Consider the following 71236-nt stretch of genomic DNA (forward strand, 5'->3'; position numbering starts at 1 on the left):
TTTATTGTTAGTTTGAAGTCGATGTGTTAAGAGTAGTGGAAATGATCTTGAGACTTGATGTTGTGTGTTTAGGAGGGTTAGAGTGACTCGAGAGAGGTTTTTGAAGTTACTGATAGTTTAGAAGTTGATGTGTTAAGAGTAGTGGAATAGTTTAGGCTCGATAGTATTTCAAAATTCAAATACTTTCGGTTAACATGATATTTAAAGACTCTCATGCGTCGTATAAACAAAAAAACACGTAAAATAAATATAGTAATGGAGAAAGGGAGCATTATGGTGTTTGATCTATTAAATTATATTACTATGTTCTTAAATCTATTCACGTATACGGCAAGTGGAGAAGACTAACCCTTACTGCTTATCCATTGATCGCAACATAAAACAAAAAAGCTAAAACAATAAAAATAGACCAAAAAGCAAAGGAAAAGATATTTATTGATCCTTATGTACTGGACACATTTCCTACCGTGAGTTTTGGGTATCATTAGACGATTTTATTGACATTAGGAAGGGTCTATGGAGGTGAGAAGATTAATGGCCGAGTCTGTTTCAATCTCCACTTAAATTTTAGAAGCTGTACAATATCACTTTACTGCCGCCGTGGTACAGTGGAACCATGCGTGCTTTGGGGTCCGAGGGGTCTCCAAGCGCACGGGTTCGAATCCTGTCCACGGTCCGAGTGTAGGTTGGGCTTCCTCACTCGGGGCAACGGTTTCCTAGCGGGTGGGCTTTCAGATAGGAGGTACCCCATAAAGTGCCCTCTCTAGCCCATAAATTTCCGTGAAAATAAATAAATAAAACAGTAACCAGAAGGAATATGAAAACGCGTTGTGGTATTGAAGGGGTTAATGTTTCTTTCTGAGACTGGATCGTGTCAAAATAAAAACCTTGTGTAAATTCAATTCTGTTACTTTAAATTGAGAAGTGTTGAGCCGAATTCGTGTAAAGACCGAACTGGGAATCATCTAGAATAGGAAAGTTGTATTGCAGCAAAGAACAGAAAGTTGCAGAGTTTGCCAGCAACAATCGATAATCCTCATGAGGTATGTGTTGCCTAAAACATGAAATAATGCCATAAATATAATGATAACAGCCATAATATATCTTAGGTCTCTTCCTCTTCCTCTTCCTCGTCCTCTCATTTATCAAGTGTTATATATTCTCTTCTTCTTCCTCTTCCTCTTCCTCTTTGCCATTCCGCTGACCAGGTGAGAAGGAATTGGGAAGAAAGAGGAAGTGAAGAGAATGAAAAGAAAAGAAGGAATAAGGAAAACTTTTGATAAAACAGAGGAAGAGGGAAAAAGAAAGAACAGAACAAAACGAAGAGAAAACAAAGGGAAAGGAAAGATTATGATGAATGTGTAGGATGAGGGAAGGAAGAGAAGAAAGAGAAAGAAGAAAAATGAAGAGGAAATAATGAAATACGAAAAAAAGGACAAGAAATGGGAACGAATGAAAGGGAAGAATTGAAAAGGAAGAACGTTATAAGAAAAGAAGAAATAATGAAATAGAAGGAGGGCCAAAGAGAGAAAATCACCACCACCACCACCACCACAACCTTAAAGAAAAGAAAAGTAATAAGGAGAACTATTGAAAAGGAAAGAGAGGAAAGAAAGAATAAATCAAGGAGGATAGAAAAGAAAAATTATAATGAACGAAATGAATAAGGGAAGAAAAAAATAAAGAGAAGGAAAGAAAATGAAGAAGAAATGAAATACGAAAAAAAGGAAAAAGAAATCGGATAAAAAGGCAACGAATGAGATGAAGGAAGAGAAGGAAAAGGAACGAATGAAAGAGGAGGGAGAAGGAAGAACATTATAAGAAAAAGAAGACGTAATAAAAGAGGGAGAATCAAGGAGGGAAAATCACCACACCACCACCACCACAACCACCACCACAACCTTACAACCAAATCCATCACTCATTCCCCCTTACAAAACGCTACGGGACGAAAGAAAGAGAAATAATAACGTAAATTGACACCATTCGTTATACCAATAGTCTGTACCGTCACTCTACCGAACAAGTACAATAATAGATTTCTGTAACCCAGTTTCTGATATAAAAAAAAAACAGAGTGAAGAGAGAAGAGGAGGAGGTGACGGTAAGTTCCTGCGTGTGTCGGACCTTAGCTGACCTTGCTGTTTGAATTGACCAGGTAATCTTTATGTAGAAAACGCGAGGTGAGGGAGAGAGGAGATAGGCGGGGGGGTAGGAATCGACTAAGGGGAAGGAAGTGGGGGAAGAGAAGTGGTCTTGGCATTCTTGAGGAAAGGAGGAGGAGGAAAGATCGATGGAGGGGAAACGGAGGAAAGAGACGGGAGAGAGAGAGAGAGAGAGAGAGAGAGAGAGAGAGAGAGAGAGAGAGAGAGAGAGAGACTGGCCTTGGGTGAGAGAAGAGGAAGGAAAGAAGGATCACAGCATGGGTAGGGGAAAGATTGTACTCGTAGCAAGGAAAGGGGAAAGGAAATCAGGAGAGAAAAAAAAGTGTACTGCATGAAGTGGAGATTTAAAGAAGAGAAATGAAGAAGAGAAAGGAAGAAAAAGAGGAAGAGGAGAGAAAAACACTGACACAAGATAAATGGGAAAGGAAGAGAGAAAGGGATAAAAAGGGGAAAAGAAGCTCACTGCATAAAGGGGAAGATTAAAAGAAGAGAAACACAGTAGGAAAAGAACGAAGAAGAGGAGGAAAAATAAGAAAAAAATTTCTACTTCAGAGGAAAGGGAGAGAGAGAGAGAAAAACATAATTCCATAGATAAGAGAAGGAGGAAAACTTGAGAAAGGGGAGAGAAAAGAGAGGTAAAGAGTTGGAAGAGGAAGAAAAGATTAGTGCATAGTTAAGGGAAGGACGCAGAGAGAGAGAGAGAGAGAGAGAGAGAGAGAGAGAGAGAGAGAGAGAGAGAGAGAGAGAACGTCACGTAGGCAGAGGGGGAAGAGGAAATAACTTACGAGGAAAATGGAGAATGAGAGCAAGAGAGAAGAATGTGGAAAGAGAAAAAACATGACAAGACACAAATTAATAAAAACACTGATATAAAAAGAAAAAAAATACAAAAAATCATTAAACAAACCACAAAAAAGACGTAGAAATTAAAAGATAAAAGAAAAACAGATAAATAACTAAAACACAAGTAATGGTGAAAGAAAAATAAGAAAAATCACAGAAGGTAATGGAAACACGGGGTCTGTGAGGGAGAGAGTACGAAATAAGGTAGGAAAAGGGAACGAGAAAAGCGGTTCACCTCCTCTCTCTTGTCACTTTCATGTCATCAACACCAGCAAGGCGGAAAAAAGCAAATATTCACCAACATCTTCAAAGGTCAGAGAGAGAGAGAGAGAGAGATGCAGTCAAGGCAACTACTCTCTCTCTCTCTCTCTCTCTCTCTCTCTCTCTCTCTCTCTCTCTCTCTCTCTCGTATCTTTCTCAAACGTCATTTCTGGTTATATAATTTCAATGCTACGCTGGTTTTATTAGTCGTGTGTGTGTGTGTGTGTGTGTGTGTGTGTGTTTAGTATCATGGAGGTGAAGTAGGGCAAGGAGTAGGAAGAGGAAGGAGAGAGAGAAGACGTAGGAGAGTGAAGAGGTGGAGGAAGAGGAAGAGATTAAAAGACCACGGTTGCAACTGAATGATGAACCGAGAGAGAGAGAGAGAGAGAGAGAGAGAGAGAGAGAGAGAGAGAGAGAGAGAGAGAGAGAGAGAGGTCAAGATGGTCTTTTCACAGATCAAGTGACACTAGACAAAGAAAAGAATAAAGATGAAATGAAAAGAAGAAAGAGGAGTAGAAGGAGGACGAGGAAGAAGAAGAAGAAGAAGGAGAAGAAGAAGGAGAAGGAAGAAAGGAAGAGGAAGCGGAAGAAGACAAGCAGAGAACGCACCTGAAGCAGAAAAAAGAGAGAGAGAGAGAGAGAGAGAGAGAGACTATAACAGTGGTGGTGATGATGATAATAATGATAATGGTGATGAGGTAATGCTAGTATAATGATGATGATGATAATAATAATAATAATGTTGATGATGATGACAGTAGTAGAGATAGTGATGTTAATGGTGGTGATGGTGATGCTAAAGGTGGTAATGGTGTGGTAAAGTCTCTATTTCCCTCTTAGTTCCCAGTTGACAGTTCCCAGTTCCCAGTTCCCAGTTCCTAGTTTCCAGTCGACAGTTCCCAGTTTCCAGTCGACAGTTCCCAGTTTCCAGTTCCCAGCTTCCAATTTCCAGTTTCAAGTTTCCATTGACTTGGTAGTAAGGCAGAGGGTATTCAGATCAGGTAGGCCTAAGAACAAATAGACCTCAGAATGTTTGGTACTCGAGGCACACACACCAAAACCACTTAGTCTCTTGGTTCCTTTACTTTCCCTTGAGTTTCCCTGAGTTTTTCTATCTTTTAGCAATTCAAAGTGGTGTTTCCAGTACTTCTTTTCCTAGGGGCATCTCTCGCGTCGATCTTCACTCCTCGCTACTTATTCTCTTGGTTTCTTTCGTTTTTCTTTTAATTTCCTTTAGTTTCCTTGAGTTTTTCCATCTTTTAGCAACTCAAAGTGATGTTTCCGGTTCTTCTTTTTCCTTTGGTTGGTTCTCGCGTCAATATTCACTTCTCGCTACATTGTCTCTTAGTTTTCCTTTAGTTTCCTTTAGTTTCCTTGTTTTTCCATCTTTTAGCAACTCAAAGTGGTGTTTCCAGTACTTCTATTCCTCGGGGCATCTCTCGCGTCGATCTTCACTCCTCGCTACCTTCCTCTGGCAAACAAACGCGGTAGTGTCATTAGGTGTTGTTTTGGTGTGGAAGGTGGTAAGGTTTGCTAGGGTTCTCTGGGGTTCTCTGGGGTTCTCTGGGGTTGTTTTGGGGACTCTTTGTGTTTTTCTGAGGTTTATTTTGGGGGCTTTTTTTTCGGGGTGGGGTGGGAGGTTCAGGAACGATTATATTCTTGTGTTGCTGAGAGAGAGAGAGAGAGAGAGAGATTATTTACATTTTTTATCAGTTTGTTAAGTTTATTCTCTCTCTCTCTCTCTCTCTCTCTCTCTCTCTCTCTCTCTCTCTCTCTCTCTCTCTCTCTCTCTCTCTCTCTCTCTCTCTCTCTCCTTTAATTTTTGTCCTCATTTAGTTTTCCTCTTGTGTATTCTCCTCGTCATGGGGTTCCATTTCTCCTCCTCCTCCTCCTCCTCCTCCTCCTCCTCCTCCTCCTCCTCCTCCTCCTCCTCCTCCTCCTCCTCCTCCTCCTCCTCCTCCTCCTCCTCCTCCTCCTCCTCCTCCTCCTCCTCCTCTTTGCTGCTCCAAACTTTTCTCTTCATTTACATACGTGAAAAGTATTTGTCATAATTTTCGTTGCCGTGTGACTCTCTCTCTCTCTCTCTCTCTCTCTCTCTCTCTCTCTCTCTCTCTCTCTCTCTCTCTCTCTCTCTCTCTCTCTCTCTCTCTCTCTCTCTCTCTCTCTCTCTCTCTCTCTCTCTCTCAGCACACATACATGCACTGGCTTAATAAACAAAAGTGTTGTATTTCATTAACGTAACACACACACACACACACACACACACACACACACACACACACACACACACACACACACACACACACACACACACACACACACACACACACATTGGACTTGTTTGCTTCTCCTTTCTTTTACTGATCACGATGAGATATATTTACTTGTGCTACAGCTTCGAATCTTTAAATTATATAGAAATTGCAAGGTTTATTCTTCTTAATTCATTTTTTTCTTGTTATTTTTGGTTTTCTTCATTGCTTCGTATCACAGTGAAAGGATTAATAGACTCTAGTGAAAGTTACAGTGATTTCTATGAGTGTTTTTAGATTTTAGCATTCTCTGAGGTTGTTCCTGTAATTGTTTATCGAATTTTTTGTGCTAACGTCTCTTAAATAAAATTTCCTCTTTCTGTAATCATGGAAACTTTTTATCAGTACCCTTCAGTGTTAAGACCATAAAAGAGAAAGGGTCTTAAGCATATGAGACCTGCCCTTCATGGCTTCCACGTCCTCCTAGACAGTGACGCTTCAGGTCCTTGCAACTGCACTATAAAAAAGTATCGAGCCACATACTGCAAAGGGGGATAATTTCAGCCTCACGTGTCGACGCTCCTTTGGCCAAACTTCACCTTGGGCTCGTATAAGTTACTGCAAATTGGCGGCGATAAATTTGTGGTTGGTTGCGGGTGATATTCTGTGGACATAAGCTGCCTCCTCCACTCCTGTGTCGTTTCCCTCCCCCGGTCAGGACAGAGTGTCAGTTTAATGTGTGTTTGAGTGGCGGCTGTGCTTATAAGGAGCAAAGGGAGGAGGACATGCTAGTGGTGGTGGTGGTGGTGATGGTGGTAGTGGTGAGGTTAAGAAATGAAGGAAAGGAGATACAGAGAACTTAACCGTTTTAATCTTACATACACCTTCAACCTCCCTATTAAGCACGTGTCCCTTACCCATAATGCAGCAGAATACAGCGAGTCAGAATAGAAACTAGTAATCAACATTGTATGGCAGCAGGAGACACTAGAAAAGTCAAACACTCTTTAATTATTGATGCTTTAGATTAAGAAGGAAGTGGGTCGCGAGGGAAGGGGCGTAACTCTAAACAGCTCGACGAAAAAAAGGATCCAAGTCTCTAACAGTTTACTCATTAAGATGGAAATCCTTTGGGGCCTTTGAATCTACTTACACAGGTACTCAAGCAGCAGTCAATCAGTTCCTTTAAACTCCTTCATTATACTGACACGTTTTGTTGATGTAGTTTGCTTATTATGATTAAATTCCCTTAGACTTCAGTACAACCTTAAGCTCAGTAATAATAACCCGGTAACGCTGTCATTTTTCCCTCGCTTTTCCACTGTTATGGTAAAGATGTAGAGATGTATTTTCTCTCTCTCTCTCTCTCTCTCTCTCTCTCTCTCTCTCTCTCTCTCTCTCTCTCTCTCTCTCTCTCTCTCTCTCTCTCTCTCTCTCTCTCTCTCTCTCTCTCTCTCTCTCTCTCTGCTACATAACTATTCAATTAAGAAACGCGTGAAAGAATTAGTATTTGAATAAGTTAAGTAGGAGACATTTTTAAGAGACTGTAGTATAGAAATTGTCCCCCCAAAATAGTTAGACCGTAGAGCCATTTAAGAAACTCTACTATGTAAATATAATAAAAGGTCAGGTTACATAACTTTATATGTATTAAAAAGTGAAGGTAGGACACTTGAACGATTAAAAAGTACAGACGCTTAACCCTTTCAATACTGGAACGCTTTTTTTTTTTTTTTTTTTTTTTTTTTTTTTTTTGCACGAATTTTGAGTATGATTGGACCATTTTATTTACATTAGAAAGGGTCTAGGAAGGTTATAAGACTAATGGCCAGAGTCTTCACTATTCCAATCCTAACGTAACTACCTGAAGCTATTTAAAATCACCAAGTAGTAAGCTGAATAAATATGAAAACGCGTCATGGCACTGCAAGGCTTAAAAGAACACAGAGATTAATCTAACACCACACCAGCGCTCACTTTTCACTCCCTACTGCCATCTTTTCACTCGGCCTCAGCCAAGCGTGATGACAGGCCGGGCTGCTCGCTGAGTTATATCAGTACTGGTGGAAAATTGTATGCAAGATAGATAGTTGCCCCGGCTCGCCCCTGCCTCATCCTTAAAACATTGTGGGGTCATATATCTTGTGTGTGTGTGTGTGTGTGTGTGTGTGTAGGTAGGTAGGTGGGTGTGGGTGTGCAGGTGAGATCATTTTATTCTGTCTGACCCCTCGATTCAATTTCTCTCTCTCTCTCTCTCTCTCTCTCTCTCTCTCTCTCTCTCTCTCTCTCTCTCTCTCTCTCTCTCTCTCTCTCTCTCTCTCTCTCTCTCCTTTTACACCCACCTACATCTAGAATTTATCATTATTTATTTATCAACCTCTATGCTCTCTTCTCCAAGTGTTTTCTTAGCCACTTCTCAACCTCTTCCTTCTCCCACTACTCATACAACCACACACACAAACATAGTCCTGCATTTTTCAACCTACACGACTACCTACCCGATGTTCCCCAGTCCTTGCCTCTCTCGCCCAAGTGTTGCCTCAGGAAGCGTCCTTGACCATTGGAAACACACTAAGTGGCCCGCAAAGTGTTACCAGAAGGACAAGGTCTCGTGTGGCGTGTTTTCTTGCCCCTTATGTTCGTGGAGGGTTTTTGTTTTCAGGTTAAACTTATATTTTAAAGTGTCCTGTTGCTGAGAGAGGAAAGGCGAAGGGAGGGAGGCAAAGAAAAAGTTTAAGAAGGTGAAAGAAAAGGAGAGTGGGTGCTTAGAAGAGAAAGACAAAGGTAGGAGTGAAGAAACAGATAGAGAAATGGAAAGAGAAGAGGAGGAAATGTACAGTGAGAGAGAGAGAGAGAGAGAGATTTCCTGAATAATAATACACCTTTTGATTAATACTTTCAGGTGTGATTGATGCTTGAGTAGAAGAAAATACTCTCTCTCTCTCTCTCTCTCTCTCTCTCTCTCTCTCTCTCTCTCTCTCTCTCTCTCTCTCTCTCTCTCTCTCTCTCTCTCTGCTCGTTATTATATCTTGTATCGTAACTTTTAATTTCAACAGATGCCTGAATTGTGACAGGGGAAGGTTAGTGTTGGGAATTAATGCAAAAGTCGCTCCTAATCCCCTTTACCGGAGCCATGAATACTGAGGCCAAATAGATATGAAATGGAATAGCCTTATTTTCCACAGTATTCCCTTTCCATTTTGAGCTTTCCCTTCCTTCCCCCTCTTTCATCCCATTTGCTGCGGCCATCTTTTCCTCTCATTATTTTCTCCTTAGCTCGATGCACTCTCGATCCCCATTCACTTTAAATTTCACGTCGTATTTACCAAACTTGGCTCCAAAGGTCTGGAACTTCTTGGACTTCGTGGTGAGTTCAAAATGCAGATATTGGCTCTAATGCAAAGGCTAACAGACCTACCCACCTTGACTTTCCACACTCCACTCACACTCACACGCACAGACACACACAATTTGCCTGTCAGTGAAAAGTTAGCTTCCCAATGAATACGAGTTTCAACCTCCTATTATTTTTTTCGATACCTCGACTCCACCTTCGTTAAAGTGAAGCTAAATGTATGTATTACTTGCTACCAGTTATCATATTGGTTGTCTGGCTTTTCTTTACTGCTTTTCCCCCTTTTTAGTTTTGTTGCTATTATTCCTTGGAGGTTTTGTTTATGCTAAGTGAAGGGCAGACACGTGTATACCTGCTGGTTATTTATGACAATCTCGTTACCTGAAGCGGAAGGTATAAAAGCGGTAATTAATAGCAGCAGGTGAGTAAAAGTGTGTGTGTGTGTGTGTGTGTGTGTGTGTGTGTGTGTGTGTGTGTGTGTGTGTGTGTGTGTGTGTGTACGTGTGTGGTGTGAAATATGATGTGTTTTATCCTTTGCTTTCAGGCATTTTTCAGGGTGACTTTTTGTTGGAAGTAAGCTCTCTCTCTCTCTCTCTCTCTCTCTCTCTCTCTCTCTCTCTCTCTCTCTCTCTCTCTCTCTCTCTCTCTCTCTCTCTCTCTCTCTCTCTCTCTCTCTCTCTATCTATCTAAAAGTTGTCCTCGAGGGTTGGAGGGAAAAAGAGTGAAGTGATGAAATATGGTGCGCTTTCCCCGTAGACTTTCTCTTTTCTCGATGGATGCCGCGGGGATTCTGGCGGTCAAATATTGCATTCTTGTTCTCTCAATAAATCGCCCGCAAGAGTTAGCAATAAAAGAGGTTGACTAATTGATTTTTGTGAAGTATAACATTCTTTTTAATTAATGTGTGTTTTTTTTTATTATCTATTTTTCATCATTTTTTTCTTGTTCTTATTTTCGTCATATTTCATTTCCTCTTTTTTTCTATATAAGAGAGGTAATGATCTTACGGCCTCGCTGCACAAGACTTTCTCCTTCCTCTCACCTCTACTGTGTCACATTCTCTAATGCAAGAGTTAACCAGTACTCTCAATCATTCACACCTTTCTCTGGTAAACTCTGGAATTCCCTGCCTGTTTCTGTATCTCCAACTTCCTATGACTTAACTTCATTTAAGAGAGAGGTTTCAAGACATTTCCTTTTTTTGGGGTGGGTGACTTAATCTCTCGAACTTATAAGGGGCCCGGCAATTAAGTAAGCCTTTTTTTTTCGTTTTATGTTCCCCTTGTCCAGTTTCCCCTTTCCATATTTGAAGGACAACAGCAAAAAAATCGACTGCCACTCCCTAAACAGAGACCAAATAAGAATCATGAAAGAGAAAATGGAGGATAAAAATCTTGGAACCTCCTGTGACAAAGAGTTCAAGTCACAGAGAGGGAGTTCCAGAGTCTGCCAGAAAAAACATCAGTGTATTATTTTTTTTTTTTTTTTTTTTTTTTAACGTCCATGGCATTTTGTGTTTTCAGATATTCGTTCCTGTCCTCCCCAAAACTGGCGGATGCTTTTCTCACTCTTGTATATTATTCAGTGTGATTTTCATGAAAAGTTAGGTTTTTTTGTTCTTCTCTCCCTGGGTTCGTCATACACTTTCTCACATTCTTATTTTTACTATAATTCTTCTACTTTATATCACATTTTACTGCTGTTTATCATTACGTTCTTCTCTATTCTTCTCTCCCCTTTGTTATTTTTTCTATTATTAGTATTGCCTTTTATTTCATCCCCTATTTTCATCTCTAATTATTCTTCGTTAAGGTTCTTCGATAATTTTCTATTGTGGTTTTTATTGACATCGGTTTTAATATTCCCGTTATTTATTTTGTTTTTACCGTCTATTCTCAGATCTATTGTTTGTGTTTTATGTGTGTGCGTGTGTCGGGGGGAGGAAGGGAAGTGGATAGGGTAGACAATAGACATCAAGAGTTTATTTTTATTATCACACTCCCTCTATTTTTGTGGTGGTGGCGGTGTTGTGGAGGGAGGGTAGATGTTTTAAGCTGAGAGAGAGAGAGAGAGAGAGAGAGAGAGAGAGAGAGAGAGAGAGAGAGAGACGAGGACATTTTATCGTGAAAACAAGGAGGGAAGAGAGGAAAGGCAGGACGACACTTTAACTCCTTCAAAACTGTGACGCATTTTTACCTTGATTTCTGGGTATGATTACACGATTTTATTTGAATTAGGAAGGGTCTATGGAGCCCAAAAGATCAATGGCCAGAGCTTCTACTATTCCAATCCCAACATGTGTTTCTGAAGCTGTATAAAATCACCAAAATAGTAACCAGAATGAATATGAAAACGTGTCCTGGTACGGAAGAGATTGAAATGGTAGAGTGGAGAGAGGGAAACGTTCTATCGAGGGAGGAGTGGGTGAGGGAGGAGGACGTTCAATAATAAGGGAGAGGGAAATATTTATCCTAATTGTTTTATAGTTTGATCGCCACCAGACACCCCCCCACCCATCTCGGCCCTTCATTTCCCGACTCACTGCATCCCTCCGCCAGCCGCGCATCTCGAATTCCTCCCACACACTCACTCACACACCCACACCGCCAAATTCCCAATCATATGCATTCCCACATTCCCAAATCCATGTAATTTCAGCATTTCCAAGCTTCTAAATCATACTGGATCCTGCATTCCTGAACCTTTGATCCTGTGTACAAGCGCCTCTTCCTCTTCCTCCTCCTCTTCCTCCTCCTCCTCCTCCTCCTCCTCCTCCTCCTCCTCCTCCTCCTCCTCCAGGGTGTGAAGAGGGAGTCAGCAGGTCACACTTCCCTTCCTCCCCCACCTTCCCCAACACGTCCCAAGCATTAGCGAGTCAATATTTGCGCCAAGGGAGAAGATTAGCTGAGTCCATCTTGAGTCCCTTATTGAGTCCCACGTCTTGGGGTCCTCAGGGTCTTGCCGGGTTCAGTTTGGGTCTTTCTGGTCTTTGTCAGTCTTTTATAAGTGTGGGCATTCTTGTTAGTTTTTTTGTGGAGAGGAAGGTTCTGTTTCCTTGTTGTTATTTTTTCTATAGTTGTGTTTAAGATTTTTCAGTTTTTTCGGTACTTTTGGGCAGCTTTCTCTATTTTTTTTCGTAGGTGGTTCTTTTCGGTTTTTTGTGTGAAGAGGCGGGTTTTTACATTTTTTCCTTGTTTTTCTTCAAATTATTCCTTGGTTCTAAGTTTTATTTGTTTTTTGGCATGTTTGGGGCAGCTTTTTATATTTTTTGTGGGTGTTTTTGTTCTTTTTTGGGATGGAGAGGCGGGTTTTTACTTCTTGTTCTTGTTTTTTTTTCGTATTATCCCTTGTGTTTAATATTTTTCGTCTTTTTGGGGGCACATTTTTGAAGAGCTTTCTTTATTTGTTTGTAGGTGGTTCTTGTTCTTTTCTTTGGTGAACAGGCGGGTTCTTACTTGGAGTCTTTGTTTATTATTTCATAGTTACCTCTTGTGTGTTTAAGATCTGTTTTAGCAGCTTTTCTTTCTATCTAATGTTCTTATCGTCCTCTTCACAGTCATTAATCCATCATTCATCATCACCATCCTTATCACAATTCCCTTCACACGTCACCTTTCAAGTCTAGCATTTCCTCACGTGACAATCCCACCAACTCCCTTCCTGCTTCTGTATTTCCATCTTCCTTTGCCTTGACATCTTTTAAGAGAGAGGTATGAAGACATTTGTCCCTCAATTTTGGCTAACTCCTGTCTTTTAGCGAATTGGCAACATAGTGGGCCCTTTTTTTTCATATTTTGTTGCCCTTGGCCAGCTTTCCCTCCTACATAAAAAAAAAAATCTACCTCTGTTTGTTCCTCCTTTGTGTTCCCTTGTGTTCCTTATGCCCTTCCTCGCGTTGCTGCTGCTCCCCTTCTGCCGCTCCTCATCCACGCTCTCCTCGCTGCAATAAACCACTTTTCCTAGGAGAGATGGCGCTGTAATCTATCTCAACCTTCTATCTGGACTATCTATCTATTGGTCAGCTCTGAGGGGCGCCCTGTGAAAAGTGATCAATCAATCCCTTTGACACCTGAAGGAGAAGGAGGAGGAGGAGGAGGCGGTGGTGATGCAAGGGTGTAACCAGTATAGAGAGACACAGGGAGGATGGTGTGCGTTGGTGTGTGTTTATATGCATTATTTAAAAGTTTCAAGGGAGAAGAACGTGTTGGATAATCGCATTGATGGATAACCTTATTAAAGTGTGAATCTTGCAAGGTACGAGAAGGAGAAGGAGGAGGAGGAGGAGGAGGAGGAGGAGGATTACGCCGTCACGAGTTTAAAGTGCCGCCGTGATTTATGACCTGTTGTGCTAAGGGTATTGTTTGTGTGGATCCTCCTACTCCTGCTCCTGCTGTTATGAAGGTACTGGTAGTGGTGGTGCTGGTGCTGGTAGTGGCAGTAGTAGTAGTAGTAGTAGTAGTAGAATTTTTGTCGTTTCTTCTTTCCTCTTTTCGTTTATCTCCCTCTCATTTTTTTCTTTCTTCCATTCACCTTTCTTCCATCTACTCACCCTTCCGACCTTCCTTTTTTTATTCATTCATTCTTTCTTTCTCTACTTTCTTCTTTCCTTCATTCATTCACTACATACTTTCTTCTCTCTTCTTTCCACCTTCCATCTTATCCATCCTTCCCTCAAACTTCTTTCTTTCTCTCTTCCTTCGTTTCTTTCCATCATCCAAAGACAGACTAGTATATTTTTATCGTTATCATCGTTTTTATGCATTACACCACCTTTACTATCCTCTCCTCTCCTTTCCTATCAGTCTTTCTTTTCTTCCTTTCTTCTTTCCTTCTTTCCATTTCACTCTCCTTCGCCTTGAGCTCAGAAGAATATGTGATATCGGAATATTTTTTTGTCTCTCTTCCTTTTTTCTTTCTTTTTGTATTCCCGGAGCTTCTCAAGAGCCTCTGAATATTGACAGTTAATATCCTTCTTTTGGGAGATAGGAGAAAGAAGAGCAAGAGGAAGAGGAGGAGGAGGAGGAGGGAGAGGAGGAAAGGGCAAGAGGGATAGAGAGAGGCTGTAAAGAGAAGAGTGGATAGGTTAAGAGAGAGAGAGAGAGAGAGAGAGAGAGAGAGAGAGTGTGTATGTGTGTGTGTCCCATTACAAAGGAGAAATTAAGCAAGAAGGAATAAGAGTAGAAAAGAGAGAGGAGAAAAATGCAAGAGGGAAGAAGGAGGCTGTGGAAGAGAGGAGTAGATAAGGATGAGGAAGCAGAGAGAGAGAGAGAGAGTGTGTGTGTTCCATTAAGCAAGAGGAAGAGTAGCAGGAGGGAGAGGAAGAAGGGCAAGAAGGAAGGAGGAGGCTGTGAAAGAGAAGAGCAGATAAGGATAAACAAACAGAGAGAGAGAGAGAGAGAGAGAGTGTGTGTGTGTGTGTATGTATGTGTGTGTCTCATTACAAGCTAAAAGGAACTAACTAACTCAGTGCACAACAAATGAAACAAGCAAGCAAGGAAACACACAAATAAGCAGGTAACTTTGGTAATACCTGTGCCATGCCATCGGGAGCCTGGCTAACTCTGCTCACCTGCCCTGATTGGTATTGGACCCTCAAGGTGAACACAGGTGAGATTGGATTCCCTCTAGGTTTGTATTTAATTATTTATCTCTAATTTTTCGAAGTTTGCCTTGTCATTCCATTTTCTTTCTTTCTTTCTTTTGTGTTTTGTGTTTAATCGTTCTCGTTGATGCTGTGTGTATGTATGCGTGTATGTATGTATGTATGTATGTATATGCTCGCACCACTACAAGAGGCAGTTTATGAAGACAAATAATTAACTTTGAGTCTTCATTTGCATAAGTTTATTCAATAGTTCGTGTTAGTGGTGCTTATGTTCTTGGCGGGACACACACAGACAGACAGACAGACAGACAGACACCACACGTCGATGACAACAATTAATTAGTCATTCCGTTAATTTTTCTTCTTTCTTTATTTCTTTTTTTTTTTTCGTCGCCTTTGAGTTACGAGTGAAAGAAAACGACAAGTGACATGATTGCTTCCCATTTTTTTTATTTTTACTTGTTTATTTATTTATTTGTTTATTTATTTTATTTATGTATCTATTTATTTATTTATTTATTTATTAGGTAATTCTGTGTCTCGTTTCATGATTACGTGACATTTCTCGATTATTGAACCTAAAAAAAATCCGATTCATTACTTTGATTTAATTACAGAAAATGCACAATTACCATAACTCTCTCTCTCTCTCTCTCTCTCTCTCTCTCTCTCTCTCTCTCTCTCTCTCTCTCTCTCTCTCTCTCTCTCTCTCTCTCTCTCTCACACCCATTTTAATATTAATGCCCGTATCCGTGACTCATTTCCATTTCTATCTTCATTCTTTTCCTCCATTCTCCTCTTCCTCCTTCCGTCCCCCCTTCCTTCCCTCCATCCCTCCATCCCTCCCTCTGCTTCCTCCCTTTCCTGTCCCCTCCCTCCTTCCAACTTTCACCACTCCTCCCTGCCTCGTCCTCTCCCACCACCTCCCACCCTCCCATCCTCCCACATTCTCTCTCTTTCTCTCTCACTCTCCCACACTCCATTTTCCATGCGAGAGGCTCAATTTTACGACTAAATCTATCTCGGCCTTATTGTGGCACCTCAGAGAGAGAGAGAGAGAGAGAGAGAGAGAGAGAGAGAGAGAAAGTAAACGTTAGAAGTAAAATTAAAGAAAAGAAAAGAATTAGTCATGAAATTAAGGAGTGAAAAAGAAGAAAGAGAGAAATAGGAAGGGAAAGATGAGAAGGAGAGACAGAGAATTAGTGGAAGAAAGAATTGTCAGAGAAGGAAAGGAAGGAAAAAAGAAACGAGAGAGAAAAAATTTTGGGTCATTGAGAGAGAGAGAGAGAGAGAGAGAGAGAGATGAACTTAAATTATTGTCTTGTGTTATTAGCTGTGTGTGTGTGTGTGTGTGTGTGTGTGTGTGTGTGTGTGTGTGTGTGTGTGTGTGTGTGTGTGTGTGTGTGTGTGTGTGTGTGTGTGTGTTATTAACAGTTCCAATTACTGAACGAGGTTGTCTGAAGCGATTGTAGTTCACCAATAACTGAGACAGACTGTGTGACAATTAGAGAGAGAGAGAGAGAGAGAGAGAGAGAGAGAGAGAGAGAGAGAGAACGAGGGAGTAAAGAAAAATGTGATAAAGATGAGGAATGCAAGAGATAAGAATCAATCATGACAATAATTCACCATTCTAGGTCTCTTCTTTTTCCTCCTCCTCCTCCTCCTCCTCCTCCTCCTCCTCCTCTTCGTCTTCCTTCTTCCTGTTTCTTTACATCCTCAGTTTTCTCAATCTTATATTTTTTTTCTCCTCCTCCTAGTCCTCCTCCTCCTCCTCCTCCTCCTCCTCCTCCTCCTGCTCCTGCTCCTACTCCTGCTACTACTACTACTACTACTACTACTTGTATTTCTTCATCTGCAACACTTCAAAACATTATTGCAAAAGAGTGACATGCAAACCTCTTGAGAGACGAGACGAGAGGAGGAAGAAAGGGAAGGAAGGATAAGAAGAAGGGCAGAAGGGAAGAAGAAAGGGTAGAAGCGGCAGTGAAGGACAAGACACGGGAATATTGGAGGATAAAGGAAGGAGTAGAAGGGGAAGGGAAAAAATTAAAAAGATTGAAACACGATGAGAAAGCGAATCACAAAGGGGAAATTTATACTCGTGTGCGTAACTGAAGGAAAACTTGGACGGGAAAGAAAAAAAACTATACCAAGGAGGAAAAAGGAAAGAAGAATTTTGAAGAGATAAAAAGTAAAAATAGAAAGATTGCCCGAAAAGAAGAAAGAAAGTATGGTTCAAAGGATGATAGATATTCCCTGAGAGAGACAGACAGACAGAAAGAAAGATAGATAGACAAACAGAGAGACAGAGAAATGTAGGAAAGGCAAAGAAGATAGAAGATGGAACAGAAAGACAAACAAAACCATGAGTCAAAAACAAAGACGAAAAAGGTAACAAAGAAAGATGAACATACAAACATATGTGCTGATGAAAACGCAGAAAAAGAAGAAAAAGTATCAAAGACGAATGAATGACCAGAAGAAAATTGAAGATATTAATGGCGTTAGATAACAAAGATAGTTATGACTTTGTAGACTTAAGTAATATCAGATAAAGAAATTAAAAAAACACTGTACCCATTTAAGAATAGGAATGGATAGAAAATGTGAAGGATTGATGATGTGAGGGAGGGAAAATATTAAAAGAATAAGGAAATCACAATCTTTGGGTAAAAATAAAGAATACAAAAAGGAGGAAGATGAAGAACAAGACGGAAAAACCCAAGATAAAAGATGTGACGAGTCAGAAATTGTGAAACATGACACAGCACGCACTTTTAAATAACTTGCCTTCGTGATAGAAAAAAAAAAAAAAGAAGAGGAAAAGAAAAGAAAAATCGCCCTTTTATAATACACTTGACTGACGAGAGACGTACATAATTCCACCGCTTAAATTGTATTATGTATTCAAATATGCGGGGAGAAAAATGCATGTCTGGCAAATACTGAGGAGATGAGTGATGTAAATGTGACTGTTTTAGTTAAGTTTTAGTCACCCCGTTAGAGAGAGAGAGAGAGAGACAGACAGACAGACAGACAGACAGAGACAGAGACAAGAAGAAAGAAAAGAAGGGAAGAAAAGAAAATAGCAATGAGAGGAAAGCAAAAAGAAAAAAATGAACCAATGAAAGAAACAAAGAAGAAGAGAAATAAGACAAAAAAAAGAAAGGAAGAGAATAACATGAAGAAACAGAGAGAGACAGAGACAAGAAGGAAGAAAAGGAAGAAGATCAAGAAAACACCAAAAAAGAAAACAAGAATCAATGAAAGAAACAAAGAAGAGAAGTAAGACAAACAAAAAAGAGGAAAGAAGAGGATAATATGCAGTAGAAGGAGGATTTTGGGAAGTAGAATAGAACACCAGAATAAAAAAAAAAAACAGGGATAAAGTTAAGCCTTTGTTTGCCTTATCAACGCTACAAGTCTTATCAGATTAAAACAGATAACGAGGAGGAAGAGGAAGAGGAAGAAGAGGAGATGGAGGAACCTTACCTTCGTATATGGAGGGAAAATAAGGTTATGTATGAGAGTTTAATTGAGTTAGGGTGAAGGAGGAGAGAGAGAGAGAGAGAGAGAGAGAGAGAGAGAGAGAGAGAGAGAGAGTAGAATAAGCTATAACAGATGAGTATTGGACGGTATGTGGGTGGAAAAGAGAAAGAGAGAGAGAGAGAGAGAGAGAGAGAGAGAGAGAGAGAGAGAGAGAGAGAGAGAGAGAGAGAGAGAGAGAGAGAGAGAGAGAGAGAGGTAAATACACTTGTGACAGGTGAGATGGGCTCTTCCTCTCCTTCCACAGGTAAGATAAACACAAACCCCAAGACTTAGGATAGATGATGTTCCTTTTGTCCTCCTCCTCCTCCTCCTCCTCCTCCTCCTCCTCCTCCTCCTCCTCCTCCTCCTCCTCCTCCTCTTCCGCCTTCTCATCCTCTTCCGAGATGTCGACTGCTGCTGCTCCGTCTTCTCTCTCTCTCTCTCTCTCTCTCTCTCTCTCTCTCTCTCTCTCTCTCTCTCTCTCTCTCTCTCTCTCTCTATCTATCTATCTATCTCTCTCTCAAGAAATGGTGAACTTTTCCTAGAGAGAGAGAGAGAGAGAGAGAGAGAGAGAGATGATTGCAGGGAAGATAAGAGAAATAAAATCAGCTAAACTTTTCTTATCTATCAATTCAATTTCTCCTCTTCCTCCTCCTCCTCCTCTTCCTCCTCTTCCTCCTCCTCCTCCTCCTCCTCCTCCTCCTCCTCCTCCTCCTCCTCCAAGAACACTAAAAGCATGTCGCCACAAGACACATACAAACCAAACAAAGAATGAATAGAAGGGACGAAAAAAATATATAAAGAAAGTAGAAGAAACATCATGAATCATTTTTATTATTATTATTATTATTATTATTATTATTATTATTATTATTATTATTATTGTTGTTATTGTTATTACTGTTCGTTTTTCTTCGTAGGGTCATAAAAGTGATGAATTCTCTCTCTCTCTCTCTCTCTCTCTCTCTCTCTCTCTCTCTCTCTCTCTCTCTCTCTCTCTCTCTCTCTCTCTCGTGTTTTACATCTCCAAGTACTGATTACACCATTTTTAATTCAGTTTATCCTTTCTATCTTTCATTTTTTAATTCTTTTATCTATTCCTTTCCTGGTACACGAAGGGTGGCGTTGGTCGTTATCTCTCTCTCTCTCTCTCTCTCTCTCTCTCTCTCTCTCTCTCTCTCTCTCTCTCTCTCTCTCTCTAAGTGTTAATATCATAGGCAAAGGTGAGATTATCCTTCCCATTCTCTCCTCTTCTGTTTTCTTCCGTTCTGTATAGTGACCCCTCCTGTTTTCCTCCTGCCTCGTCGCCCCTTCCTTCATGAATAGCCCCTCGTTATGAAGGGCTCAGCGACAGGTAATTGGAATAGTTGTGTTATAGTTTGTGATATTATTGGTTCGAGTCTACGTGCTGTTCTTGTTGTTGTTGTTGTTGTTGTGGTAGTGGTGGTGGTGGTGGTGGTGATGGTGATGATGATGTTCGTGTTTTGTTTGCTTGTTTTTGTGTGTTTTGTTATGATTGATGTGTGTGTGTGTGTGTGTGTGTGTGTGTGTGTGTGTGTGTGTGTGTGTGTGTGTGTGTGTGTGTGTGTGTCCCTCCCACCGCCTTGCCGGGATAAGACCACACACACACACACACACACACACACACACACATCTTTTTCATTCACTTTCCCTTCCTTGTACTCCCTCTCTTCCTTTGTCACAGCTCCTCTTCCTCTTCCTCTTCCTTCATCATTAGTCTTTCCTCCACCATTCCCTGCCTTCCTTTCCTCTCCCATCTACTTACACTGCTGTCTCTTCGTCTTCCCGTGCCGTTCCCTGGTTCCCTGCTAACTCTTGCTCTTTTCTATGGTGGTCAAAGAATAGGGATGTAGTTTTGACACCAATGCGATTTCTTTGCGCCATACTCAGAAACGCATCCCTCTCTTACCGCGACTATTTTCCTCCTCCTCCTCCTCCTCCTCCTCCTCCTCCTCCTCCTCCTCCTCCTCCTCCTCCTCCTCCTATAGTATGATAGCCTTAATACCGTTAAATCTCCAATTAATCCTTGTCATCCTCCTCCTCCTCCTTATCATCATTGGTGTTAATCTCTCTCTCTCTCTCTCTCTCTCTCTCTCTCTCTCTCTCTCTCTCTCTCTCTCTCTCTCTCTCTCTCTCTCTCTCTCTCTCTCTCTCTCTCTCTCTCTCTCTCACGTGTAGACTATTTAGATGTCTTTCCTTTCTATTATGTTTTCTAGTATACGTACACACTGACGAGAGAGAGAGAGAGAGAGAGAGAGAGAGAGAGAGAGAGAGAGTATTCCTTATCTAGATTCTATAGTCACTTTATCTTGTGTGTACATAGGTTATCATAATCACACGGCATGTACAGCTCTCTCTCTCTCTCTCTCTCTCTCTCTCTCTCTCTCTCTCTCTCTCTCTCTCTCTCTCTCTCTCTCTCTCTCTGTTCTGTCCACATGTGAAGTAAAATGGAAATTAAGTCAGAAATTCACACACACACACACACACACACACACACACACACACACACACACACACACACACACACACACACACACACACACACACGTATTGCTAAGTTCCCTATAAAATGTCATGATTGAAAACGTAAAGTTGAAGAAGAAAATGGGACCCAAATTAAAATACACTACAGCAGACTGTGTGTGTGTGTGTGTGTGTGTGTGTGTGTGTGTGTGTGTGTGTGTGTGTGTGTGTGTGTGAGGTGATTCTAAAAGATTTACAACTGTATTATGTTTAAACCTCTCTCTCTCTCTCTCTCTCTCTCTCTCTCTCTCTCTCTCTCTCTCTCTCTCTCTCTCTCTCTCTCTCTCTCTCTCTCTCTCTTTGCATGATAGGTACTGGTAACTGAGAGAGAGAGAGAGAGAGAGAGAGAGAGAGAGAGCATTGACGCTTATCAACAAACACATGTATATCATCCTCAAATACACACACACACACCATGTCATCCTGCACCTGTACTTTATGACACTATCCATCACTCTGCTCTGCTCTGCTCACCATGAAAACCTGGCAGCTTGAACTATCTCTTATCTCCTTCCTGGAACCTTTGTCTTGAATGTATGGCGCGCGTGCTATGTATGAAGCATCCCCTGAAATATACACATAGAGACATTCCTTGCTTCCGTGTATATAACTATGTTTAGATAATGATTTAAGTATTCCTCACCGCCACGGAAACTATACTAAATACGCCATATTTTGCGACTTGTCAGTTTGTTAAAAGTTGTTGTTGTTAGGGCCGCGAAGATCTAGATCCTTATGAGCCCTTTAGTTTGTTGAAAGTATTTTAGAAGTCTTTATTAAATCTCTTTGCTACAACCTTCACTTCTTGTAAGACATTTGTCCCAGACTTGACTAACTCTATTGATCTTTAAATGATCAAGTAGGTCTTTTGGTTTTATTATTTTTTGTTTCTCTCGGTCAGCTTCCTCTTCCATAAAAAAAAAAAAATCAGGATCTTTTTTTATGTAAGAGAAGACTAGCTAAGAGAAACAGAAAATGTGAAAAATAAAAAGGCCCAGTATGAAAAAAGCTCCACTGTTTTCTGTAACGTATCTGAATAATGACAAAGAGTGTTAAGCTGCGTCGTGCATAGAGTGGGTGGATTGAGCGAACATTAGGGAGCAGCTTGGCGGGATGGTCGGCGTAAGTCTTGTACCTTATTACTCGTACATGCATTCCTTGCCTCCCCCAGAACTTAAAGCATTCCACTCGAGTTTGTCATTATGCTGGTGTGTGTGTGTGTGTGTGTGTGTGTGTGTGTGTGTGTGTGTGTGTGTGTTATTCATTTTAAAAGAGGAACGAAATATGATTTTTCTTTAAGTTCTTTACTGTTCCCTGACCGTAGCTGTTTCTCTGCAGGAGAGGCTGAACAGAATTCCCCGCATTTCTTTTCCTACTCTGGTTTTTAGAAAGTTACGTTTACTCTAGGAAAGAAATCCACGGTTAATCGGGTCATGGTGTATGTAGGTACGTTGTTTCTGTGACTTGCCGTTTGACCCTGGGGCTTGGGCAGTACGGTACAGTTATACGCACTGAATCCAAGTAATCATTTATATAGTTTGTTTTACCATCCCTGTAATTGCATGTGTTTACAAGGAATTCCTTGCTCTTTTCAGCGTCACTCAAGGACATCAATACTGGACAGTCGAGCATACCAATGAAGTTTGTATTGAATCCTAAAATTCGTACACCAGTGGCTGAGCTAAGGTTGCGGGGAAGAGGTATGATGTGGCCGTACTTGCTTGATTATTACAGTATAGTTCGATGACTTGTTTAGCACATCCCTGATATTAGCATATATTGAGGATATTTCAGTTGTACAAGTGTTGAGTAAATAAAATGAGGGCGAGTGTTCAGATGTTTATAACTTTTCATTTAAATAATTCCAAGTATTTATTTGTGTAAAGGCGCGTTTTTGATAGTCCACGCTTAAGGCAGCCTTAAGCCTGGCTTAAGGCTGACGTCATTTTGTGTTCTTTCATGTCCCCAAACTTGAGCCAGAGCGTAGCCCGCCTTAAGGCAGAGCCGGCCAAACTCAAGCCAGCTGCAGAGCAGGCTCGACTTTCCGCTAGCCAGTTGTGACGTCACATGTAAATAAACAAATAAGACATGACGAATGAATGTTCCATTAGCTGCTGTTGATAGTTCTGCACCAAACTGAATGCTGTTTCAGTATCTTCTGGTATCTCTGGCAAGTCTGGAAACATGATGGACTGGACTGTTGATGCAGGGAGGAAAGATAGCAACTAGGATGATACCAGCTTTGAAGCGCCTGGAGTATAGAGATAGATTAAAGGCATTAAACATGTTTTCATTTGAGAGGAGATGTATAAGAGGGGATATTTAAAATGTTCTCAGATACAAACTACATAGATGTGAGATCTTTCTTTACCTTAGAGGAGGGAAGTAGGACTACAAATCATGGCAGGAAGATTAGAAAGCAAGGCTGCAGGTTAGATATAAGAAAATATTTCTTTAGTCATAGGGTGGTAGACTTCTGGAATGCATTGCCAGAGACGGTTGTAAATAGCACTAGTTTGACAATGTTTAAAAACAGATTAGATAAGCACTTAAATTTATTAGATTTATAATTATGTATAGCGCTGCATGATAGTTTTTATAAGAAATTTACTATAGTTAAACAAGACATGATCCCCATGTATGGGGACCACAAATTGTAGAGGATTTCGCTGCAGGACTTACCCTGTTAATGGGCCAAATATTTAGAATTAGTATATAATGTATTGTGTACTTGTAAGTGTAACTTTAAGTACTGATGACGAGGTCGCTGTGCGACTGATACAGGATAACCTAGATGGGCCCTGGTGGCCCTTTGTTATCCTATTATTTGTTATGTTATGTTATGTTATGTAGGAAAGATAAGTTATAAAGCTGCAGCATATCTTGCACTTCCTGTTCGTCTGCCATCTTTATTGTTGTCATCTGTCAGCTGGTGCCTGGTCACGTGATCAAAGGTCTAGCAGGCCCGTTTTCCATTGTCCCAGGTTTTGCTTAAGCCTGCCTTAAGGCGAGGTCTAGCCGTAGGGGCATTAAAAAACGCAGCTTAATACACTCTCTCTCTCTCTCTCTCTCTCTCTCTTGATGTAACATTCATGCAATCAGACTTCGTAACAAATGTAATGTCATGTACAGACACAGTACTGACCACTCAATCTCATCCACTCACACCTATCCACCCACAGCCACTCCACCCATCTATCCACCGACTCACCCACGCCGGCACCTACCTCCATGCACTATTCCAGCCATCCATCCACCCAGTCAAATCCCACAGTCTGATCCACTCACCCATCCATCCACTCATATCGTACCTGCACACACCCACACTCACCAATCCAAATTCTGACCCTCCATCAACCTATTCATACATATCCACCAAGGAATATACAGAGTTTATAGAATCCTTGATATCCATCCATCTCTGGCCTCATTGAATGCTTAAAATAACGAGAATTTGTATGGCAGACACGTTTTGTTGCTATGCGCGACGAAATGTCTCCCGTTTATTCGTTCATTAGTATTGTGTGTGGCGAGCAGCTGTGCTAAATCTTCTTCTTGTGACCTGTATCGTATTGTATGATTTTTCCCTTCTTCCCTATTTCACTGTTTTATTTTGTCTTTCCTTCATTGACCTAGTGTGTTTGTATAGCAGGACACCGTGCTAAATTTTGTGACCCGTATCGCATTGCATCATTTCTCCCTCTTCTTATCTAATCCACTGCTTTCTTTTGCCACATGAACCTCACTGGCAGCTTCATCCACCATAGTGCAACATCCAATAACCTTTGATCTTACAGGGTTAATATACACACACCTGTGGGTATAAAAGCTAGCACGCAAAACACAACATAAGCAACTGCTGAAACACACTTCTGAGACCTCTCGCTGCCAGTGTCATGACAACCAGTAAAGTGTGAGGTTGTGTTGCTCCCGCTGTTGACATGAATTTATCTTACGGCCAGTATAGGAAGAGATGGGAGGCATTATTCCCCACGCCGTACAGCTTCATCATATTCATCGTTTACATGGCATTATTCATCAATCAAGGTAGGAAAAAGAGATGGATGCTTGTTTCCGAAAGTTTACTGATAAGTGGTGGTGGTGGGAGGAAGTGTCTCGTTAAGTATGATGTGATGCAATGGTTAGAATTTATCAGACTCCAAGGATGCAATGCTACCGTGTGTTCGGTGTGTTTTGGGTGTAACTGTACCATTAATATAAGTAGTAGTCAAGTTTTTAACCCTTTATTAAGTGTGAAATGGCTGTTTTGAGTGTTAGTATCTTTAAGGCAGATAAATAATAAGTCTTTCATATTTATCATGAGTAGAAGTGTGATTTATTCCATTTACTTTAATTTTCCTTTATTGGCCGTGAAATAATGATAATTATTATCTCTTATCAAATAGAGACTTTTATTATCAGTATTTTTTCAACCCCATTCATACAGTGTGTCTCAGAAAGTATTACAACACACCTAACAATGTTTTCCTTCTCTCCATCCTACCTCCGGAGTGACACACACTCATTTCACTTCACATTAAAACAACTGTCAATCAGGTTCAGGTTAGGTTAGGTTAGAGGTCACTTTGCTTCAGGTGTGTACAGGTAGATGTGGAACTGAAAGTGATGTGTTGCAGCTTATCTCACCTGTTTTGCTTCTGTTTCCACCATTACCTGTGGAACACCTGTATCCCTTTACCTGTACCTGTATGGTTCTATCTGTACCTGTATACCTCTACCTGTATCAAATAAGATGACAAAACCTTCATTATAGTCTGTCTACTCTGAAATGGCTCCTGGGTTCAAAGCATAGTGTAGCTTGTTGATGATATAATTGATTTTAGGTGAATAATACTTGTTTTCTGTTGATCTACGCACTTATCACGAGGACAGACTACGGTTTTCCTCAAGATCTGACAACCACACATTCCTTTGGGACACTATTTAGACTGAGACCCAGAAGCCACTTTAGGGTAGACAGACTATAGTGAGGTGGGTGGTGAACCTAAGCAACAGTAATGTAGTAACAGGTCTACACTCCTCAGGCATCACGGTGACGGCCTCACAGCGCGCCGACAGCAGCTACAGCTACAACACAGTGACGGTGGTGCTGTTCACAGAGGTTACCAAGCTGATTGCCTCCATCCTCATTTACCTGAAGGAGTGAGTGGAGTGGTGAGGTGGTGCCCTGTAGGAGTCACTTGAAATAGAGTGAATGGAGTAAGCTTGTTAGCAGTAATACAGGAGGAAAGGAGGACATGATGGCAAAATCTGGAAACAATATATAAAAATGAGTGAAGCAAGGTCTCTATCTCAAATTTTCCTGTAGTAAATTGAATGAGTAGTATTATGGAGGCTGGAAAAATAGTGCAATATACATATATATTTAATCATTATATATTATTACCTTGTTTTGTCAGCCAGCAGATCTTTTCGGGGTTTAGGGAAGTGCAATGAATCTTGTATAAATGTGCTATTACTTCAGAACAAGTGAGTATTTATATATTATCTATTCTTTGACTTCAATGACTTTTAAATCTTTGCTCATTTTCCCTTTCCAGCAACTCCATATGCAAACTTTTAGGTGACGTCAAACTCCATGCCCAGAGTGAGTAAAATTCTTCCATTTCATGTCTTTCATATTCCTCGGATGCATGGAAGGATGTATCATGTTTTAGGGATGAGAGCTTCCATTACCATATTGTGGTTGGATTTATTTATGTGTGTTTTGAAATTGTGTATAGTGAGACTATTTTTGTCCACAGTTATTGAAGTGCAGGACAAGTATTGTTTGTGTTATGTGGATGGCTTTTTTTAATGATTAAGATTTATTGTCATCATTCTTGAATCTCCCTTTAAACAAATGCAGTCCTTATAAGATGATAGCTAAGAGTGGTTTTCATTCTTGGTCTAGCAAAATTCCTGGTGAAATTGGTCCTACTAAATTTTTCAAAGAACAAATGTCAACTAGATGAGAAGTTTTCAGTATGAAGGTTATTTAAAGAGTCAAGCAAAAATGGTTCTTATTCCTGAAGCCATTTTTTATGTTAGACCTTTGGGAGCCACATTACTTTGGACACAGCATCTGTTTTCACCTTCAGCACCAAAATTTAATGCCAATCTATGAACGCAGTGGTTGCTTGTCTCCTTTTTACTCGGGTACTGGTTTATCAATAGGAATAGCTAACTTGTGCTTGTAACTTGAAATATGGAAATAACCAGAGGAGCATGAAAGGGATATATCACATGTACATTGGTGGTCATAAGCATATATGTTCACATGTACCTTCTGTATATGCTTCTTTTTCTACAAGCCCTTGTGGTTTTCCTCACTGGTGCACTCAAAAAACTGGGAGAGAGAGAGAGAGAGAATGCATATCAAATTTAGCATTACATTTTCTTCTAAGAGATACATCATTCTTGTTTTGATCTTGTGTGCACCTGTGGATGGCAAACTAACACCTGATAGGATTGCACTCTGGGCCCAGAAATGAAATATTTGCTCCACTTACAGTCCTGGTGTTATACATGGTGCCTGCTCTCCTGTACTGCCTTTACAACAATCTTGCCTTTGTCAACCTTGCTGCATTTGACCCCACCACCTACTTCATGTTGCTTCAGCTAAGGGTTGTGGTCACAGGCATAGTCTTCCAGGTACAGTAGAAAGCAAGGAAGGATGTACCTTACTTTGTTTTGTGCTAGTGATAGAAGTAGTTGTAGTAATAGTAGATGTGGTAGCTGTGTGTGTGTGTTGTTTGAAGATATTGCCTGCTACAGGTGTTCAAATGTGTGGTGTGTGTGTGTGTGTGTGTGTGTGTGTGTGTGTGTGTGTGTGTGTGTGTGTGTGTGTGTTTTGATCTGAACCATTGCAATCCATTCTCTCAGGTGATTTTCAAGAAGCAGCTGAGCAAAAGGCAATGGGTGTCCCTCATTATCTTGACTGTGGGTTGTGTCATCAAGCAACTCAGCACAAGCAAGAAAAAACCCAGTGATGTGGTGACAGAACCCACAACAGGAGTGGCCACTGTACTGTCTAACCTCTCCTCTGTCTACACTCTACTCCTTCTAGTCCAGGTGAGGTGAGGTTTCATTGCTGATCACAAAAAGTAAGTGTTGAAAAAAACAGGAAATAACTTCGAATCATTCTCATGGTTTCACTTAATAATTTACAAATACTTGAGGAAACGTGCCTTTGCTGCTATATATAATGTAAATCAATGTTACATTTTTCTTCTTCATTTTCATAGATTTTTTGTTCCTGCCTTGCTGGAGTGTATAATGAGAAGCTGCTGAAGGACACAGGAGTGGAGGTGCCCATCATGATGCAAAATATCTTCATGTACATTGACTCCATCCTCTGTGGTGGGGCAGTGTTGGCCATCCGGGGGGAGCTGACATCTGCCTTCACCTCATTTGCTCTGTCACAGGTTTGATTTCAAGTGCAGCTGGTGTTTTGTTAGGTTTATGACATTTTTTTATGGATGTTAGTGGATTGCACAGAAACATTGACAATACCAAGGCTGCTTTTTGGGTGTTTTTATAGATTAGGTTAAGTGAATTGATCCAGTCCATTCTACCTTATCATGCCATATGTCTATCTAACCTAATCTATCCTCACTCATCCCATAAATAGCAGGGAGTGGCTGACCTTCATAAGATCTGCTGATTTTTATGAAAGGTTCAACAAATGCAAAGCCCCAAATCTAAATATATGGTTTTGTTTCCTTGAAGGTGTGGAGGCCAAGTGTGGTGGTGATAATCCTGAATAATGCTGCAGTGGGCATCGTGACAAGCCTGTTCCTCAAAAACCTGAATTCTATCCTCAAGACATTTGCCTCAGCCCTTGAGCTGGTGTTCATCGCCATTCTCTCATGGGTGTGTTTTGTGTGTACTATGTCCTTTGATTTTTTACTTGACACCATTGCCTCCAGCTGTCTTGTGACATGCTGTGAGCTATCAGGCCTTCCTTATGTTATTTGAAAATGGGAGTTGTCGAATAATATATTGCTTTTTTTACATAGGATGTAAACCTTAAATTTTCTTCAAGAATTGTAGGTTTTCATCATCACATTACATTACAAAGATAGGTATTACATAGTTAGACAATTCACACAGTGCCTTATAAAATTAACTCTCATACAGCAATACCACACATCCCACATTTTCCTCCAACAGATCATATTCTCCATTCCCATTGACATGTGGACAGTGATGGCCATTGGTCTGGTGACGTATGCAACCTTCATGTATGCCCAGAACCCAGTGGTAAACAGAGGCCGGCTGGATGAGGTGGAGAAGGGAAGGGCAAAGGTACCAGATGTGGAAATGGCTGAACCACTTGTGAAGGAACAGTCTAAGAGCTAGCTAATAAGTATGTGTGTGTGTGTGTGTGTGAGAGAGAGAGAGAGAGAGAGAGAGAGAGATTTGCCAAATATATGTATCTATGTCACACCTCTGTACCCTTTATTCTGCAGGTTCCTATCCCCTGAGTATCCCATCAGCTATTTATCAAGTATGTATTAGGTTGTGAATTGTTTTTGTGAGATACGGGCCATGATGTGTTGTTGGGTGACCATTTGTTCCTGCAATCCTTTGCTTGAGACACCGTGGTGCTGGTGCCGTTAGGGGGCGGTGTTGCTCTCTTCAGATGCCAAAAAGTTGTCACAACCTTCTCTTTATTAATATATCTAATTATTTCCATTATTGTTATTATTTATTTACTCTATTTATTTATTTATTTTTATCTTCAGGAAATTAATAAGGAGATGGTGACTTGTTGCTTTATTTGCTTTTCTCTTCAAGTTTAATCTTGACTACAGATTAACTTCTAGAAAAGGAAAGCTGTACATAGATATGAGTGAGTTACAGTGTCCATGTGGTTGCATAATGAAAAATAATCTTACAGTGTTGTGCAGCACACTGCTTATACAATAACATTACATGTTACATACTGTTCTCCTTTGCTTGAATCATTGTGTACATGCTTCCTAAGATCATGTTAACATTATATATGTACAGTATGTGCACAGTGTGGTGAATATTTATTGTTGAAAATTTCAGTCTTAAAACTAAAATGCCATTGTTTGCTTTTTTGAAGAAAAAGATGCAGGCAGCTATTCAAAGAAAAGTGCAGCCACACCATGCTCAGCCAGCAGTGCCAGTCCACAACATGGCATGGAATGTGTGGCAGACTTCAGGCCTCACCACAGTCAAGTAACACTTGCCTACTTACTTTGTCCACTACATCATGAAGTAATGGTCTCCAGAATTGAATGAAGTGAACTGATCATAAGTTTTCCCACACTAACTGTCATAGTATTTTCATGTTTTTGGTGTTGGAATACAATTTGCAGGTGAATCATGATCCTGAGTACAAATGACAGGTCCATATGCATTCATGTGTTCTAGTCACTGCATTGGAGGTTCAATTGTCCAGTTTTGGTGAGATCTAGTAGTATAGTAAGATCAAGCAAATATATAGCTACTTGAGAAAAACTACTAAATACAGTACAAAAAGATTATACAGTGATCATCTACTAGCTTTTCAAAGTATTACTGCATCACTTACCCACTAGCTTTCTGTTACTGTTGTATCCCACTCCCTAACAGGGTTATCATGTCTTGGTAATTCCAGACTCTATATTCTTCTGTTATGAGAAATTTGGTTTCATTTGCATCATGAAATTCTATTGGTCTGTCTTACTATGAGAATATCATCAGCAGTTGTCTCTCCAGTCATTTTGTTACATATTTTTTTGCTTACTGAGTTTTATAGCTAGACTGTAAGTAACCTTCTAACTTTTTACGAAATGTTGTTTATAAGCTTCAAAATCAGGTGGAGCTCCCTCTGTTTATTAGGTATGGATATTTGAAGCCTGTAATTACTTGGTGCTTTGGCCATTTGTGTAATGAGTAGTAGAGTGTATCAGCTTGCAAAGATAATAATCAAAACTTTCATATTGCCAAAACCAGGCTGTGAGTGCCTAGTTGAGTGTTGTATTTACATAATCTATGGTAATTGCCATAATAGTATGTAAGTTTTGTACAGAAATTGTGACTGGTTAGTGAAAATAGTAAATGCCACTCCTTAAAGTATTTTCGTATTTTGTTTTTATAGCTATAATTCATTTATTTGGACAAAGGGATACAATACACTACCTACTACGTATAGTGTGAAGCATACTACCTCCAGTGCAGTCACTGTAGGTTGTTAATCTTATAGCCAATCCCACAGCAGCACCAAATGCATGTCTGTATGTCCTGTGTGTCATGAAAGGCGACTAAAAGGGACAAGAAGAAATGTGTTTGTTCTTTTGATAAGGTAAGATACTGAGGGAAGTAGTAATTCGGTTTAACCTTTGTCCTGATGTTCATAGAGGGACGCTAGTCTCTAATATAGACATATTATATATACATAATTTATATTTAATTAAACTACAGATTCATCTGTAGATTGATTTATTCATTACAGAGAATTCCCCTTGTAACACTGAACACATTTGGTCTACATTGTTAATACTTAACAAATAGCACACTTGTAACACATTTGTTATGGGAATGTTAACACATCTAAACTTTAGTCACCCATCTTGGTGCTCTGCAAACCAAATAGTGTGTGAAATATAGTTAGTTTAGTTAGGAGTAAATAATGTTTTATATAATGTAAGTAGTATTAGTTATAGTTTTTATGAATATCATTTCTGAATCCTTTATACTTAGCCCTTCTTGGTTGTGTTAAGACATTTCAAAAATGAGTATTTGTCAGCTCATCTCTTCATTATATATACTGTGTGTGTGTGTGTGTGTGTGTGTGTGTGTGTGTGTGTGTGTGATGCATTATGTATCTTCAAATCTGCTAGTCTGTAAATATATAGATGTGTTTGAAATATTCATGGCCATATATAAAAATATGGCAGGTCAGCAGAGTCTATAAATAGATGTATTTTAATTATTAATGAATACATATGCCACACTGCCAGGAAGGGATTACTTGAAAGACATCTTTGCTATGGTCTATTTCCTCAGATGAAACCAGTGAGTTTAGTTACTTATACACACTCGTATTGTTTGGAAGACTATAAAGTGTTTACTACAGTATTTACATATAGGTACTGTAACCATGATTTATTCCCTTGTAGCTTAAGAGAATAATCTGCAAGTTATAAAAAGATGAAATCTTACTTAATATATTGATGTATTTCCATATTCTTAAAAGTATGTAACACACTCCTTTAAAATTTTACCATACTAAGCATGGCTGTGATGGACCTTAATGTTACCTTATACTTGTGTCTATGCCTCAGTTTCAAATACAGCACATGATCATTTTTATGCTTATTCCTCAAGATAAAGCAGTGATCCTTTCTCCTTTAATTCCTTCATTTATTGCTCACATGTACTTCATGCATTTCAGATTTCCTTCTTCAAGCTAGTGTGTTCCATCTTTCACACGCATATATTCCCCATCTCCGTCTTTTATCTTGAGCATTCCTAGTTTCCAGTTACTATACCTTCCTTCCATTTCTTTCCAGTTTATGGGGGGGGTTTATTTATCTTCCTATTTTTGTCTCTTTATCCACTTCTTTTTAGTTACCCTATCCAGTGTTGTTCAGGAATGTACAGTACATGCCCTTCCTATCAATTATCACAATGCAGTGAATGGCACTGCCAGCAATCACATGTAAGCAAGAGCTGAGTGTGAAGTGAAAGACAAAGGTCAGAAAGCTAACCAATTAAAATCAGTTACTTGAAAACATGAGGAGAATGGATAGTGAAATTTATGAGAAGAGTATAACAGATTTACAATCAAGAAACAACAGCAGATAACAAAGAGATTGTACATGAATAAGATACATGTAACAGATGCAATATAATGACTCTCAGGACTGGAAGGACAGGTTACTGGTGTACAAGAAAGAAAGGGAAGAAAGAAGGAGAGGATCAGATTAGAGCCTGCACTGGTAGGGAAAAGGTAAATGGAAGATTATAATATGGTCATTCTCTGTGTACATTTCCTAATAATATGCATCAGATATTGGTAGATAAGACATCTTGTGGTTTGTGAATGATATTCTGAGAAAAACCAAACTGGTTTAGGCTCACAAGGAAAATTAAACACACAATACATAAAATATCACTGTATGACGTGAGGAACTATGCTGAGATCACTTTATGTTGAGGTGTCTATTTAACTTAATTCATTTAACATGCCCTGAGTAATGAAGCTTTATCCTGCTAAGCTCAGTTAATGCAATTAGATATCTCATGAATGTGCATATCACATTGTGCACATATTCAATTCATGCTATGTGCTGTTGTACATAGTGTATATACATCACGAATAATTTCATTACAAGTACACTATACCACTAATCATGTTGAAGTGGTATGTTTCATTCATACATTATGTGTACCACTATCTTTGTCACCTGGAAGGTATGTCTGCTGTGGAAGCCCTTAGAAAAGTAGCAAACATAAGCATTGGTCTATAGTACAAACTTTACATAACTTATGCGTCATGTCGAACAGAATTATTGTACAATTTGAATTATACTAAAACTGAAGAAACAAGTGTTCAAGAGGATTGCAGGAAGCAGAGTAAATGTTCTTCATATAGAGAATCTAGTCAGTGAGGTGGCTGTGAGACAGTAAGAGTATGTGTAGAGCAAAGAATACTTGTGTTTGTATTGCACCTGGAAGGAATTCAAAGGAAGGAGATCTCACATGAAACACTGCTTCCTTGACTGACCTATTGGCATCATTACACTAAAATATTCAGTAATACCAAATATGTTGTGCTAGTTACTTCTATTATATGGTTTTCTGGTATGCATGTAAACTTGTATGAAATTTAAAAAATGTACCTAGACTTACCTATACTGAAAACCATTAATATCAGTGAATCACAGTAATTCATCTTTTATTATTTACAAGTTTCCTGCAGATTAAATTCAATCCCACCACCATTTAATGAGCAAAACAAATAAAACCTATGTGATTCCCAAGTGGGCAACATTACAAACCCACAACCTTGTCCCCTTGATGAGCAAGGAATGCTGCACTTGTTACAGTCCCTTGTTGAAGTACACCACAGCTGGCATGTTTCCTGCACACTTCTTCTCCAGCTCTTTATGAGCATCAGGCTCTAGTCGGGCTAAGGTTGCAGTGCTGATTGAGCTGAAAAGAATAACACTGTCTGAATACTGACATATGATGAAACTGACAATGGTTGTCCTTCATTACAGCAATTACTTTGTTAAAATTTGTGACTTTTCTTTGAGTAGGGAGAGAAGTGGATTCTCTATCACTCACCTGCATTCATCACACAGCTAACAGAATAAGTGTTGATGTAGCCACTTAGTGGAACTTACCAACGCTGGTTGAAGACCGCACAGGCTGTAGGAGTCATGAATGTGAGTATTACACCACACATTAACATCTGGAATGGTGCATTGAGTTTTGGATAATTCCGAAGCCAGTTTTGCTTTTCCAGACGTTCCATAATCACTGGAAGGATAGTCATGCCTGGAGCTGCCATGAAGATGCGAGAAAAGACCACTTGAGAGATGCCCTTTGCAGCTGCCACCTAGGGGTAAGGAAAGATATTGTTGGCTTATTACTAAGAACATACAGACATTATAGTACAATGCACCAGATATACTACATGCATGTTGTTTTACCTCGGCAGAGGAAGACAACACATTAAGTAATCCACCTTACTAGTTCAGTGCATAAATTCCTTAGTATGTAGAGTAAACCTCATTCACTGTTTCCAACAAACTCCATGCAAAGAAATATTTCAGTCTGTATCTTAAGTTACTCAGCAGGCCATACTTACTTTAGAATTAACAAGTTCATTTCCATTCTCATCACACACAACAATGCCATTCACTATCTCGTTTTGACGCATCAAGGGAATGTTGATGCAGTTAGCTGCTGCCACTGCTGCAAATGGCACATACCTCTGAAGAAGTGAGTCAAGGATCAGCAAGTTGCAAAAATTAAAAGTACCATAAAGTTTTAAGCCACCCAAACTTAACTTAATATTCAAGAAAGATTTTCCACAATGTAACATGCATCACACTTTGACTGGGGAACAAAGCTTGTCAGCATGCTGGGAGAATATTACTACTGTAATTCTTGTTTTTAATGACAACAGAAGAAAGGAGACATATTCTGATATTTTATCACATCTATTTCCATACAAGAGAAATGTCAGTTTGGTGTACAAAATCACCATCTAACCTGCACAAGACTGGACACTCGACCACTCAAATAACTTTTAAGACCAAGAGCTGTTGCCAGAGCTGCAGTAGTTGCTGACACGTATGCAATCCCCATCTGTTCAACAGTCAGCGGAGACTTTGCATTCCGATTTGTGTAGTTGACAAGGGCATTGAATGACTGGTTAGCCCACTGCCAGAACACAACAGCTGAGGTGGACCTAAAGGATGACCAAGGAAACTATTTTGAGTGCAAAATTGATGCTTTATACCAGGGGTTCTCAAAGTGGTTGATGTCGACCCCCAGGGGTCGATCGGAACATCCAAGGGGTCGATGAATAGCCAAGGGCTCGAAAGGGGGTCGATGAATAATGTACTTGTATACCTCAACATATTTTCTTACTGTGTGATACCTTTTTATCATACTTCATAGTTGCTACTACTACTACTACTCATACTGATTTTGGCATCAGAGTTTTTCCCTTGAATTAAAAGCTAGAAGGTCAATAGAAAATCTGAAACTTCATTGGCGGGTCAATGAGCTAAAAAGTTTGAGAACCCCTGCTTTATACCATTTATATAAACAGAAGCCTATACTACTAAACATGACAGCCCTGATGATACTCATACTAATTTCAACAGAGAGGGAGAGATGAAGGCAGATAATTCTGTATCTGGCTTAACTGCTTGGATAGTAGAATGTTCATGGTATGTGCATAGAATGGTTTGAAATACATAATCTGTATCTTTTACTGTGGTCTAGTATGCTGAAAATTATGAAAGCTACTAGTGCTTTATTATATACACCAGCATGTGCAGAATTTCTCCCATGCACACAAAGTACACTCACACAAACAAATTAAAACAGATGACCAGTAATTGTAATGCTCACTTGTAGAAGGTTAACATGGCTCCAGTGAGCAGCATGCCGCCCGGAACTTGGAAGCTCATGCGCCCAATAAGGTTTTGTTTCTCTCCTGTGTCAGGATGGAAAGCCGACTCATAGACTCTCTTGGCCTGCCAGATCACCTCTTCCGTTGTGCCTGGTGGCTCCTGGCCCAATCTGTAGATGTCATGAAATCATAACTCTATTGTGCTTACATATTATTCAAACTTAATTTAGTACATGTATATTTAGAACAAAACTAAGAATAGTTAAATCCAGTGTAATATGTAGATTACATAGCAGTGAATAACTAAAATTGTAAGTAACTGAAGCATGAAACTGAAATCACAAAATACTATTGAATTCCAAAACCAGCACAGATCACTAGCATAGGATAACAAGAATATGATTAAATAGTGAAATTTTAGCCGTTTCAGAAAGCTTGCAGTGTACCTGTACTTCTGAAGGATGTCCTTGGCATGGTTCAGCTCAGCATCACTCTTAAAGCAGAGCCGCCAGTCCGTGATACCCAGGAAGTGTCTCAGTCGTCCAGTGAATTCAGACTGGCTGTACCGGGGGGCATCCAGGTTGATCCTTTCCTGCCCCATTATCTTCACACTTGTTGATACAGGGTCGTTATACTGCACCTGCAAGTTCAAATAGGCTATTATAATAGTAGATAACGTAAGCACCATTAGAATACAGGTGATGCATCTACATATTGTGGCCCACACTGCATGCTAAATTTTCTATCATCTTGTTGAAAAATCGATCTATGACCAGAGAACAAAGTTTGTGCAGCATGCAACGAATCTAACTGACATCAGATAGCAGGTTAATTTGTTATTATGATCATACGTTTTCAGAAATAAAATAGTTATGATTATTAATGTAAAAAAAATAACAAATACCAATGCATTTAATCTACTTAGAAACCAAAAAAACTATAGGTAAGATCTGGAAATGTTGGTTTTGTGGAGCCACACTTCACATCACGTCTTAACAATCTGAAGCCTCAGCAGAGGTCATGCAGCTGCGTGGGAGTCGATGAATGTTGCTATGGGTCACGGTGCGTGAGGCCGGCAGGCTAGATACGGAAGGTTATTACCATGTCATAGCACACCAGTTCCACAGAGGATATAAGTGAAGATCAACGGAGATAAGTATTACAGTAGATTCGTTATTTTTTGTTGCAACTTCGAAAAGAAAAGAAAAAAAAAAAAGTTCCGTGGATCGATAAAATGTAACTACTCGATTCGCACATAAAAATATCAATATTTCTTAACAAAACACTTGAATACCAATGAAACGTCTTGAATACATTGGGTATATACACGTGATATTAGAGTGTGACACTGCCTGGTTCAGGAGTAACGATAAGAGATACTTATTGGTACCTACAAGCGAAACAGGTGATACGGTTACTGTAGTCTGGTGAATGATTAATTACTCATTACATATTGACTGTCATTTGAACTTACCTTGCTCTGGATGATCGTTATGATAGATAAACACGAATTCTACTCGCCTCAGCTTCAATTGCTAAGGTGAATACGGAATGTGAAGGCGAGTGGCTGGACGGGCGGGTGCCGCACACAGTCACGCACTCCACAACAAGCCTTGCCAACGGTTGACTGAGGCAAGAGGTAGGACAGCGCGGAGCGGAGTTCCCTAACTTCCTTTTATGCTGCTAATAAAAGGCATCCTGGAAGTTATCTTTCGTTATACCTTTCAGTGAGAGTACCTTATTATTGTGGTATTTTCATGACGGCTCAATATGACTCGATTATTGCAGAATGCGTTACTCTAGGTATATTTCATTAAGACTCAAGTGGTGACTCTTGGCAATGACTAGTGGTGGGCAAGTTCCGGTACCAGTACCGGTAATATCGGTACCAGCCGTAACGGTACTGTACCGGTAAACTTTTTCATACCAGTAAATAGCCGAAACGGTACTGAGCATACAGCGTGGAGGTGGTTCAAGGCGAGCGGTGATGGGTAAGACGGTAACATTGAGTCATTCTCACTCTCGGTACCGCTCCACACTGGTACCGACTAGCTGCCCTGGCGCGTCGGCGCGGTCTCGGTAGCTCAGCGAGACGCGTCTGTACTGGTACGACTGAATGTGCCGGCATCATTTTTCCGGTACCGCTTGACGCTTGTACTGTTTAGCGTCTATGCCAGGACTGAATAATGTGTCGGCACCACACGGCGGATCGGAGGCCGGGACGGGTGGCGGTCTGACGGACTGGCGTCTGGCGGTGCAGTAACACTGCAGTTGGCCGGCATTTTACCATTGCATTTCTACTTCTATTACTAGTACTACTGCTACTGCTGCTGCTGCTGCTGCTGCTGCTGCTGCTGCTGCTGCTGCTACTACTACTACTACTACTACTACTACTACTACTACTACCACTACTACTACTACTACTACTACTACTACTACTACTACTACTACTACTGCTACTACTACTACTACTACTACTGCTACTACTACTACTACTACTACTACTACTACTACTACTACTACTACTACTACTACTACTACTACTACTACTACTACTACTACTACTGCTATTACTACTGTCGGTATAGTTTTTACTGTCGTCCATAAACTCTCAATCTATCTGTGTGGGCACTGTTGTCATTAAGATCTCCAACACAAATTACCGCCATGCACTCAGTTATGGGCGTCTGAGTGAGTCGAGTCTAATTCCTTAAGTGGCATTTTTACAATAGTTTCTGTGTGATTAGATTATTTTGCTTACAATAAGAAGGGTCTACGGTGTCAGAGATTAATGGCCAGTTTTCACTATTTTAATCCCCACATAAGTTTGTGAAGCTGTATAAAATCATTGAGCAATAGCCAGAATAAATATGAAAACACGTCATGTTACTGCAGGGGTTAACACGGCGGGGCGAGGCGAGGCGATAGAGGCACCTTGCTTTGCTCCGGGCTATGTGTTTCCTACATATCATAGCTTCCCCTTGCTCAATAAGCGCTAAGAATAGGACACATTTCGCTATACGCTATTACTTGCAGTTTGTGTTGACAGACTAGGATAATAAAGAGGGACGCCAGAGATGAAACGTATACAGAACGGTGAAATAACGACACACACACACACACACACACACACAGTCTGAGTCCTATCCGAAGATCTGTCTATGTGCTCTGAGCTTGTTCCGTAATAGGGAAGGCTGGCTGGGTGACTACCAGGCGACCATAATGAATCACACACACACACACACACACACACTAAGTACCATGAAAGAAAAGGACACACACACACACACACAGCCACCTCCCCCTCCAACACCCTCCAGCTGGGAGCTGGGTGTCAGTGGTTCCAGCTGGTGGAATCCCCAATAACGAAAGATAAGGCAACACACACACACACACACACAGTCTCAGTCCTATCCGAAGATCGCTCTATGAGCTCTGAGCTTGCTCCGTAATGGGGAAGGTTGGCTGGGTGACTACCGGGCGAATAGTGAATTACACACACACACACACACACACACACACACACACACACAGCCACTTTCCCCTCCAACACCCTCCAGCTGGGAGCTGGGTGTCAGTGGTTCCAGCTGGTGGGCTCCCTCATAACGAAAGATAAGGCACACACACACACACACACACACACACACACACACACACAGTCTCAGTCCTATCCGAAGATCGCTCTATGAGTTCTGAGCTTGCTCCGTAATGGGGAAGGCTGGCTGGGTGACTACCGGGCGACCATAGTGAATTACACACACACACACACACACACTAAGTACCATGAAAGAAAATGACACACACACACACACACACACACACACACACACACACACACACACAGCTTCCTCAACACCCTCCAGCTGGGAGCTGGGTGTCAGTGGTTCCAGCTGGTGGGCTCCCTCATAACGAAAGATAAGGCAACACACACACACACACACACACACACACACACACACACACACACACACACACACACACACACACACACACACCACACACACACACCCCACACCCTCGGGCCTGGAGCCAGGTATCGGCCTGGGTCCAGCCGGGGTGGGGGTCAACCTCCTTGATGACGTCACATATATTCGTTACGCAAATCATTTTGAAAATGAGGATTCCCAAAAAGGCAGCTGGACACGAATGTTATAAAAATTCTGACTCGTTATCAATCGAAACTAACTTCTAAAATACAAAAACATTGCCGAGAAAAGGAATAATAAAAATAGCTCAAAAATATACTAAATAAAGTATTAGAACTTCGACTTGCTTAAACACAATTTCAAAGCCCACCAATTTCATTCAACTGAATCGATAACGTTTTTCAAAAATTATGACTATCATTTCGATATATCAAAACCTGGCAACTCGCCCTATTAGAAAAATAATATTTAAAAATGACGTTGTTTACAATATTAACAGGACTACATATCATTCTTAAAGTCCACATCTTTAACTTCTCAGGAGCCTTGCACACTTTTCTCATGATAAACCATCTTTTGAAAACACAAACACTTCGCTACAACCTCAAATAAAAAATCACAGATAGCGGAGGTAAAAATTTTAGCGTATTTTGGCCCTCCCATTCAAGTCATAAACACCCTCTACATCACCGTACTTCACTCAACTCAAGCATGGAAGACACGTAAAACACTGCGAACTATCATTAGAAACCCTTAAAAGGCACTTGTGACTCGAAATAAATGAACTGAGACAAATATAAATAATAGTGGAAGTCGAGCATCTGGGACCGGCATTCTGGCCGGGAGCTGGTGATGACGTCACAGCCTGGAGCTCGTGACGTCATGGGTAGGCCCGCTTCTTCTCACTGAGCCTCCATAGCACACAAGTAATTGCGGATATATCTCGACAACTGACATGAAAGATTAGGCCTATGGCTCCACTTTGTGACCCGTCTGGCCTGTAATGAGTGAGAGATGAGGCGGCGGGTCAGGGGATCGGTTTGTTTACGTTTTCAAGATTTGAATTATTTGGTTTTTATAAGTATGTGCAGGTGTTAGTTCACTGATATGTTGTCCTGGAGGTTACCAACGTTAGGTTATGACATGGCACCACCGTGAAATGATGAGTTACACCAATATATTACTTACGTTGGCCAAAGACTGCTCGGCGGCGGCTGTCCGTGTCACTAGCAGGCACTCACACTCCACTGTCCACTTTGTGTCCTCAACCATGTTTAAATAGTTAACCTCTGATTACTGAGAGGCTACACACACAATATTCTCTTCGCTACTATAGATATCCCGTCCCGGTAAGGTGTTAGTACCATTAACGTCTCGGTACGCTCCTACTGGTACTGGTACTAAGTGTGGCGCGCTGTCCGCGCGGCACACTCAGTACCAGCACCGCCACTTGGTAGTTGGTACCGTGGTACCAGCAGCGCGTGACACTGGCCCGCTGCCTGATTCCGCCGGCCGAGCCGCGGTAGCTGGGCGAGACGCGTCTGTACTGGTACAACTGAATGTGCCGGCATCATTTCCGGTACCGCTTGACGCTTGTACCGTCTACCCTCTGTGCCGGGACTCTGCTGCTTCGTACCGCTAAGAATGAATAATGTGTCGGCACCACTCGGCGGATCCGTGGCCGGAACGGGTGGCGGTCTGGCGGACTGGCGTCTGGCGGTGCAGTAACACTGCAGTTGGCCGGCATTTTACCATTGCATTTCTACTTCTACTACTGCTGCTGCTGCTGCATACCACTCAATTCATACCATTACGAATTATTTGTTTCATGTTAGTTTGCTATAATTTAGGTATTTCCCATCAGTTTTAAAAGGGAACCATAATATATTATGAAGACGGCCGTGTGTCTTTTATTTATATATTTATTTTCTTTTTTTTTTTTTACAAAAATATTTATGAAAGAGCTGTGTGATTTGCTTTATGTAGATAGAAATGATAAATGCTAGATATTCAAATTGGCAATTTCAAAACACACACACACACACACACACACACGTGTGTGTGTGTGTGTGTATATATATATATATATATATATATATATATATATATATATATATATATATATATATGTGTGTGTGTATATATATATATATATATATATATATATATATATATATATATATATATATATATATATATATATATATATATATATATATATATATATATATATATATATATATATATATATATATATATATATATATATATATGTGTGTGTGTGTGTGTGTGTGTGTACTGGTACAGTACCGGTGGTATCGGTAACGGTGTCTTTTGTAACGGTACGTACCGGTACTGAAATTAGCGGGACTTGCCCACCACTGGCAATGACTGGTGCGGTCACCAAAACTTTGGCACTCCTGTAGATATTAATCTGATGAATATGCACTAGGTAGAGATCAGCAGGTCAGTTGTAGATGCTTCTTATAAATCTCACTTTTAATGGGAAATGTAATAAGTGGTATGGTGTGATAGTTTTATCATAGTTCACGTCCATGTATTACATACGCATTGCGTATTTAATTATAATTTCATTTAGACTACTTTCTTGCAAGTTAATGAATTGCTTTAACGTAGATACGCACATAGTAACTGGTATTACATAGATACAGATAACAAGCAAATTTAGTACGGTAAACAAACCTGAAAATATAACCGATGTATACAAGTCTGGTCAAATGCGCTAGAATGTTATATACAATGAACCTGAATAGAGGCTAAGGGGTGCCTGAGACAAGTGGCAAGGCAGGAGGTAGTGGGACTGGTTGCAGCGGTAAGAGGAAGACAGGCAAACAATCAGCCGGATGTGTATGGTGTGGCATCTCTGAGCATCTCGCTCACTTATCTCAATCTGTGCCTCAGTCATGGCAGCGGAGGAGCAGTGGTCGCAATGTTGTGAGTGGCTAAAGCGTGTGGGCCTCATAGGGAGTGACCACTTGCTTGCCACCAACCAGGCTAGACTCTCAGACCTGTGCAGGTTCCTGAGAGATGGTGTTATGTTGTGCAAGTTGCTTCACCTGCTTGATAAGAACAGCATTGACCTCCGCAGCATTAACCAGCGACCCCAGAAAGCCCAGGTACTCTATTGGTGTGTGTGTGTGTAAACTACTTAATTTATGTAGAGTAGCAGCTAATTGTTATAATACTGGAGGTGTTTCCATAACCATGGTTTTATACTTGTTTGTTTTTGTTTTTGTGGTGAACACTCCTTGCCTCGAGCTTCTTTCCTATTACCCAAGTCTATTTCATTTATGTGTATCTATGTGTGCGTGTGTGTGTTTTCTTGTAACATTTGACTGTATCTAATTATTTATTGTATGATTTCGGAAAACTACATCCTGCAGATCTTTAATCCTTGCCCAGCTAAATCCAGAGTTTAAATTCCTTATATTTTGTGAGATAAGTTCTTGTTTGCTTTGTGTGTGTATGTGAAGGTGACCTGATAATGTGTATGGTTTTAGCCAGACTATACATTGGCAATGAGTAATGATACCCTTATAATGCTGGTGTATTTCTTTGTATCTTTGAGCAGCATGTTGTGTCTTAACTAATGAAGTTAGTGATTAGTGAAAGGCTTCCTTGACTCACAGACCATCACTTCTGAATGTAAAATGTCATTTTGATTTAAAGTTAGGTCCTTTTTTTATCAATGCTGTAACACCTGTTTCCTTTCAACCTTTAGAGGCAGAAGGATTGTATGATAGTGTTATCTTATTTCTCTGGTAGAAGAGATATGATGTGAGGGAATTAGCTGAGGTTCATCACTGGTATGTGGCGCCATGCTACAAGTTCTCTCTGTGATGAAGAAAATGGGCCAATCAGGACAGTTTGTTGCCAAGTTTCCCGCAGGCTGAGCCATGAGAAATTGTATATCTATTGCATGGCCTTGTGTTGTACTGTATCTCTCTGAGGAAGACTTGTAGTTGAAGCCTTAGAGAAGTAAAGTATTCCTGGTTCAAACTGAGATTTGCCTATGACCTTCACTGTTGTGGTGGTGTTACCTGTGCAGTTTTTAACCCTGGCTTCATGTGACAGCAGTGATCCTTTTCATGTCTTCTCAGTTGAAAAGCAGCCTGCAACCATTAATAGCAACATATTCGATGACTAGCGTCACACTTCCTATTGATTATGCCATTCTAGGCTCTCAGATAATGAAGTATTAAAAACTGTCCTTACAGAGTCACAGACACTCCTGTGACATACTTTTTTTCCCGATCAGCTTATTAGATTGCTGTATATATATGATAACATTAGTACTCTTAATATATTATGTCAATTTAGGTTTATCTTTGTTGAATATTTTATGTTAATTCAGTTTTGTTTTTGCAGTTCCTGTGTATGAAAAACATCAGTATCTTCCTTCAGACGTGTGAGCAAAAGTTTGGCATTCATAAAGATGACTTGTTTGATCCTGAAATGTTGTTTGAGTCCCTTGACTTTAAAAAGGTAAGTTGGCATAAAGATTACTGTTATTTTTATTAATGTGCTCTTGTTGTTGGGTAAGGGAAGTGATCTTGTCTGTGGGTGTAGTATGTGAGTGTGAGGAGATAGGGAAATTTTTGCCAAAATCCAACATGGCTACTACAGGAAGTGACTGTGGTGTAATCAGTAGCATACATGCTGGAAGCAGAAGTTCCTGGATTCTAACCCAAGGCAATGCCTCCTCTTCTGATATATTCCCAAACCTCAATATGGCACTGTGAATCAGATCCACGATTCACCGTCACCATTCTGCTTAGAGGAAGGTTGTGGGGATATGCAAAATATCTAAATAAATAGCAAAAAATTACCTGTTGGCAAATGTAGTGCAATGAGTGGCAAGTGAAAGATCCTGCTTGCCTGTGGTTAGGAGTGAAAAGTTTGTAGTTGTTAGGATTGGTAGCCAGGATAGAACCAGAAATAATGGGTTTAGGCTTGAGAAATTCAGATTTAGGAAAGAAATGGGAAGAAACTGGTTCTCTACAGAGTTGTTGATGAATAGAACAGACACAGTAATCATGTTGTTAGTGCTGAGTCAATAGGGAGCTTTAAGAGAAAATTAGATAAATTTATGGATGGGTCTGATAGATGGAATTAAGTAGCTTTGCTCACACAGAGGCTGCCACATGTAGACATGACAGCCTCTTGCAGCTTCCCTTATTTTCTTATATTCTTATTTATACTAGCTCTTACAAGATCAAAGAAAAAGATGAACAACAGTTCAGAATTGTGACTCGGAGGATGAAAGGAACAGTCGCATTAAAAAGCCACAGTAAGAGAGGCGGTCGTGTAGTGGATAAGGTGGTGAGTGTGGGATCTGGTAAACGTCCATGCGTAGGTTTAAATCCCACCACGTGCTGCCTTGAAACTTTGTCATTTGTCAAGCGGTTTAAAGATACCTACATGTCACCATGATATACAGGTTCTAGGTGGAGATGTAATTGCCTTACACCAAAAATGCACTTGGGTAGGTGATATGGGCCCTAATATGGGTACCACTGTAAATAATATTGCCTGTGCTGCTAATGGGTGGAAGATGGACTGCGTTCCCCATACTTTTCAAGTATACATAAAGGGGCTATAGAAAAAATTAAAAACCTGTACAATTGATGTCAGGTTGTGTTGTACCTTGACTCCAGGGGTGCAGTGTCATTATGGTGATCCATGAGACTTGCCCTTCTCACTGGAGGCTGACAGGACTAGTGGTGTGAATGGTATGTCTGTGATTGTGTTGTGCTTTGTTTACCATTGTTTTTATTGTTGCTGTTATTCAGTATTATGTTACAGTGTTTTGTTCAGTTGGAATGGGAGAGTAGAGGTAGCTTTGATATTGGTAGTTTGTTGGTTGAATTGTCTCGATATTGTTGTACAGCCACCTGTGTAATGTTTTATTGGTATGTGTTGCAGGTCCTTCATACACTGTCCAAGCTCAGCATCTGCCCAAGAGCTCAACGTCTGCATATTCAGTAAGTACTACTTATTGTTTTTAATTTTCATTACATCTATAAGCTAGCCTAACTTCTCTGAAACAATCCCTGGCATCCTGAACACTGTACAGTAAGCCCCTGCACTTGGCAAATCTCAGCTTGGGGAAATTCACTTTTGGCTGTAGGGTGGTCACAGACCACTGAGTGCACACTTGGTAATTTGAATTCGAACTTGGCCGCACAGTGAACCACGCAGCTCCCCTGTGATGTTAGACCTCTCTCTTAACCATTTTATTTGTGCTACCGTCTGTTCTGCTAGCGTGGGAACGAATTCTGGCAATTTACTGCCAACATGACCTCTACCAGCACAGCAGGTGGTACTGGTGGGGCTAAGGACAATAGTGGTGGCGGCAAGAATGAAAGTGGGCGAGGGAAATGGGTGGAAAAACGGGAGTACAGACAAGGAAAGCAATGCTTGTTTATTGGTCTGTTTTGTACATGTGTTCTAATATGTGAAGGCAAAAGATTTTATTTCAGCTCGAAAGATAGTATTTTAGGGGTCAAAAGAGGGACTTTGGCAATGACCAAAGACTGATTGAGGCATCTTTTAGGCAATTTATATGGTATAAAGAACATGTGTTTGGCGACATTCGCATTTGGCGGTAGTATCACCAGACTAATAATTCCCTAAGTGCGGGGGCTTACTGTACCTTGTTACATCGCACTGTAGCATTACATAACCTCATCGCACTGTAAACATTTAATTGAGTTGTTGCTTTTCAGGGGCTTCTTTGAGGAGAGATGTCAGAATGGCAGCGACAACGAAATCTACGAGACTCTCTCCAGGGACATGGCAAAGTGAATATCTGTTTTTTTTTCTTTTACTTATACTTATATTTCTTTACACCCTAAAGCCCATAGATAATAGTAGAAAAGATACATGGTATGTTCATAAAGTAATGAGAGAATTTCACAAGGGGCACCATTTATTTTCATAAGCATATAAAACTTTGTCTTCTCCATAATTGGCTCTCAAATCTACACACTAGCATAGGTGTTTTCCCAGTCCTAAAGTGCCAATTAGTTATAATGTGGATTGTATGTATGTCTGCTTCACCATAAGATAGCATTCTGAGTGAATGTTACTTAATAGCCTCTAATGAAAACTTCTCATTCCCCAGTGAACATAACTACATCTTATGTCTTTTCCTTATCATGATAGATCAACATAAAGTCTCATAGTCATCAATATCTAAATGTACTGACTTATGGAGGTTTTACTGTATTTTGAAATATACAAAATGATGAAATAATTACATATATCTACAGTGTGAATGCAGTAGAACCTTTGAACATGAATCTACTTTGTTTAAGTTGGTAATTCTTATTCTGAAATTTGCATTCAGAGCTAGTATTCCCCACTGAAAATTAAGGGAAATAGAGAATGATTTCAGTCTCTCCTATAATGAGCACAACATTCCCAATCAGTCTCTTTATTTATTTAGTTAGTTATTCATTTGTTTATTTATGTATAGTATTATCCATTTATGGTGGCCTTTTTTTATGTGGGATATTTGCTGAGGTTTATGGGTGTATTTCTTGAATTTTAATGTTTTATTTTTGAGGCTTAAGTAAAAAGTGACATCTTGAGTCTGGAGATGCATTGCCAATCGTTAGTGCAATTGTTTTGTAGGAAAGAGAAGAAAAATGCTGGTTAGGTTTGTGCGCCCCAAAGACTCAGTTTGTAACTGTGTTAGCTGAGAAGTAGTTTGTTTAGGTAAAAGTAAGCTATAAATTTGCACATGTATGTCTGTTAAGGCACTCACGTGCACCATAAAAAGATATCAAGACATTTGAATACCTGAGTAAACATTAAAGACACCCATGTGTACCTGTGTGAACTAAAAAGCACCTACCTGTGGCAACTAAACTAATTGATCCATATTGATGTAAACTAAAAGGCACCTCTGTTTGCCTACCCATTAAATCACTCATGTGTTACTGTGTAGAGCATCAAGGCACTCACTCATTGTGTGCCTGTATGAACTGCACATAAATGTCCCCATATGTACCCATCTTAAACCCCGACAACATGCACACTTGACACAACCATGAGCAGTGATAGCATTCATGGAGTAAGACTGCACAAAGCTGCATATTAAAGTACTGATTTGTGCATTCTGTTTCTGTATGTGTGGTGGAGATGCATTGGACTGCTGAAGGTAGTGTGGCACAGGAACTGAGGGATGCTGTGTCAGCCTGGTGGAGAGAGAAGTGCTGGCATGACTTTTGTTTATCCTTCGCTCCTTACACAGATATGATAGAGTGTAGAGTGCAAAAGTGCAAACCTCAAGTGTAGAGGTGTAGAGCAACATATCACTTCCTGTAGTAGTCAATTTTGGCTGCAACAAAATTTATGATGATTTTTCCTTTTCTCATTTATAGTACTTAAAATTATACAACAAAAGCCTTAAGCCTCGTATACGTTTTGGGTGTCCAGAGCTTCATCATGTAGTGTTTTTTGAGATAAGGATGAAGGGGAAGGTTTCCATGTTAAACATGACATATTGTCAGGATTATATAGAGTTGGAAATTGATGATTGAGTCTATGTTATTATCAACATTTTGTTTTGTTTTATAGATATCAGCCATTTTTATACTTGCAGTTGTTAGTTATGTGGGAATTAACTCATGCAGCTCTGTTGTCCTGAAGCTTGGCCTATTTGTATATCATGATGTACAGAATATTAGTGTTTTCACACCTGTGGGATAGTTTCTTCATGCACCACACTGTCTAAGGTCCTTCCTCTTGGTGTAATTAATTTTGCTGAGATTTTATGAATATTCATTTTTGCCTGTCATGCTCCTGATGAAGCCAGCACCCCTCACCTCAGTCAAACTTCACTTGTAGTTAAGTTAGAAGAGATCCCCCTTTTCGTCTCCATATCTTTCTCTCTGTCTATATGGCCCTTGCATACACTGAGCACACACACAATATCCCTGCTCATGTGGCTCAGCTTGCATTGTAGCAGTAGAGTCTCTTCAGCTAATCACGTAATGCATCCTGTAGCAAACATGAGTTATTGTGCCACTCATTACAGTGACCTTGTAGTACATAATTGTGTGGTTTATGATAAAAAATAACTCCCATAAAGTCATAAGCACAAGGAACAATGGGGGTCTTTATACAGGTACAATAATGAATATATTCCATCTACATGTGTCATCTCTGATTACACACTATGCACTACAAAAACAACTTTTTTTATTACATTGGGTGGTGGTGTATATAATGAGAGCAACATATTCTGAAGGACAGCTCTTGTAGTTTTTATCTGATTCACTGTTGAAAATTATATTTTTTGCTAAATATCCACAAGTAGTGAAGCACTGCCCATTCTGGGACCCTTAATCCTTTTCCATTCAGCCTCTCAGGAACATGTCCCAGGTCTTCAGAATACTTCTTATCCTCGCTTCTTTGTTTGACCTCTCTCCATTATTATTGGCTAGCTTCAAGTTGTAGAGGCCGTCTCAAAATTCAGAACTGGCCCACCACTAGGAGATACTACACCCTGAGACATGTTCTCTACACTGTGTTCATGAACATGTGGTAAAATGCATTTGAACCTCCATTATAGATCAATCAGACAGGCAGTACAGGAAAAAAATCTCATGATTGTTATACTTATATTGCACTCTTTTAATGTAATGAGACTGAGGTGCTTTTCTCTCAAGTTTGCTAGCACTCCTTAATTAATATGAAAATGCCTGAGTATTTTTTGCATAACTTGTGAATGCTGATTATTATACATAAGATGAATAGTTTATCCACAAACCATAAAGTTTATCACTCATTCAGCTGAAATGAATGAAGGAGGTTAATTTTACCTCATGACGATGAATGAAGTGTAGATAGCAGATCCCTCTGATACCTTATTCCTCCTCTTCTCCCTGTTCTTCTTCCTCCATGTCCTCCAGCCACATAATGGAGACCCCCAGTACCCCCACTATTGCCTCCGATGGCGAAGAGGGGCTCGGCTGCATCTCAGAGCATACCCCTCTGAGCCTGCTTCCCCGGAGGCTGCACAGCTCTGAGGAGGCAGCGTACGAGTCCCTCTGTTATGTGACTCTGAAGCCCAAGGAGGTATTAGACCAGCCACTAATGGAGTACTCCTCTAGTTCCTACTTCTCGTAATTGTAGCTTGGCTTGATCTTGACTCATCTCTCCTGTTTCTTCTTGTCCCATTTTTTCTTCTTCAACCAACAACACTGAATTTTTATGTAGACTTGTTGAATCTCACGTGAATAGACAGCTCTTGCCTTCTGCTCTCCTTTTGTTTTTAAGCTAGCATCATCCTGTGAGATCTTATTTTTGTGCTCTCTTCGTATTGTACATTAAGGCTAATTGTGTATGTGTATAGATATGTAAGTATGTGTGTATGTATGTAGTGTATATGTTGATATGGATGGATGATTGTAAAGTTGTATGTAATGTGATGTTTCTCGTTTCATGTTCTCTCAATTTTACAGTGGCTATGGAAATCTGATCTATAGAAAGCCTTGCAGTAGAGATGTGATGTTGATGGTTATTGAAATGTTGCCGTGATTGCTTCTCCCATTATTGTACCCTCTTATCCGCCTGTCTTAGAGATTGCCACAACACTTACGTTACAGAGCTGTGTTGCAAGATAGACACAAAACTGGTTGTTCCGATAGATGCGTTATTTTTTCTTTTTCTTTTTGCGTTACCTATTGCTGTGAATGAAGGTGCGCATGACTATTTTCTCCCATCGTTACATCACGTCATGCATGTTTTCACAACAATCCAGAATAGAGTTGTTATAGGAGAGTTTACAAAATTCTGAAATACTGTTGGGTATCAGCTGTATTTGAAGACAGATTGGTTGTGATTGCCTAGTTAGATTGTAGCTGAATTATGTATTCATTGTCACTTAGAAAAAGAAATTGAATTATGCACACCAGATGTGGATTTATTTGTGTGAAATTTCCAATGAAACAACACTTCCGGCTTACCCAGAGCAGAAACCCAACAGCTTCCACCTAAGTGGTGATGGAGTGTTTGATTCTAGCAAATGATAACACTGTCAGTAAGGAAGTGTTGAGTGATAGCCATAGTGATACGGTAACCTCACAGAAGTTCATCCATTTCCCACTATTTTGCATGATTTGTACTACTTGTTTTATTTTATATACATATGTGTCACTATCCATGCTGGAAGTAATGGTGTTCTGGAGTGATTATATTGATACAAGACTATTACAGTGTATGGTATATAGTGAGTCATAGAACACACATAATTATCATGCAGTAACTGTAAATAATTCAATGTTCATTCAAGCAGTCATGGCCATGCAATATGTTCTTATTCTGAGCAGTTGTCTTTTCATCACTCTTATCATATGGTACTGATAATTTTTTGCTTTGTATAACTAATGTTCTCACACAGAGAGACTGAATGCTCACCAAGACAAAATCATGGAATTGCTGGCTTTCTTTTCCTGGACTGATGTTCATATTTATTCTCCATTTCGTGAACAAAGATTATAGGATAGAACAAAATCCCATTCACCATTATGCCATGACACACACCTATCCTGAATTTATGTAAAATCCTCACTTGCTTCAAGAATACCTGCTACAGGTTATTTAATGTTTCCATGAACCATTATACTTGACCTCCATACTTTGGTATCAGATTTCAGAACACTCCATTCCTCTAGCATGTGATCTTTAGTCTCCATTTTTGAGTAACTGGATGTGGTAGCAGATATTTATGTTTTGTTTTGATGTGCAGTGGCCCTGCAGGGGATGGCCATGGCCCTGGCATAAAGGGTCAAGAGGCAGCTGATGACCTGACAATATATTCAGCCCTCAATTTGGAATACCGGAGACAGGTGGGTACCAGTGGTGGGAATTAGAAATGCTGCAGTGGGATCTGTAGTGGAGTGTGCAGAGTTGTGTGATTGAGGCGCTTATAATTGTGGTGGTGGTGATGTAGGAAGGAGAGAGTTGGTCAGTGCACCAGGAAGTGATGAAATGTATCACTGTACAAAAACAAGACTGGTAATGGTGTTGATAGTGGCTACACATCGAATATTTCCATTTGTTTACAAGTAACTTATTCATTGTGAAGGTTAGGTCCAGTCAACTATCACCATTAAACAGGTAATCTTTGTTAGACCAAATTGGCAGTTGTGCATGGATTCCAATATGCTTGATTGTAAATAATGACACTTTTATCAGTATTTTGGCAGAGAATAGTTGTGATAAGCATGTCATCTTTGCCAAGACAGGAAGCACTACTGTAGGATTGATTGAAGTGTTCTCTGTGTTTGTCTGTACTGCACTGGTGGCTGTCTTGAGGATGTGATGAAGCTTCAGTCTGTGTTTGTTTGACTCTTTGTGTTTGGTTCTTTATGGACATATGGATAAAACTAAACACATCTCTAAAACTGCAAATAGCTGCATGTTTTCACCTATTGTATTGTACTTACTAATTTTTATTATGAAACAAAACTTCATTCTGTTGATGGAAGTTAGTTCTTTGACCTAATATGTGACTTTAAGTTCATAATGTGTTTTGTTAGTAGTGATGCTGGAAATTATTACCACCATATGTAGTGAATTTGAACTATTCAGGTAATGTCAAAGGATAATGCATGTAATCAACAGAGTGCAGTTATGTTAATACAAACCACTCTTGCATGGGAGGAAATTTCTTCATATTACATTGACTTGTCCTTCACCTTTGCATGATGTTTTATTTTGTCTGTTTAGCACAATTCCAAAGTTTTGTTTTGTTTTTCCCCCTGGCACCACATTTTTCCTGCGAGCATTCACCAAAGGAGCCACAGCGAAGAGCCTCCACCTCTCCCTCTCCAGACTTTCCTTTTTTGTTTACTCAAATTTTTAGCCTTTTCAAACCCTTCTTACCTACGTGTATCCCTTTATCATATATTTCCAAGTGGCCGTTTTCTCATGTTAGAGCCATAAGTCTTATTCTCTTTATAAAACTACTCTTCATTTTGGCCATATCATCTCGGTGTGTTCCCTTTTCAAGCATTCTACTGCTTCATATTTCACATCCCATCCCTCATACATGTTTACTTTCATTGCTCTCACTCTTCATGCCCCAGTCACAATACATCTCCACAGCATGCATCCTTGACTGCTGTGTCTTATTTCATCTCAGTCTCTGATTCACTCTTCAGCATTAGCAAGAAAATATACCAACAGATACATTTTTTTCAAAATCTTTGATTCCTCTTCAACTGTTACCTTAGCTCCTCTCAGTCTCTTACATTCCTTCCTCTTGTATTTTTTGTATTCCTTATTTTCCAATCTTTTAAGAATGACCTATACCCTCCCAGGGCAAGGTGGAGCCTCTTTGTCCATAGTCATGTTCCCTCTGCAAGGTGGCCACTGGCAGCTAGTGCCTGGGGCTAGTTCAGTACTGTCCCTGGAGGAAGGTGTGGTATCAGACTCTTAGAAATCTTGTTTCTATGTACAGAAATGCATCTTTACTAAATGAAACTTGACACTGTAAATGTACTCACAGCCAGAAGAAGAGGAAGATGTAATATATGATGATGTGGTTGAACTGTCTTGGTTACAACATTCAACCGCTTACTTAGTAAGTTATAGACTGTGTGTTTTTATCTGTCATGCTTTTACCTTCATGTGCAAAGCCTGTTCTGTAACACAAGCACTTAGTGGTCTCTTGGCTTCATTATAGTGGCTTTAACATTTGTGTTTGCTCCTCTGTCTCACACAAGGTGATGATTGCAGTTATGGATTGGGACCTGTAACCAAGTGCACACACACACACACACACACACACACACACACACACACACACACACACACACACACACACACACACACACACACACACACACACACCGCGTAGTGTAGTGGTTATCACGCGGCGAGGCAAATGGGCAAGCCTCTTAATGTGTGGCCCCTGTTCACCTAGCAGTAAATAGGTATGGGATGTAACTTGAGGGGTTGTGGCCTCGCTTTCCCGGTGTGTGGAGTGTGTTGTGGTCTCAGTCCTAACCGAAGATCGGTCTATGAGCTCTGAGCTCGCTCCGTAATGGGGAAGACTGGCTGGGTGACCAGCAGGCGACCGAGGTGAATTACACACACACACACACACACACACACACACACACACACACACACACACACACACACACACACATATGCTAATATAGTATATAACTAGTCAATAACACTGAATTAACCTTGTAATGTCTAGCCACAGTTTTTTAAATTATAAAATCTTCTCTTAAGCTTCCATCTTATTGAATTGCATAAACATGCCAATAATATACTGCTATACATAGTTTCTTTTGTGTGTGAACATTTATAGTACTACCAACCTGAAAAGGTCATTAGATAAGATCTTATCTTCAAACAACACTTTTTTTTTATACACAATTGTTTTCACATGTGGCAGTTTATGTATTTTTGTGTAGCTTAAATTTTGTTGTCTATGAAGCCTTTTAGATATAATAAACAGCTTGATTTCACAGAGTTGCTTATTGCAGTGTTGAGGCCAAGAGTAAGTGAGGTGTCCTTTGGTGTTGCCACTTCAGTAGGGTAATTAAGTATTACAATGTTTAAACTCATTTTTAAAGTGAACCAATGAAATTTTTCATATTCTGATGATCCTAATTAAAAAAAAAATTTTGATAATGGGAATGATACCCAACAAGAATCATTTAGTCTTGTAAGAAGACATCAGATTGTGTTAATAAATTAATAGTTAATCTTACAGAAACTGAAGTTTTCAAAATTTGTCAATTCATGAATCCATATAGCCAAGCTAGTCAATCCCTTGAGCCAAAGGAAGAAAGAAGCATCCTGCACCTCTGCTCACTTCACAGAATGCAACAATACCTCGGCCAGAGGCACCGGACCTCTGCAGGAAACGTGACCTCTGTCTGCAGGAACTTATTGAGACGGAGCATAATTATGTGGAGGCTCTCAACATGCTCTGCAGAAAGTTCCTTGAACCACTCCGCAGAGTGCTCAATGAGGAACAGATCAAGAAGATATTTGGGAAAATACCCGTAAGTTATTGAACATTACTTATAGTCTGTTTCCCCTTGCCACTTTTATTCAGAGTTTGTTTGGTCTGCTTAACAAGAGAAATTGGTGCTAAAACTGGTATAGATGGTGTATGTCATTGGATAAGAATGTCTTTTTTTAGAGGTGTTGTGATTTGATCTTGTATAGTGTAAGAAGTATGGAACGTATCGTAAATGAAAAATTTCTTATCATGAAATAAAAAAGATAATGTATTAGTAGAAAAGAAGCAATTCAAATGCCTTTCTTCCTTTCTCATCTTTCAGGAGCTGTACAGAATTCACCAAGTACTGCACAAAGGTTTGAAGGAGGCCCAGAACAACAACTCTGCAGGAAAGAGCATTGCAGATGTCTTCCTGGAAAACCAAGAGAGGCTCATCATATATGCAGAATACTGTGCCAGCCTTGCATCCGCTCAGCAGGAACTTGAAGACGTGATGAACAACAACGAAGAAGCCAAGAATCTTATCCAGGTGGGAGTCATAAAAGACTATTTGTTTACTGACAATCTTGATGAGTCAAGTCTAAAGAAAGAGCTTGTTATTGGTCTTTTGTGGTCATGTTCTTAGCTTTTTTAATTGAATGTTGCTTTTGACTAATAAAGTTTTAATACATTGTTCCCCAGCTATTCACTGTTTGGCATTCTTGGCCTCTCATATTTGCAGGGAAGATAGAATTCCTACTATTCATAGGGAGACTTGGACTGTAATACCTACAAATTGCTCCTCAATTACAAACTTACAACATTGCTGAAGACTCATAAAGTCCTTCTCCTATCATTGGCAGTGCCACCCATTCTTGGCTTTCACATTAGAATAGTGTGGACAGTTTAGCTTCCTTCTGTCTTCACATTCCCAGGTTTTGCATGTGTATTTAGTTCTGCCTTTGATATTGCTGCTCATGTGGCTCCTTTCTCTTTATTGCTGCATCACTGTGGCAATGTAGGAGTGCCAGAATGAGGTCAATGAAGGACGTCACCAGCTGAAAGGATACTTAGTGGTGCCTCTCCAGCGAATCTTGAAGTACCACTTATTATTGCAGGAGCTGGATCGCCATAGCCAACCAGTAAGTTCGTTGCATAGAACATAGTTCATCGCAGATTTAAGTTACAGTGTTGGAAAAGTATAGAAATGCATTCTGTTTTTAGTCAGTTAAACTGGGTTGTCTTGATGCTGGCAGTGGTTTATACATTTCTTCTATTTGAAGGCAGAATTGTGAAGTTGATGTTACTTCTTTTTATTTTCCCCTTCTCTTTATTATAATTGTCACAATAATGGAAATCTGTTAGTTTCCTAGCAGTGACCTGGGGGACTTGAAGAGTGCTCATGAGGCCATGAAGGACCTGGCTGAGTATATAAATGAGGCAAAGCGGGACAGAGAGATGCTTCAAATAATACAGGACCTTCAGGTAAGCTTTTACATCATTCTCTTTTTAGCTTATCACTCCATTATGCATTTGCTCACCAGGACAAAGCCAGATAAATAACTGACAAAATTTATAATAGGAATATGATGAAGATCCAGTAGTTGTGGATTGGACTCATTGAGAAAAGTTGTATGTAGTTATGAGGATGACAGAGTATTGCTATTTCAGAATAGTATATTGGACATGCCAAGCGAAATCAATGATTGGCAGAATCTTGGCAAGCTGAGGCATGATGGTGAGACGAAGATTGAGCGTCATTCTGACCCAGTAAGGAAAAGGTAAGGCTGTCTTTATTGGGAGTTGTTAGTAATATACTGTGTGAGCACTAAGAAAATGAGAAACTCACTCGACTTATGAAGATATTACTGATGCTTTGATCTGTATTTCCTTTGCAGATATGTGTTCATCTTTGACAAGGTGATGGTGATATGCAGCAAGCAAACAAAAGTAAGTCCATGCTCTCTGCTTTTTGTACATTGTAGTACCATTGGATGCTGTAGATGTTGAATACTGATGGTGGGCAAGTGAATGGAGTCACATTTTGTGATCAGAAAAGAAATTGTATGATATCGGGAATTTGTCATTGAAAGTAACTTTTTTCCTCTTTTTAATGAAATTGACATTTTTGCAATTCTTGTAATGAATTTCATCTCAGCACACAGGCCTTACATAATAAAGTGGTATTGCCATGCAGTCCTTTTAGTAAGCACCATGGAAACAAGCATAATATTTTATTGTACAAAGAAGTATATGAACTGTTTATTAACTTGTAGACATTGCAAACCACTGTACTTTGATAATAATATTCTTTGTATCTGTCTATTCTCTTAACTTCATTTATCATTTCTCGTATATTACAGCTTTTACTTTCTCCTTCATTTTCTTGTCAATGACAGCTTTGTCAAATAAAACTAACCTCTTTAGGCAATCCTTTTGTATTGGTCAACAGTGTTTTCATATATATATATATAATTTTATTAGAATATCATCTTAATGCAAGGTAATTGGTTTCATAGAGTAATTGCTATATTGATATGTATTTCCAGTGGAATGATTAAGTTATTGTAGGATATTGGTTTTAACATACAATAATACTTTCCTTGACAGAGACTATCTGGACTGTTCCTTGGCCATAGTGTCAATAGGTGGTCCTTGGGTGAGGTGTCTGTGGAGGTACTCAGTAAACATAGCACTAACTGGCAGTGGTGGTGGTGTTGGTGGTGTGCTCTGTGTGTTTTTGTGGTATTGTCCTTCTTGCTCTAAGATCCCGGAGAAAGGAGAGAAGATACATCATTATAGTGTTACCTGAGTATTGCTGTAGATATTAACCTCAATACATACCTTAACTGAATTTGCTTCAACTTTTGGAATGCTTTTGCCCCAAACTTTCCTCAGAGAAGGGCAGTTAAGCATACTTGAATTTTCTTTTGGCTGACTCTCTCTCTCTCTCTCTCTCTCTCTCTCTCTCTCTCTCTCTCTCTCTCTCTCTCTCTCTCTCTCTCTCTCTCTCTCTCTCTCTCTCTCTCTCTCTCTCTCTCTCTCTCTCCAGGGATCGATCCAGTCTCACACCTGAACAGCACCGTTCAGCACTCACGTAGCCAGCAACCATTGTGGCTTTTGTATGTCCACCTTCCACTGATTAAAAAAGGCTGTAGGATTTTGTCCCTTTAGAAGTGTGGGGATCATGTCAGTGTATATTGTATTGTTGAAGGCTATGTTATAACACTGAGTTTGTCACTTGTTCTTCACAATTTGAAAGAAAAAGTGCACTATTTGCACCAAAAGCAACACAAACACACATAATAAGTTAATATTTGCCATGTTTTTTCTACTTTCCTGCTTCCATGGTAACTTCACGGATCGCACAGATTATGGAAAGATTGCTTGGGGTAACTAGAAATTTGACCTTTTGCACTTTGTGATTTGTGTGATGGTGAGAAGAGACTTTGTGATAAAAAGTGATGTGAGCAAGTGTGCTGAGAACCCTTCAACATTTTTGTACCTCTCTCTCTTTGTGTGTGTGTGTGTGTGTGTGTGTGTGTGTGTGGTTTGTGTGTGTAGTATTAATCTAGCTAAAATACATATAGATTTTTGAGTAAGGATAATTTTGTTCTGTCTTTCTAACTATTTTTATGCAAACTAATTTCAAACGAGGATTTTTTTGCTCCTCAACGTAACTCCAACTCATTTCAATGATTTGTATGTGTGTGTGTGTGTGTGTGTTGTATTTACCTAGTTGTATTGTACAGGGTTCGAGCGGGCCTCATAGTATCCTGACTCCATATCTCCATTTATCTAATTTTTCTTTAAAGTTATGCACACTATGTGCTGCAACAATTCCATTATCCAATGCATTCCATTGTGTGTGTGTGTGTGTGTGTGAGAGAGAGAGAGAGAGAGAGAGAGAGAGAGAGAGAGAGAGAGAGAGAGAGAGAGAGAGAGATATTGTGTGTATGAAAGAAGTGCAAAATGTTTATACATTTTTAGGCATGGCACTGTAAAGCTTCACTACTGTGACTGAAGCATGTGCTGGTGAGGGTTGTGCACAGAGTAGTGTGATTGGGAAGTATGAACATGTGTTTGAAAGGGAATCATAAATTTATATTTTGGGTGTCTTGTTCCCTGCTTAGTATTTTTCAAGTCTTTTTTTTTTTTTTTTTTTTTTTTTTTTTTAAGTTATTGATTATGCTTTCCCCTCCCCTCTTTGTTGTCCCTCAAAGTCTTGTATATGTTGGGAGAATAACTTTAAAGTTGTCTGTAGATTTTACTTAAATTAGTGTTTTTCTTTTACTGCTAATGGATCTCAATCAATTTCTTTTACATTAATTACTTAGATCTTAGCTTTATATTTTCAAAACAAAAGACTTGTACATGCATTGCATTTTGAAAAAACTCAGTTGTAAAAACAAAAAAATATATATGTATATATACATACTTTATGTATACATATAAGATGAGAAACATGAACTTGATATGAGGTTGTTGAAAGAAAATGTTTTACTCTTCAAAACTTCTATTACATATCATTGGAAATTTATCAGGTCAATTCAAACCTCTTTCATGCAGTTATTGATGATGGTGTCTCACAACAGGATGAGAAATACATCTTCAAGGATTCTGTGAAGCTGGAGAACTGTCACATTGATAACTCAGTGGCAGCGGTACAGGGAGGCAGCACCAAGGGACGGCATAACAGCTTCTTCTTGGTGGTGGATGTAAATAAGACAGTGTACACTATCCTCACCAAGGACAGTGACTCCAAGGAGAGGTGGATGAAGCATATCAGTGATGCCATGTGAGTTTCTTGGTGCTGGAAGAAAAGTGTACAAACTAACATAGGCCTATATTTTTCAATGTTTTTCTCTCTCCAGGACTATTTTCCAAGACTGCTGACATAATCTTATGGGTGTTGTTTCATATCAGTCTCAGGTCAACCTTCCTAGGGGTCAGATGTGTCTCTCTGATAGTGGTGATGAGTCTCTTGTTAGTGGTGTGTGATCTGTTGGCTTCTATACGTAGTGATGGCTTTCCCTGCTTTCCCTATGGTTTCGGCTGGGTGTGTTAGTTCTCCTAACCTCAAGGCCTTCATTATGAAGATCTCATAGGTGGAGGCTGAGTTCCATCGAAGGATCTCAGAGGTGTGGGAGGAGTTTCTGACCTGCAGGCTGAATTCTGTTGAGTGAACTCAGCTCCTGAGGGAGTGGCGGTTTCTACAGTCTCCTTACCAAGTATTGAGATGCAGGGCCAAGAGAAGTGGTGAGTGGTGTCTTCTGGTGCAAAAAGGAGAAAGGTCCTGAGGCTGAGCGAATGGAAACGACAAATTCCTTCGCTGTGTTGGAAGGAGTGGAGGAGGAGAGATAGAGAGAAGGCAGAAGGCAACGAGATGAGGAGGGCAGATGATTCCCTACCCACAAGTAAGATTCTGGTGGTTTGTGACAGTCAGGTGAGACATTTGGGCTCGGCATTTTGTGCTAAGGACAGGAAGTGAAGGATGAGAATGTGCTTATCTGGTGCTGGAATCAAGAGGGTAAGTGCTCAGCTAGACATGTGTTTGGCAGACGGGACCAAACCCATTGTTTTCCTCAGCACGGGGGGAAATGACCTTTGTAAGGTAAGGAGTGAGGAGCTGTTTAGGATATTAAAGGAGGCTTTGGCTAAAATTTGGAATAAGGATGCAACCTCTGTGGTATGCAGTGTGTTGCCAAGGAGGGGATTGGGAGGTAAATGGCTGTTCAGGGCTATTGCAGTAAATTGCAGACTTGCAGATCACTGCAGGAGCAATGGATAGGCATTCATCAATAACTGGGACCTCTTTTACAGCAAAGACATTTTGTATACCAGGGATGGAGTGCATTTATCACGCCAAGGTGTTCTTTGGTTATTCATAGGGATGAAAGAATAGCCAAATCTAGAAAAGTAACCAGCTTATTAAATGCAAAGAATAGTTTAAATGTGTATTACATGAACTGTAGGAGTATTTTAAATAAGATAGATTTGCTGACAGGAGCAGCTTGTGTTGAAAATTTTGATATAATTGCATTAACAGAAATCTGGTTAGATATGTCAAGGAAGGTATGTACACTGCTATTTACTGTAGATGTACAATAAGTAGAGGTGACGGGACCAGCGGTCGTGTAGGTGAGTGTGTGATGTACAATAAGTAGAGGTGACGGGATGAGCGGTCGTGTAGGCGAGTGTGTGTGTGTGTGTGTCAGAGTCTCGGTGCTGTCTATATTCCAGTGGTGACTGGACAGTAGTAGTAGTAGCAGTAGTGTAGTGGTGATGGGACGAGCGGTCATGTAGGCAAGTGTGTGTGTCCTGGAGTCTCGGTGCTGACTGAACTCATGTGGTGACTGGATAGTAGAAGTAGCAGTAGTGTAGTGGTGTTCACTACACACTGGAGTCAGTCAGGCGTGCATGTCTGGTAATGATTGTAATAGTAGTGTAGTGGTGTTCACTACAAAGGTGGTATGTGTGGTAGGGGATTTTAGCTATAAGAATGTTGATTGGAGCTTGATGGTGAGTGACAGGGAAGCAGAAGAGTTTCATAGAGTCATTCAGGATAATTTTTTAAAGCAAGTCATTTTAGAACCCTACACGGGGAAATAATATTCTAGATTTAATTCTGACAAAGAGGGAGGAGGCAGTTACGCAGGTGGAGGTTGGTGGCCAGCTATGTAACAGTGATCACAAAGAAATATGACATACATTGAAATGGCATGAAAATTTTTGAAAAACAAACAGTAGGAAAGTACCTGACTTCAGGAAGGTTAATTTCAAGTGCTTAAGGGAGTATTTACAAGGAATCGCTTGGCAAGGGGAAGGGAGAGATAGTCAGGTAGAAAGAAGGAAAGGGGGGTGAGGTGTAAAGTCGGAGTGGGACAGAGAGTGAGGCAGTGGGGGGAACTGGATTAGAACATGGGAGGAATCCCGGTCATCCGAGGGTTGATGAGATCTATACCGACTTTCTAAATAAAATACATGAGGGTCAGATAGCTAACATTCCATATAAAACAATAAAATCACAAAACAACGACCCTAAGTGGATGACAGACAGATTAAAGCGATGCATAGGGCAAAAAAAGAACTATATTTAAGAGGCTAAAGGCTGGAGATGAGGCTTTAAGGCCACTATACCATGAATTAGTAAGAACAGTTAAGAGATTAACAAGGAAGGCTAAAAGTGAATATGAGTTGAGGGTAGCCAGCCAAGCAAGGATGAAGTAACGATAATGTGGAGGGAAGCTAATGTGGTTCCCATATTTTAAGAGGGGAGATAAAACCCTAACACCTAATTTCAGGCCTGTCAGCTTAACTTCAATTGTGGGTAAACTAATGGAATCAATTATAGCGAAAAACAATAGGGAACACCTAGACAAACATGGCTTGATAAATCAAACACAACATGGATTTACGAAGGGAAAGTCGTATCTTACAAACTTGTTGACCTTTTATAGTAAGGTTTATGAGGTGGTAAATGAGGGCGATAATTATGACATTCTATATTTAGATTTCAGTAAAGCCTTTGACAAGGTATCTCACCAGAGGCTCTTAAAAAAGGTTAAAGCACACGGTATAGAGGGTAAAATATTAGGCTGGATTAAATTGTGGCTAGACGACAGGCAACAGAGGGTACTAATTAATGGATCTAATTCTGAGTGGGGAGATGTAGTTAGTGGAGTGCCACAGGGGGTCAGTTTTAGGGCCATTGTTATTTCTAATATATATCAACAACTTGGATAGTGGAATTAATAGTGACATTAGTAAATTTGCAGACGACACAAAGATAGGTAGATTAATTAGATCCGATTTGGATGCCATGGCCTTGCAGGCAGACTTGGATTGGATGAAAGAATGGACAGATAGATGGTAAATGCAGTTCAATATTGACAAGTGCAGGGTACTGAGCGTAGGTAGAGATAATCCAAGCAATAGGTACACAATAGATAACGTGGCACTAGGAAGTTCCAAGTATGAGAAAGATTTAGGAGTCATAGTTAGCTCCGATCTCGGTACAAGGAAGCAATGTATTGAGGCCAGGAATAAGGCGAATAGAGTATTGGGATTCATTTTTAGAAGTGTTAAATAAAAACAGGAGTCCCAAAGTAATACTGAAATTATACTTGGTGCTGGTCAGGCCACATCTTGACTATGCGGTACAATTCTGGTCCCCACATTTTAGGAAGGATATAGCTCTGTTGGAGTCAGTGCAAAGGAGGATAACTAAAAAGATACAGGGAATGAGGATATTCCTTATGAAGAGAGACTGAAAAAACTCAATCTGCATTGCTTAGAGAGACGTAGGTTAAGAGGAGACCTGATAGAAGTATCTAAGTGGTATAAGGGTTTTAACAAGGGGACATGAATGTAGTTCTTAGGATCAGTAGCGGGGACAGAACCAGAAATGATGGGTTTAAACTTGAAAAATTCAGGTTTAGGAAAGAAGTGGAAAGAAACTGGTTTTCGAACAGACTGGTTGATGAGTGGAACGGTCTCAGTGGTCATGTAGTCGGAGCTGAGTCAATAGGGAGGTTTAAAAGAAGGTTAGATAAGTTCATGGATGGGGACTGCCTCCTATAGGCCTGGCAGCCTCTTGCAGCTTTCCTCTTTTCTTATGTTCTTATTATGGTAATGTAAAATCATTATTAAATTAATACAGTAATCATGAGAATAATTATTAACTTCCACTTCAACCTGTTAAGTGCAAGAGATTGTATAGTTGATTAGTATTCTGAAATAATATCTGTATATTAGTCATGATGGTAACTTAATTTTAAGCAAGTCCATATAAATGTATATGAATGATGTGAGTGAGATTTAAGTAATTGCTTTTAATTGTTCTGAGTTAGTCCAGGCTGTCAGGATGTATACCCAAGTGTTCTGGAAGGTTATTATCATTGCAGAGAATACCTCAATCCTGCCAAGAATCGAGAAATGGAACACAAATTCTCCATAACTACCTTCTCCAAACTCACCACCAGATGTATGATATGCAGCAAGCTGCTCAAGGGCACCATCTTTCAGGTAAGTAGAGTACAGTACCCTTTCAAGTTTTTTCCTTTGCTTTTTATTGAAGAATTACTGTTAAACTTAAGGAATGTGAAGTTCCTAGCATTGAAAATTTTTTTATTCATTCTGAATGCATAGCTCGGAATTGTGTAAGTGTGTGTTTTGTCCCCTATACTGTAATGCAATGGTATGGTGATGCTGTATCTAGAACCTTGTGAGTGTGTTTTATCCTCACACCTGGCAAGGCACAGCGATTGAGTGGTGCTGTGTCGTCACATCTCAAACTCTGAATATATCTTGCCCTTGTATCATACATGGTGTAGCCAAGCTGCTGGTAGCAGAAACAAGCTTATCTCAATCTAGCAACATCTGTCTTGTACCTTTGGGAACAACACTGTGTCCCATTTTTCAACAAAAGATATAACCTCCATAATTTGAGTATTCCCATTGATCTCCTTTTCTTTTAATAAGAAAACTACAAATGTATTTACCAACCTTACCAACCACAATACAAAGCTCTCCTTATTCTTCAAGCACAGCCAGCCAAAACAGGCCTTTGACTCCTTAAAAGTTATTAAGGAGATCCTTATTAGTATCAATTTTTTTATGGGAAAGACATAGTTGTATGGTTTCTCTTTTCTCGCTTTCTCTCTACTTTTACTGGCCACTCAAAAGTAGATTTTCTTTCCTGATTGTATTGTAAAGAAATAACAATATATTTTGCCCTTTTAGTCATTGCCTATAACTTAATTGACAATATATAGTATACTCTTACCAAGATCCTTCTAACATTCAGGAAAACATCTTGTCATGCAACTCCATTTTACCATTTGACTTACTAAAGTTAAATGGTGTCAACATATGTGAAGTAAAATTTAATATTTTCTTCACAAGATACTTAGTGTTGAGATGCAGAATATGTAAGGACTGCCACGTGTACATTATTATCAGAGGAAGCAGTAACATCCTGTCTATGTGTGTCTCTGTGTGTAACTGTTTGATAGTGTTGATCTTTACGGCATCACTTGACGTCATGGGAAGTTCACAGTTCTTAGTCTGTTGTCTGAACACTTGGATGCAGACTCATCACACTGGATTAATAATTACCTCGACTTTTTGGCCTTGAAACACGGAAGAAGCCATTTTTATCAAGATATTCCTCCCAGATCTGAAAATTATTAGCTGCAGAAAATGGCAGTCCTAATAGAAAGTCTAGAGTCGACTCCCTCTGCCTCTCCCCTCCCACCACGATCCACATCCGTGATTCAAGGAAGTCAGAATCAGGTCACAATTGTACACAGACTCCAAGATAGCTTCACAAAACTCAGAGGGAAGTGCATCAAAACCTGGAACAGTTTCATATACCATGATGTGGATGGTGAACAAGAGGAGGTAGAATCCTTATATTCTTACTTTGACAAAAGAGACAGTGATATGGAGGAAATACAGCTCAGTGCTATGGAGGAAGTGCAACTCAGGCCCTCTAAGAAATGGGCCAAACGGCTCACAGACTACGAGTTCCTGTTAGGCAAAGATGACCAGGCTTGCAGAAGAAAAACATGTTCAAGTGTCAGAACCAAAAGGAGTCGGCGTGCTACTGTGATGGTGCCGTCCGTCACTGGGGTCACCAGTGGTCCAGTACGTTGTTGTTGTGTTGTAATCTGAATGTGACAGAAACAAGGCTTGAGAATTATTATAGTTCTTATGTAAACCAGTGGTAAGCAATGTGTACATACATGTAGAAAATGCAATAGGATTCAGGTGTGTCAAAATGGTGCACAAGTTTATAAAAAGTACTTGTGTTAAAGTTTTAAAAAACTCAAAATTAGGTTTTGACATTTTCACTTGTTGATATTTTCAAGCAGTGACTTTTTTGTTGTATCTCTAGTTTCCCTAGTTGACCAGGGATTTGTCAACATGCTGATGCATCATCTTCATTGTGAAATACTGTATTGGTATCATCAGAGATAGGTCTGTTCGTGGGGAACCTCAGCTTCAGTAGAAACAGAATAACCAGCATTGACACAAATTACTTGTCCCCACAGTCAACAAGAAAACTATATATGTAAGACTCCCTTATCTAGGTCTAGTCACTTAAAAAATAGTCTTCTCTCGGATAACTTCAAGAATTTCTATCCCCAAATTGATTTTAGGTTCATTCCAGTTAATAATTAGAATCAGTTCATTTTTTAACTTCAAGGACATTGAAGGAAGGAATGCAGGACAGGATTAAGAGTTTTTTCATAGCTGTCCCCTTGGGGAAGATCATAGTGTATGGGTCATAGATACTAAACAAGAGATCAAACCTGTTTCCCTTATTCTGTTTTCTTTGCTGAGTATTGTGATTATCTTCATAAATTTTCCACTACAGTACATGCCTCATTAACAGTGAAAGTAGTTTGTAATGTTGATGTTTTCCTCTATATAATATAGTATCTTGTCCGTTTTGAATTTATATCATGTCATTAACTTTGCACTAGTTTATTTCATTTCCTTTTTTTCTCATCTGTGTGTTTTCTCTACAGGGTTACAGCTGTTCACGGTGCAAGATGGTGGTACACAGGAGTTGTCTTGATGGAGTGCAGCGATGCGAGGGTCGTGCCCGCCGTGAGTCTCCCATTCCACCATCCCATCCACCCATCATACGGAGACCTAGTGATCCAGTATGTTATTGATCCATCGCTTGGCTTTGAACTGAAGGGAGAAATAGAGGTCTTTTGATTGATAGATATCTTAATATGACATGACTGTGCATGTTTACTTTAAAAAAAATTTGCAGCCATAATCTGGTTTCATGGGAAAGTTGTTAGGATTCCCATTCACACTCTTCCATTTCCTGCCTGTTACATCCGTTCTGAGTTGATTCATCTGTTTGAAAAAACAAATAATGTTGCTGTCTATTTATTTTGTGTTTCTCAACAAGAGAGCAATGTAGACTAAAATGACACTTCACAATTTTCACATAGAGGAAAGAAGAAAGGATATGTTCTATTGCTATGAAAGTGGAACTCTGTACTTCAGCACCTAAGAAAAGAGAAAAGAGAATAATGGTGTTGATAGCACTACTCAAAGTGAAGGCAGTGATGACATTTACCTTTACAATAAGAGCAAACTTGATATCAGAAGAATAATGGTTGTGTTGACTAATGACATGTTTCCTCTTGTGTATGAAAGTGTAGCATTACAATATAGAAAATTTACTTTCATCCTGAAAAGAATTATGAAAGGATAGGAAGGTTATTATGATGATTATCATAACAATATATTACAGTATCAGAAGTAAAGCCTTCTGCATGAAAGAATAATGGTGGTAGAAATTAATATTAGTGTCGACGGGGGGAAATCGGACCGTCCAACGAACCGGTACAATTTGGACCGCCTCATTCATATTTACAATAAATTCATATATAAATTTCTTTTTGAAGTTTTGAGCATTTCACAACAAAAGTACCTATTTTCACATTTCTTGTGCAGGTTTGATAAAAAAAAATCAATACAGGAAAGAAATTACAATTATATGACTGAAAGCACCGAATCGTAGCCAAAAAAAAAAAGGGCAGCAAAGTTTGTTTACCAAATCAGCTGTTTTGGCGAACTTTGTTGTGGCGGTCAGACGCGGCCAACTATCCTCTTCCAAATAGGTGATTATAGAGTGTTTTACCTATACTTTAAAAAACATGATTTCATCAGCAATACTGTATTTAGCTTCGTTTTCTCACAATTAACGCTCACTTTTTGGTTTAATTTACCCCGGTAAGGAAAATGCGGCAGGGGAAATCGAACCAGTAGTTTTTAGTGCGCAATTGTTTATATTTTGAGAATATGCATAAATATTTTGCCCTGTGCCATCTTTGGCTTATAAAGGGAATTGCTTAGACTCCTCATATACCCAATAATGATTATTAGGATGATTAGGGTAATTTAGGGAAATTTTTAATGAAGACTATAAGCCTATAAAAGACATCAAAAAAGCTAGGAATTGTCCGCTCACACTCTCTCTACACTACAGGCTAGCAAGCAAGCGATAGCGAGGTTAATAATCTATAGAAAAATTAATGTGGAAACCAATGAGCAGTATTTTTATACAAAAAATCAGCTCCCTGTTGCTCGCTAGCCTGCAGAGTGGGAAGGAAAATTAACGTGACCAGTCTTTTGACACCCTGAGCCTATACCCTGTTTTTACTCAGCTGATCCTCTTTCGTCTGCTAGGAGTGCCCATTAGTCATATATATGCATATAATCTGCTTATTATATGCTTATGTATCACTTCATAGGGACCTTATAAAGGATCAGCTGAGAAAAAACAAGGTACAGTATAGCTAAGCACAGTGATGATTATTTTTTTCCCTTCTTTTTAGGATGAAAATAATCAATAACAATGGCTAGAACTTACAAAAGAAAGACTGCTGAGGATCCAGAAAGATGTGATAGACTCAGAGATGCCATGAGAGCAGTGAACAGGAAATCACACTCAATAAACAAGGCTGCTAAAGTGTACAAAGTCAGTAAAGCAACCCTTTTAAGACACTTGGCACACAATAAGAACACCCTCTCTGAAACTGTAAATGAAGACACTAGCCTAGAGTGTCTTCTTGGTCATCCTCACAACCTCCCTCAGGAATGTGAAGTGGAGTTAGCTCAGTGCTTAACAATAATGGCTAAATGGGGTTTTGGATTAACTCCAGTACCTTTCACATTCAGAATAAATAATCTCCTTACTGAATACAATAACTTCAAGTGTTACACCAAAACATTGGCTAAAGTAGCCAAGTAAATGTAGTCTATGAGTAACAATTTTTTTTTTCTACACTGTTTCTTGCCATTGATTTTGTTATTTTGAATGTGAAAGGCTCAATGTTTATGAAATAAAACACTTTTTATTTTTTGAGGAATTATATCCATTTTTATAAAATTGTTTTTGCATTTATAAAGGATGGTTCAAATTACCCCATGAGTGGTTCAGTTTACCCCAGTGGGGAAGTTCACATTACCCCATTTTATTGATAACTGTGAACCACACTTATTACTTCAAAGCTCAAGAATCTGGTATGAATGATTTTTTTTTTTTTTTTTTTTTTTTTTTTTAGTGATTTAAAGGTAATAACTTGCTTATGTTTACATACAATTTTTGTAAGTTTATCTTAGTAAATGTGGGAACAGTATCAAAGTTTGTCAAAACCTGGTCCAAATTACCCCGGTCAACACTATGCTGAAGAGGAAATTATAATAGTAATAGTGGCTGCAATTAGAAGTAATGTAAGCATTATGAGAATAGGTATATTCATCCACACTTCTATTCCTTACAGTACCCAGGTTATGGTAATCTCCAACTCATGAACTTCCCCTGGTGGGTGGAGAGGATGACAAGAGAGGAAGCCAAAAGGCAGCTGGAACTGTTGCCAGATGAAACATTCCTCATCCGCTGGTCAGAACGCCACCAGAAACTTGTGCTGTCCCTCAAGTGAGTTAGTCTCTCTCTCTCTCTCTCTCTCTCTCTCTCTCTCTCTCTCTCTCTCTCTCTCTCTCTCTCTCTCTCTCTCTCTCTCTCTCTCTCTCATATCATTTTGACCAAGAATAGGACAGAATATTTTCAACTTCTTTATTAAAATTTATGAAGATCAAATCATTTATTGGAGACCTTATTGTATGGGTTCATGAACAACAGTGTTTTATACCACTTGGGAGCACACATTATGTATCAAATATTGTTTGCAGTTAAATTTGAATTGCTTGTGTTTCATCACATATTGTCACTTTTTTTTCCTAGTTACTTGATGCACACCCCATCATAACTCACTGTGTTATCTAAGTCAAACATTATCTTGTTATCTCACAGAGTTAAACATGATGATGTGAAGCATATGAGAATCTTAAAACATGAAGAAGCCAACAGCTTTTACCTGAGTGAAGCCCGTTACTTCCGCACTGTGGAGGCACTTGTCAATTACTACCGGCAAAACTCCCTCTCTGAGTGTTTCTCTGAGTGAGTATCTAGCTGCTTGATCATATTATTTTGAACTCAGTCGTAGAATATTGAGAAAACACATATCTGGTTGTTGTGAGTGAATAGTTAAAGAGAATGTCCAACCTTTGTTGCAGCCTCTTCTCCACACTATCCCGTCCCTTGTATGACACTGCAGTGGTGAAGTTCCCCTACCAAGGTCCAGGGGCAAATTACTTATCACTGGAGCTTGATGATAGAGTGATAATCACCAGCCATGATGGGGAGAGCACTGGCTGGTGGAAAGGCAGGATAGGCAACAGGGTAAATGATATTATTATCAGCCTTTGTCATACAATTGATTCTGATGCTTGGGGTAATGAAGTCACGAGCAATAATTGTAGGCAGTCTGTTCATGAGAATAATGATGTTTGATTCAATTTTTACATACTGGTACATAATGAAGACAAATGAGCCATCCCCTACCACCATTAAACTATGTAGGGAGGACAATATTGAACAGAAGTACTGTGATAATGATTTTATTTATCTTTTCAGGTGGGCTATTTTCCCAAGGAGTTTGTCCAGGTAGAGAACAACTTTAATATGTAAGTTATGTATGTGTCACTTTTATTAGTATGAACTGCTATATACTGACAAAGGGTGGGTGCTAGGAGAATGGATTTAAGCATTACCTTCTCCACAGAGTAATAGATAGGAAAAATTACTTTGTTCTGTGATCATCTCTCTTCTGTTTCCATTCCTCTTATTCTTTTAACCTTGGAAATTGGATTTCACCTGTACTATTTTGCTGAATACTTTTTATTATACCAGAATTTATTTATTTGATTGTTTCATATAAGTATGGTGTTCTTCATTACAGTCACTTCCTGAATCATTCCTAGTCTTTAGGAAGGTTTACACAACCTGTTACGGTCTTTCCTTCATGTTCTACCCCTGTCTGTTAGCAGGGAGAGTCTTGGGGTAGTCAGTCAGTCATCTTGCTTAGAGATGCAGTACTCCAGATATTGACGTGCCAAAAGTGTTACACAAGGACTTGTGTTTCTTGTTAATAGTGTAGTGAGAGCCTTTTGTAGGGTGTTCTATATCAAGAGTTAAGAACCATATAGGCCTTATGTTCTAATGAGTGGCCTCCAGTCACTGGCCACTGTCACAGTCATAAGTGTTCTGTGTGAGTCATTCAAGTATAATGTGCTGTGAGTCACTACTTCAGTCCTCATTACAGGGATGATATGTAAGCATAGTGCGCTGTCTTAGTGTGTCATCTCCACACCTACATGATTTTGTATGTAGTGTGAAAATTTAATAATTAGGCTCTCGGGCTGTGCGAAATGTGTGCATATTGTAAAGTAGCTGGATACAATAAGGAAGTTTGGTTTTATATAGTGACTTGCATGTCAGTAGAGGAAGAAGTTGTAGTTAGACACTTGCAATGTTTATGCTTTTGTCAATAAGTATCATCATTTCAGGAGATTGGTGTAGAATTATAAAGAAGCATCTACACTACATCAGCTCAAACAGTGAATAAGAAGTCAAATAAGGTGTACATACAAATATGTATACATATACAATGGTACCTCAGGTTGCATACTCAATATATTCCAGAAGACTACTTGTAACCTAAAACATATTTTCACATAAAGGTAATAAAAATCTTTTATTCC

The 71236-nt window shown here is 39.7% G+C and overlaps 3 protein-coding genes across 12 annotated transcripts in view; 2 read left to right on the plus strand and 1 right to left on the minus strand.

Annotated features, from left to right (window-relative positions):
* The first annotated feature begins 22174 nt into the window (after nucleotides 1–22174).
* Nucleotides 22175–31880, plus strand: LOC123510890 (UDP-galactose transporter senju-like). 4 transcript variants are annotated; one of them, XM_045266348.1, is made up of 10 exons: nucleotides 22175–22253; nucleotides 24351–24600; nucleotides 25599–25716; nucleotides 26115–26161; nucleotides 27068–27207; nucleotides 27439–27627; nucleotides 27801–27980; nucleotides 28285–28428; nucleotides 28729–28863; nucleotides 29651–31880. In XM_045266348.1, exons 2-10 carry the CDS (start codon nucleotides 24495–24497, stop codon nucleotides 29768–29770), a joined length of 1179 nt encoding a protein of 392 aa, XP_045122283.1. In that variant the 5' UTR covers nucleotides 22175–22253; nucleotides 24351–24494; the 3' UTR covers nucleotides 29771–31880. The 4 variants fall into 4 exon arrangements, with proteins under 4 accessions (XP_045122283.1, XP_045122284.1, XP_045122282.1 ...); XM_045266349.1 differs by lacking the exon at nucleotides 22175–22253 and having other exon boundaries at nucleotides 24297–24600; nucleotides 29304–31880; XM_045266347.1 differs by lacking the exon at nucleotides 22175–22253 and having other exon boundaries at nucleotides 24297–24600.
* LOC123510891 (sideroflexin-2-like) lies at nucleotides 30995–37300 on the minus strand. Of its 2 annotated transcripts, none has more exons than XM_045266353.1 (7): nucleotides 37190–37300; nucleotides 36115–36308; nucleotides 35668–35838; nucleotides 34798–34996; nucleotides 34391–34516; nucleotides 33924–34138; nucleotides 30995–33729 (listed from the first exon to the last, which is right to left on the minus strand). In XM_045266353.1, exons 2-7 carry the CDS (start codon nucleotides 36267–36269, stop codon nucleotides 33618–33620), a joined length of 978 nt encoding a protein of 325 aa, XP_045122288.1. In that variant the 5' UTR covers nucleotides 36270–36308; nucleotides 37190–37300; the 3' UTR covers nucleotides 30995–33617. The 2 variants fall into 2 exon arrangements, with proteins under 2 accessions (XP_045122288.1, XP_045122287.1); XM_045266352.1 differs by having other exon boundaries at nucleotides 37143–37300.
* Nucleotides 37301–42300: 5000 nt separating this feature from the next.
* Nucleotides 42301–71236, plus strand: part of LOC123510892 (protein vav-like) — a 32714-nt gene continuing 3778 nt past the window's right edge. The window contains exons 1-21 of one of the 6 annotated variants that reach the window (XM_045266354.1): nucleotides 42302–42731; nucleotides 43984–44100; nucleotides 45541–45599; nucleotides 46344–46418; nucleotides 51377–51476; nucleotides 53141–53215; nucleotides 54474–54659; nucleotides 54942–55148; nucleotides 55621–55740; nucleotides 55964–56083; nucleotides 56270–56379; nucleotides 56497–56548; nucleotides 57209–57274; nucleotides 59194–59396; nucleotides 63505–63625; nucleotides 66136–66273; nucleotides 68917–69071; nucleotides 69447–69593; nucleotides 69710–69875; nucleotides 70110–70159; nucleotides 71042–71236. The exon at nucleotides 71042–71236 is cut by the window's right edge and continues 3778 nt beyond it. In XM_045266354.1, the coding sequence (XP_045122289.1) occupies nucleotides 42519–42731; nucleotides 43984–44100; nucleotides 45541–45599; nucleotides 46344–46418; nucleotides 51377–51476; nucleotides 53141–53215; nucleotides 54474–54659; nucleotides 54942–55148; nucleotides 55621–55740; nucleotides 55964–56083; nucleotides 56270–56379; nucleotides 56497–56548; nucleotides 57209–57274; nucleotides 59194–59396; nucleotides 63505–63625; nucleotides 66136–66273; nucleotides 68917–69071; nucleotides 69447–69593; nucleotides 69710–69875; nucleotides 70110–70159; nucleotides 71042–71054 (2493 nt within the window). In that variant the 5' untranslated portion in view covers nucleotides 42302–42518 and the 3' untranslated portion in view covers nucleotides 71055–71236. Of the gene's footprint in view, nucleotides 42732–43983; nucleotides 44101–45540; nucleotides 45600–46343; nucleotides 46419–49538; nucleotides 49705–51376; nucleotides 51477–53140; nucleotides 53216–54473; nucleotides 54660–54941; nucleotides 55149–55620; nucleotides 55741–55963; nucleotides 56084–56269; nucleotides 56380–56496; nucleotides 56549–57208; nucleotides 57275–57969; nucleotides 57991–59193; nucleotides 59397–63504; nucleotides 63626–66135; nucleotides 66274–68916; nucleotides 69072–69446; nucleotides 69594–69709; nucleotides 69876–70109 lie in introns of all 6 variants that reach the window. The other 5 variants (XM_045266356.1, XM_045266355.1, XM_045266357.1 and 2 more) reach the window with 5 other exon arrangements.

The sequence above is a fragment of the Portunus trituberculatus genome, chromosome 30, assembly GCF_017591435.1.
Source record: "Portunus trituberculatus isolate SZX2019 chromosome 30, ASM1759143v1, whole genome shotgun sequence".
Lineage (NCBI taxonomy): Eukaryota > Metazoa > Arthropoda > Malacostraca > Decapoda > Portunidae > Portunus > Portunus trituberculatus.

Coding starts and splice junctions, on each gene's coding strand:
- LOC123510891 (XM_045266353.1), bottom strand. CDS start 36,269: ATGGGGCAGGAAAGGATCAACCTGGATGCCCCCCGGTACAGCCAGTCT. Junction 35,839..36,114: donor GACATCCTTCAGAAGTACAG/GTACACTGCAAG, acceptor TGACATCTACAG/ATTGGGCCAGGAGCCACCAG. Junction 34,997..35,667: donor GCCATGTTAACCTTCTACAA/GTGAGCATTACA, acceptor GTCATCCTTTAG/GTCCACCTCAGCTGTTGTGT.
- LOC123510890 (XM_045266348.1), top strand. CDS start 24,495: ATGAATTTATCTTACGGCCAGTATAGGAAGAGATGGGAGGCATTATTC. Junction 26,162..27,067: donor CGTCAAACTCCATGCCCAGA/GTGAGTAAAATT, acceptor CTCCACTTACAG/TCCTGGTGTTATACATGGTG. Junction 27,208..27,438: donor TCACAGGCATAGTCTTCCAG/GTACAGTAGAAA, acceptor CCATTCTCTCAG/GTGATTTTCAAGAAGCAGCT.